The 54,615-nt window shown below is 34.7% G+C and overlaps 3 protein-coding genes across 3 annotated transcripts; all 3 read left to right on the top strand.

Annotated features, from left to right (window-relative positions):
* Nucleotides 1-16,473: 16,473 nt before the first annotated feature.
* LOC120332939 (galanin receptor type 1-like) lies at nucleotides 16,474-29,398 on the top strand. Its single transcript, XM_039400289.2, has 7 exons — nucleotides 16,474-16,606; nucleotides 19,105-19,673; nucleotides 22,269-22,398; nucleotides 26,376-26,458; nucleotides 26,535-26,676; nucleotides 27,808-28,303; nucleotides 28,654-29,398. Exons 2-7 carry the CDS (start codon nucleotides 19,144-19,146, stop codon nucleotides 28,758-28,760), a joined length of 1,488 nt encoding a protein of 495 aa, XP_039256223.2. The 5' UTR covers nucleotides 16,474-16,606; nucleotides 19,105-19,143; the 3' UTR covers nucleotides 28,761-29,398.
* Nucleotides 29,399-33,118: 3,720 nt separating this feature from the next.
* On the top strand, nucleotides 33,119-34,840 carry LOC120332455 (choline/ethanolamine transporter flvcr2b-like). The gene is made up of 2 exons (XM_039399704.2): nucleotides 33,119-34,321; nucleotides 34,562-34,840. Exons 1-2 carry the CDS (start codon nucleotides 33,404-33,406, stop codon nucleotides 34,832-34,834), a joined length of 1,191 nt encoding a protein of 396 aa, XP_039255638.2. The 5' UTR covers nucleotides 33,119-33,403; the 3' UTR covers nucleotides 34,835-34,840.
* Nucleotides 34,841-36,804: 1,964 nt separating this feature from the next.
* Nucleotides 36,805-53,352, top strand: LOC120333218 (anaphase-promoting complex subunit 5-like). The gene is made up of 18 exons (XM_039400585.2): nucleotides 36,805-37,118; nucleotides 37,491-37,564; nucleotides 38,220-38,397; nucleotides 38,947-39,059; nucleotides 39,430-39,629; nucleotides 42,398-42,566; nucleotides 42,641-42,786; nucleotides 43,894-44,023; nucleotides 44,116-44,202; nucleotides 44,861-45,042; nucleotides 45,876-46,014; nucleotides 49,124-49,201; nucleotides 49,319-49,440; nucleotides 49,900-50,047; nucleotides 51,062-51,211; nucleotides 51,586-51,736; nucleotides 52,612-52,711; nucleotides 53,152-53,352. The coding sequence occupies exons 1-18, from the start codon at nucleotides 36,983-36,985 to the stop codon at nucleotides 53,300-53,302; spliced, it is 2,454 nt and encodes an 817-aa protein (XP_039256519.2). The 5' UTR covers nucleotides 36,805-36,982; the 3' UTR covers nucleotides 53,303-53,352.
* Nucleotides 53,353-54,615: the final 1,263 nt, after the last annotated feature.

Raw genomic sequence — 54,615 nt, 5'->3', positions numbered from 1 at the left:
TCTTACTCAAAACGTTTGTGACAGTTGAGGTCTTCATGTTCTCGCGTAGAAAGCAAAGTTGTACTAATGTTGTACATTTAAGGGTCCCTAAAGGCCAATGTTCAATCTGCTGAGTCACCTTGGTCAAACAATGACCAGTATTCGGGAGAATATGGGTTTCGAAATCCACACAAAATTTGATCGCAAATGGATTGTTTTGCTAAATCATCGCAGTTACTGGGTTGTTGATGTTGGAAAAATTCCCTTCTTCCCCGCAACTAATGAACCAATTGCTTCCAATACTCGAAGATGAATGAAAGTCGTCAGGAGGCTAGTTTTTTTCATCTTCCTTGAAACCCAATATTTCACCCACAATTTCGTCGCTTTGTTTCAATTCATTGTACTCTGAAAATTATGGAATCTCCTCTGCTACGTTCTCTTTAAAACAATGCTAACTCTGGCACTGAAAAATCTGCTATTTTCTGCCATCAATAAGTTGATCTTTGAATTTTAAATTCGCACTTGACTTTTAAAATAAACTTGCAGCAAACATTTTTTTCAGTAATCGAAGTGAATTTTCGGACGTGTAAAATGACTCCAACTTTTTTAATCATTGCTCTTTCTCTCCGACTGATATTTGACTTCAGTACCAGATAAATTCTAAAAAACAGCACGCCCAGCTTGACTAAGTATAGTTTATGAGTAGTCTGAAACATCACATTCTGCACAAAAATGTAGTCGTGATAAAACCCAAGTGGACGGAAACAATGCCTTGTTAAAGTGGCATGAAGGCACGTGTAGTACACATGTGACGTGTAGTCACAGAGCTTTTGGAAATTGGTCGGACTTGATCAGAGGCAAATTTGATATGAGAAATCAAGTATCCACTTTGCATGATATACAAGCATACCCTCAATTGAATTTTCATGGCAGATATAACAAAGGTTCAACTCGTTCGTTATTTAGAACACGTTACCCTAAAAACTAATTTTCTTCAAGGCGGACATAAACTTGGTTTGAATAGAATTAAAGTTTTAGGATTTGACAGTTTAACATCATTATCTTCTTTCATATTCAACGAAAGTGGTATTACCAAGGAATAAAGGAATACATAGGAGCGAAACAGTTTGTCTTCTTTTTTCAGAATCCAATCAATCAAAGGTTTTTTATCTGGGCCATCATTAATTAGGTTCAAATAAAACAAAAGAGTTATGCTCAAATATGTGGACACGGAGGTAAACTTAATATTTTATCATCAATTTCCCGAAAAGTAGGCTATATGCGGTCACATACCAGTTGCCGTATCGAGAAAAGGACTACACGACTACACGGACAACTCACCAGTGACAACTCGACTATCCAGGGTAACGGTAGCGATGCAGGGACTGTCATAGCTTTTCCAGGTCCTGTGACGATGATCCATTCTTCATGATTCAGTTTCCAAGTGAATTGAAATACCAACTGATTTGAGTCACATACCGCAGTCTACCATTCCCCATAAAAAACTTCTCTCTTTTGCTAAGCACGAGATCCGCCGACGTTCGCTGAGCACGAGATTCGCTGGTATTTGTTTGCAGAACCGCCACCAGATGCGCAAATTTTGATGATGTCATAGCCCAAAAAAACGAATTCTATAGAGCTCACAAAATTTTTTAAAATAAATGAAAGTAATAACCTTCTAGCGATAAAGCCAATCTTCAACTACTGAAAATTTCAAGGCAATTGGCCAGTAATCGAAGAAGGTGATTTTTATTACGATAAAAAGAAAAATTCTAACATATAGATTAAAGAACAACGAGAACAAGATAAAAATATTAACGAAACGATCCATAGGTCCACTCCGTGTTCAAAATTCAGATTCAGCTTAATTCCGATATGCAACTGAAAATTTTTTATTCAGCACCCATTCTAACATATCTTCAACATCAGTGCGCATTTATAAATAGTGTCTTCCGAAACAACATCAGACATCAGATTTGGCAGCTTGGTGGAATGCATCGAGTTTAGCATCATGCTCCTATTTAATTACCAAATACGGGGATGGTTTGTTTTATCATTTTAAGCAAAGAAAGAATAGTCCTTTTATAAAGCTATGGTACGCATTTTCAATGTTAAAGCCTTGAATTTCGAAACGAAATTGGAAATATCAATAACACCTTCATCAAATAGGTACGTGTTCAATTTCGGCACGAAAACGCTGGTTTGTTGGTGAAATCTTTGCATGTTAGCGGTGATTCACCAGAATCACCGTTTATGATTGCTAAACAGCAATGGAGTCCTTATATTTGCGCCTTCCCTAGAATCTTAAAAGGCATGTGGGAGATTTCAGTTCTTCTCATTTCGCCATTCATGAAGATTGCTCGTGTTAAGAAGGTATTATATTTAACTAACGATCCGTTTTCCACGAATGACACTTTTATAGGAAGTATATACAAAACTGTTTATGGGCTCTTCTTCATTTGAGGATAAACACACAACTGTTCGGGGTGCTTGAGTATATTATGGATATAACATAGACACCATACATAAATCATAGCACAAAAATACATGCCGTACAGCAAGAGAGAGAACTCAACAGGGACGTCAAGCGACAAAAATAAAGCATTAATAATGAGGTCATAAACATCATCTTACGGCTCTGCACAGAATAGCGGCCTTTTCAATGGTATTTTCGAGATGATGCGGCGTTCCTTCTAGTCCAGGGTTGTCCAACCTTTTTTGGCCACAGGGCTACATTTAGTTTAGGAATGATTGCGCGGGCCACTTGACATGGTTGTTATGTTCTAGTTTTCACTATACCGACTACTGATTAATGAAAAAACAAACAAAACTCTGACACCAAAATTATAAAAACAATGGAAATACGAAGATACAGTTACGTCAAAAAATTTTACCACACATAGATATTTTAATGTCAAGTATGACACCGCTTTTATCCAATAAGTTTGTCAATATTCGGTGCGATTGACGATGTAGCAATGCATAGCGAATTTTTCATATGACTGCCGGAAACCAGTGATCTCATGGGGTATTCGACATGGTTCATCCGTGAAAAAACTTGCTCGTACAAATAGTCTAAGCGCTTTCAAATATTGAGGTCATAAAAACTGCCTCTTCTAGTTTCACAGAAAAACAGATTGAAATACATGGCAGACGATGAAAATAAATTCAAACATCTCTCTCCAGCAATAAGCTCACAAAGGGACATAAATAAGCTTTTGATAGCTGGGTGGAGGTTCTCGCTCTTATTAGATGTTTCAATAATGGCCCATATTTGTTAAAAACATTGGGATTCGAATAATACCACATGGGCCACTCGAAAACCTTCAGCGGGCCACATGTGGCCCGCGGGTCACGGGTTGGTCGACCCTGTTCTAGTCGAAGAGGGCGCTTGCTAAATAACTGTTTTATACATTACCCTGGTTCTGCTTGCAAGTAACTAAAATGTGTTGTAAACAAATAGCATTCAGATTATACATGATGTGAAGAAATACCAAATTATCGAGGTGCAAGTGTTACTGATGGAACTATCAACAGCCAAACATTTTCCGAACCCCTTTTTTAACTCTTTCTCTGTTAAAATTAATTCAGCGAAAGGGAAAAGCGACAAGACTAAATACGAGAATATCGGTTGGAAACCGAAGACTTATCGATCGATAGTTAGGGGATCCCCCAAAACAGAAACTGCAGTTTCGATTCATCCGCTCTTGTAACTTGCGCTCTGCGCATCGCACACACACACTCGGCGGGTTTCAAAATTCTCTCGCTTTACAAAAATCTAGATCACTATATCAATAATTGATTGATAACTCGCTAATTATACGACATAATTCGTCCAAAAACAATAGGCTTCTGGTCCGAGATAAGATGAATGCACATGCAAAATCTGGAGCAGATTCAATCTCGCTTTCGTGAGATATCGCGTGCATCTAACAGACACACACACAGACACACAGACAGACAGACAGACATACAGACAAATACCTATCAATATACTTACCGATCTTAAGATCGATAAGTAATAAGATAATTTAGAGAAGGAAGTAATACAAATATCGTGTTATCCATTCAAGTCATACTAATATTAACTAAGGTTTGGCCGAAAAACTAGTTTATTACTCGTGTATATTCATCTATATACAATTTAATTTCACTCGAGAATGTTGGAATCTGGATAACACATTTCTAAATCTAAATTTCTACAGAATAAATATTAATGCCCGTCACATAATAACATAAAATGGAACATTCAAAGCATATGTGCGTCTGTAAGATGTTGATATCGAGGAGTTGGATTTATATATATGGATTATTGGACACGAAATGGACCTATGGATCGTTTTGTTATTATGTTTTTGTTGTTCTTTTTTCTTGGTATTTTCTTATTATTATTATGAAAAAATCGTATTTACCATCTGCTTTGAAATTTTCAGTGATTGAAGGCTACTGAGCATAGCTATTTTGTTATTATTGTGTCGAATTTATACAAAAGGTCAGTAATCTTATAGGACAGTGACGTGCAGCTTTAGATAATTATCCAAAATACATACGCAAGAGCGTCGTCATTAGTGGGCTATATTGGATCATCCGTCACGTACATAAAAGGTTTTTTTTTAGAGAAGCACATTGAGAATCGTTCATTATTTAATGATCTTTTTCCAGAATAAAATGATGAAAATTGAACCCTTAACAAAAAATGACATAAATGCTCCAAGGAAGTTTTAAGACTCGTCATATGGAAATAATTTAAAATTCTTTAATTTTATGATTTGAAGGCTACTGTGGCAATACTGTCGCAAAGCTGCATTTGGGTTCTTTTTTCATGATAGTGGGCATATCAATTTACATTAGCTTAGCTTAGAGGTAGAAGAGAAGGTACGGTGGCGATTCTGGCGAAGCTGGAGCAACAGTTGGAATATATTGGATCCGTAGCCATGGGTATTTGAAACCAGTCCTCAGACCGACCTAAAATACATCCTAATATATATGTATATTTATATTATATTGTTTATTTTTAGTGAAATGGTCTCAACGATTTCCTTGTTCAGTTAAAATTACAGCATCAATGCTGTAGGGCGCTTTAAGTAAACATAATTTTTTATGTAAAACGGCCTCTGCCAGAAACAATGCTTTTCTTCAAAACTTCACAACGAAACATCTTCGAAATAGAAGTCCATATAAAACAACGGTGGGCGAACCGCGGATCGTGTGAGATTTTATGCGGCTTTCTCGCTAGCAATGATTATTATCCAAATTTAGCTAAGAGAAACAGTGTCGTGTAGCAGTTATTTTTTAAAATTTATTAGGGTTTAAGAATTTATCATTGATGATTAAGCCAAATTATATTTTCAGTATGAAAATCGTTGTAGCGTGGAATTTCAAATTTAAATCAGTCAAGCGACAAATCTTACGTCACAATGATCAAATGTGTTGGCGGTATGCAGTGATAGGAATCACATATTTATGTCGATGAGCGGAAAGTCAATATGACGGCTTAATCATATGGCGAGCCTCTCACCCGGTTACAAGTCATTGTCGGGTATGGGATTAGTTAGCCACCTCTTTGTTTCCAGATGCATGTACTAGACTAGAAGGTGGAGGAAGCCGTAACTGACCAGCGGTGACGTGAACCACCCTACGACGGCAAAGAGTCATGCAATCCTCTCGCACATATTAACTCCTCATGGCAAAAATTTATTATATCATATGCCAAGCATTAAGCAATCCGATGCAACAACTGAAGCTAGTTTTGTCATATTATAAGGTTTTGCTTGTGCTAAACACCCATACTCCGACTGTGATTTTGTGAAAATAATATTGCTGATGTTGTCACAGTCTCGGATCCCAACGACACGGAGCGACTAATAGCCCAAAAACCGATTTCGCGTCGCACCACACATGGCATTTCCCAAATTAGTACCAATGTAACAGTTACAGTGCAAATGATTTAATGAGCTCTAATATTAATAATTTTTTAAAATTATGCGGCTCCCGCATATTCCTGACTTGCTGCATGCGGGTCTTATACTGAAAAATTTTGCCCACCCCTGATATAAAATGTGCTTTGTTGGAAACTTCGTCTTTTATGGAAAAGCTACTCAATTACAAACGGTATCCAACAACCCACTGATATGGAATAAATGATTTTTAAATGAGTTTTTTGGAGAGAATAGGTATGGACGTTAATTCTCATCGTTTCAAGCTATTCCATGTAAGAACTTTATATGCTATTTCATCAAATTCATTCTTTAGTCCCTGGTAAGTATCCACTGGGTTAGAACAAATGGAAAATCAAAATTTGAAGTTGCAGTAACCAGCCATAAAAACATTCTGGCAATTATAGAAAGCGGAGATCACCATACTTTCACCATACTATAAAATCTTCACGTGCAAAGGTAATCTGTATTGTCGCTCAAATTTCAGAAAACTCACCTGAATATAATATACAACAGCTACACAACAAGACTATAAAACTATCGTAATTATTTTGTGTGGCGAACAAAATTAAAAAGCAGCAGTCACATTCAAAAGCTACCAGCCACAATTTCATGAACATCTTGTATTTCTTGTAAACAGCATTCTATCTTCTCTTTTCTGTATATTCTAGAGCAGCGTTTCTCAATCTGCTGTTCTGCGAGCTTCTTCGGAGTGTTCCGCGGGACAGGAGTCGAAATTGCGACTAAATTGGTCGTCATGGCGATCTCGGCCGTACCTCGAACACGTTGAGTCGTAAATTTGTCTTCCAACTTGCGACAAACAGGCGGACAGGCCTTGCTATCTGAACAGGTCGACAGGCAAACTTTTTAATTTTCACGATAGGCTAAATATTTGGCGCTCCAGAAGTATGTGCACCAAGATGGCGGACACCGGAACGGCGTATGTGTACCAGGTTAAGGTTAGGCCATAATTTTATTCCAATTTTCCTTATTTTAGTTCTATTAAGAGTTCGGTGACTAGCCAAGTGACTCGCGTAGTATTTGTACCTAAATTTATGGCCTAACCCTAACCTGGTACGCATACGTTCGACGTTCCGGTGTCCGCCATCTTGGTGCACATACTTCTGGAGTAGCCTACCAAATATTTTTGGAAACCACCCTGTTCAATGGATTGGCAACCTCAAAAGATGCTGTGATAAGCCGGTTTTGCAATTTGATGCACAAAGTTTTTATTATCAATTTTACATACTGATAAGCTGGTGTTCCGGAAGGCGAGATAAAAAGCGTAGGTGTTCCGGGACAAAAATATTTGAGAAATGCTGTTTTAGAGTCAACGTCTAACGATATGATACTGGGCACTTCGCCTAATCTCAATGAATAGTCATAGCCCACTATTACTTAACTATATGTAAACTACTTGTTACCTAACTACTTGTTATTTGGGAAGCGCGTGATCCTTCCGGTTTGGTATTGCCTATGCAATCCATTACACTTTGGGTGAAGTGAGGGGCATGGAATTTGAAACTGAAATGTGTAATCCGCGATCGCAACGAATGCCGCATGAGAGTGCAGTATCACGCTTGATAAGTGTGGGTTGCTTGTTAAAGCTTTTGTAAGGGAATTGTGAATTTGCAAGTTGTTTTGAATTTTCTCAAATTCGAATAATTTGAGTAGGTCTCAAGCATCTTTTCTCGTATAGTAGATTTCTACCTCTGTCCATGTAATGCATATAATGCTATCTTAGTTTATCGAGCGTAATACCATTTGGTGTACATGAATATTTGATATGGTAACAACGTTTGCCCTTCTCATTCCACTAATGACATTATATTAAATGCCAATATCACGCTGGTTGAAGCGTCCGGGCCAGTATTAAGATCTAGTTAGGAAATTAGTTACAATACCAAGAGTATAGCTAAATTGTTTATTAGCTATAAGTAGGGAATGTTCTAACTTGAATCTGTGAAATTAGACCCATGTATATTCTAGTAACAGAGTCAGGAACGATACCAATGCGAAGTCAAAACAATCAAGTCATTGTAGATACCTTATTATTCTTATATTTTTGTATCATATTATTCTAATATTTATGTTATATATATTGTAGTTTGATGAGGTTGTTGACTTTATATTTTCTGTATTTTCACTTTAAATTGTGACAACCAACCCTAAAAAATGTCGTTTTAACAATATCTAATATTCTTATGGGTCTAAGGAAATAAAACTGTCAAAAAATTGAAATCTAGGGTTTGTAGGTTTATTCGTTGCTGACATTGGCACTGATACACTATAATACCTGCGTCTTCTGAGCGTATGCGATATTGATTTATTGTAATGTTGGTAGCTGGTTTAAAATTAAAATACGTCTTCTGTCGTTAAAGAAATAACAGCGTTAATTTGGGATAGATTAAAACTGATTTACGCAATACCAATTTGTGTTTACATGCTGAACTGCTAGAGCAGTTTTGAATAAATTATATATATATATAGTTCAGTTCCTATGGAGTAATACAAGGAATAATTATTCTCAGTTATGAATACCAATGGCGTACCTGTTTTATTTGTGTATGTATGAAAATGTGTGCCAAATGGCTTGCTTTTATTTAAAGATACCTATTGACAATTCTATGGCATAATTATATTTTTAGTTTCCGCTCCAAATAATACAGAAGGATTCCAACTGGTGTTAAAAATCAATTCAATATACTATTGTTAAAATCAGCATCTGCTTATTTTCACATTAAATCAAAGAAGCGAGCTCATAAACTTGCATCGTAATATAAATTTGTACAAAAACAGAGAAACTGACAAAAGCGTCAAGTTCATATTCAGTGCAATTTACTTTCTAAATAACAGCATTTAACTTCACTGCTAAATTTGTTTGCCCTCGCGCTCATTAGTTTACTTCTCGTGAAACTTGCTTTCTCAGTAATTAGATTTCATTTAACTACATGCGCAGCAAAGTAAACGAAAATTCCACCCTTGGCTGTGAATTCAGTTTTATACCTCTATTAGGTCAACCGTTTGAATTTCCCCGAAAACACATTTGTGTTTTATTCATTGCGTTTGAACACATATTAGAATATCAGTATTGAAATCTCTGATGATGGAACATTCGGTGTTACAATGAAAAGACATCTTTTTTTTATACTATGCGATTTTGTATCCCTTACAACAAATTGGCGCTCCAGAAGTAAGTGCAGCAAGATTGCGCACAACCTGATAACCCTAACCTGGTACACATCCTTCGGGAGCACCCAAATTTCGAGGCGAGCATGATTTATTTCAGCCAATCCAATACCTTTGCCAATGAAAGTCAGTGACAAAAGCACCATGTCCATTGAGTAAGTAGAAATGGTCTGATTCAAATATTTTACATATCTTATTTCTTGCAATAAAAAACTAGTCATGGTAAACTAGGCATGGTTTAGTTATTAATTTCAAAATAAAGGCAAGACAGAAGGATTGCCAATATGGAGGTAATGGGAGTCAGATAGAGTCGTTATTTATTATGTTAGTAAGCAGTGTTTTCCGACCTTTTTTCGTAGAGCGGAAGTTCAATGTAACCTCCCAGAGGCTCGAGGAACTCCTGTGTAATAGTTAAATTGTGTTTTGTTGTCTGAATCGCCTAAACTATGAATATATATAACAGGAAACTCTATACTGGAAAAATAAAAAGATATTCGGAGTGAGCAGTTAAATAATAGTGACAAGCCTAATAAGTATGTGATTATATTAAAACAATAACCAAATATTATAGACTCTCGGATTTAAATGGGAACTTACGGAACCCTCGAACTGTACCAGCGAAACCCTAGGAACCCCGATTGAAAACCATTGCGTTATGGCAATCGACTTGTTGTTAATTTTGGTAGACTGATAAGTATACGTTTTAAATTGGATAAATAAGTTTATTAAAATGTCTATTTCATCCTATAGGTTTTGTAACGACGATAACTAAGTAAAGTTAAAAACCATATCAAAAATGAAGCAATATCAAAATTACATTGTAATCTAATCCAGTGATTCCCAAAGTGGGCGATATCGCCCCCCAGTGGGCGAAAACGATAAAGAGGGGGGCGAAAAAGTCGAAGGGGGCGATAGGGGGGCGATTTCGCGAAACCCGTTTTATGTTCGGCGCTTTTAATTCTGTACTCTGTGTGTATTCGCAGGCTTGAATCATGTGGGCGATTATCACACGCGAAAGAATTTCTAAACTAGTCTTGGCAGTAAGGTGCGGTAGTTTGCGTATCCCAGTGATCGGCAAAATACGGCGGGAGTAAAATAATCTGGCCCTGGACGATTTACTGAATGGACCTTTTCCCGACCTTTGACCGCGGAAAATTCTTCCCATACTTTACCATTATAAAATTTTCGGTGCTTATTTTAAGAGTGGTTTCACGAGTTGTTGCCTGTAAAATGGGGTATTAGTTTCAAACTATCTTTCTAATACATACCATTATACAATCTGTTTTTTTGAAGTACCGATAAAGAATTTTAGCCTAGTCTATCACAGCTATTTCTACACTAACTTTTGATTGCTGTATTCAAACTGAAAATCATAAGAAGACAAAGTAATCATTGACTTGTTTGATTTATATATTTAAATTTTCGAAAAACAACTAAAAACTAACGAATATAATTCAAAAACGCGAAAATGAGGTAATGTTCACGACCACGCCTGAAAATCTGTCTGAGTGAGCGTGCCTGAGTGGATGCGAAAGGGGGCATTGTTACGTTTTTTGCATTTTGCTGATTGGCCAATGTCACGAAGTAAACAAGGAAGTCTATGCCCAAGGTAACATCCAAACGGCGGTTTTGACGATAAATTTTTTTTTATTTATAATCTACGCTCGAGGAGTAAATAACATTTTTTTACGTAACAGAATTTATCGTGAGACACGTTTAGACTACATTTCATTATATCCTAAAATTTCTATTGAACAGCTAGCTACTCGTTTAACGAGCCTACAATTTAAATATAATTAGACAAATGGAAACACGAAGAAAAGTTGATGCTGAGGGCAGGGGTTTAATAGCGCAGTCAATATTCGAATAATATATTGCAAAGAAAATAAAATTCATATTCTATTCGAGAGATTCATCACTGATTAATTTTTGTAAGAATGTATCTTCTTAAAGAAAATCTTTATTAAAATTCCACAAATCATGCCAAAATATTCACTTCGATGTTTGGAAGTGCATATTTGTGCGAACAATTATTTTCGAAAATGAACATTACAAAGAACAAGCAAAGAACTGGGATTAGTGATGCCCATTTAGAAAAAGTTCCTTGGCGTCGTAAAGCTATCCAGCGTGATGCAGCAACAAGACAGTGTCACATTAAATGCCATTGTAATATTTTTTCAATAAGACGACTGAGTTGAGTTCACGAATTGTCGCAGTTTTCGCGCGCTGTTCCGTTTTTAACTTTCAAAAAATATATGCGACCCGCAAAAGCCTAGCAACCCTGAATTTTGTCCTGCAAGCAACATAAAATTTGCCGACCCCTGGGCCGTAGCCGATAGTCGGTCACGGCTTCTTCCACATCCGAGTCCATGAATCCAAAAACAAATGGCTGGGTAATTATGGACTGGTGATCGGACTGGAGGCCGTGGTAGGATGAGGAATCGGGGATGAATTTCACCGAAGTATTTTGGTGCAGGTCATCAGGCTGTACGAATGAATGAGATGTACGAAAATCATTATTATAAGTTTGGGAAAATTAACTTTGTTTTCATTATTTTAATGTGAAATGGGGTGAATTTAGGAAGTGAAATGCTTATAAGGCAAGAGTACACGGCGGTTTTTGAGGAGGTAGAATCCTGGATTCTTTCTTTTCCGACCTATTATATGGGGGAAAGGGGTTTTCAGCCGTGCTACTATTGCTATCAAAACTACGAAATCGCCTTTCCACCAGTAAACGGGGTAATTTTAGAAATAATAAAAACTCGCTGAAGAACACCAAGCTCATCTATCTCATTAAAAACACTATAAACTATGATTTGTCTTTTTATTTGGTCTGTAATATATTCGTTTCTGACTTTACATTTTTTGTATTGCCGGGGGGCGATGAAGTTGTATAAACTACTTTAGGGGGGCGATGGACAAAAAAGTTTGGGAACCACTGATCTAATCTATAGTTAATATTAAAATACTCCGTTTTTTTGGATATGCTATCAAGGGTTGTAAAAATAATTATGTTATGACCTATAATATTTAGGTATATGACGCAATTTTTCCGCAGCCGCAAATGGCTATTTCGTCCGTTTTTCTTTTCATTAAAAATTCATGGTTCCATTTAATGCAATATTTGGCTAAGTATACCCAACAGGCTAAAACTTATTCCTTACATTTTACATACTCAAGTATGGTAAGGATAATACTATTTCTTAGGTTCAATAAAGAAAAGTACGGGTCTTAGTCGGAGTAATATTCCTTGCACAAAAAGTTCCAATATAATGGAACATTGGCCGAATGTACAATACATATGAATAAGCAGCAATATGAATTCCACTTTGACTATATTGCGTTTCATCTGAGTTTATCTGGATTAAATCCATAAAAAAGAAGTAGAAAAAAGCATACACTTTATGCCTTTAATTTTTTTAAATGGTGCGTGAATGGGCGTTTTGGGATCATTTTTGGTGCTCCATTCAACATGTATCAGTATATGCAGATGGAAGGAGTTACAGGTCCGGGAAATATATTATGATTTAATGCTAATACACCCTTACATTAATCTATTCTTTGAAATAAACAACAGGCAAGTGAATCAGTTTACAAAATTGCATCAAATATTGGTCAATATAGATAGGAAGAAAATAATAAAGATATCGTCAAAAACCTATTATGATTATGATTCAATGCCACTACACCAGTACAAAAGTCTACGCAGAGAAAAAAGACTTATGAAGGCATTGTACCGTTACAGCTTGCGTTAATCTGACAAATATTATTACTCACAAACGATTAGTTTCGTTAATTGGACGGGGGTATGTTCTGAAAGTTTGTTTAGTTAAACACAATTGCAACATAAATTCAGAAATAACACAGTTTTCTTTTATGCTGTATCCCGGGGTTAAAGCTTCTTAAAACTCGTGAGTCTTTTGTCAGTCTTTTATTTTCTGTCGTTAATTAAAAAAGAAAATTATGTAACTCGTACTGCAGATAATAATTTTGGGTACTGCTGAAATATGCGCACCAAAATATCGCACAACCTGAACCCTAACCTGATACACAACCTGTGTTCAGGTTGTGCGCCATCTTGGTGCGCATACTGCAGGAGGTCCTAATTTTGCCAAATTCTGTTGCTTTTTCGTTGTCGGTAAAACAAATATTTTTCAGCAAGTGGACCGATTGCTTTTAGTTTCTCAAGACATTATTTATTTGTGCGTTGCACACTGGCAGGAAATGAAGGTTTTCATTCAGTGAATAATTCAACCTCATCATTCATGATGCAATGAAATAATAAACATCAGAATTTTCGTATTTCAACGCCCATATCTCAATATATTCAAGTGATGACTTTTTTCCCATCGCTAAAGAAATTATGAAGTGTTTGTAAATGATATAATAATTAAATTTTTGATAAATGTAAAAAAAAATTCATAACATACTAAAACGTTATCCGTATTTTTTGTTTTGTTTTTTGATTCAGGGAAAAATCGATCAGACAGCAATGACCTTTATTATAACCATAATAAAAATGATATTGAAATGATAGTATTTCCGCACTATTTCCCATGGGTTCTTTTGCAATGGAAAATTTATCCTGTTTTCCCCTTCCTGTCTCTTTTTATTTTTTTGAATTATTGCGATATGATCGGTTATTCCGAACTGATAACATTTTTATTGTGTTCGATCTATAATCTTGGCCGTGAATAATTAGTTAGTTTTTATGTAAAGCAGTTGGTCGATTGCGTAATTTATAAAAAAATTAGTTGTACATCCCTGTACATTTTATAACATTCCTTTATTTTTGTTTCAACACTATCATACGTACTTTGTTATTTTTATTGAAGAAAATCGTGAAGGTGTAATACAATAAAGAAACCAATTCCGATCGTTTTGTCTGTGACTTGACTTTATTTTGGAATATGCTAATTTCCTTATTCACCGATTTATCTAAAAAATAATTGAGCATAGACAAAGAGTAACACTGGACAAGTCATTCATTTTCAATCATAAAACCATTCGTATGCATATATCATTTTCAATGCCAATCAGCTATTTCGTTGATATTGCGTCAGATACTTCAATACCCAACGCCAATGCGCCTACCAATACATTTATTCTCACTGTCATCATATTAGCAATGTGGCGAGAGATTCATTTTTATCATTAGTGTTTTAATTCTGAACGAATGTTCGTGGGATTGTTTTCATCAATCTTACATAAAGGTATGTTATTTTCTATATCATTTGAATTTTGTGATGCTGAATTTTTTAGCAAATTAAACTATTTGAAATATTGGAAATTGTTTAATATATTGTTAGGAAGCGACCTCAAGGATGCCATTCGTTTATATACGTCGGCGATACTGAAATCAGGATATCGAATTTAATTTCATGAGCTGTATACTTTTAATACTTTATCGAATATATATGCAAAAAAGTCAAATGTGATTAAACTAAATCCATTATTCAAAATTAAATGCAAATCGATAAATTTTGGTTTGAAAGAATTTTTGAAACACCGCCATTGAATTTTCTGCATTATAATGTCATTTACCTTCATTGAGTGGAAATGCAAATGTATACAATGTTGATATAAGCGCTTCTGCGACTGGAGAATTGGTAAATATACCAGAATTTTTGAATGTTCTATTTAGGGCCTGAATTTTCACTCATATAACTTCATGCTATTTATTTACAAATTTGGTGGTATAGTATCGTTGATAAATGTGAAGTCCTTTTTTTAAGTAAGAAAATCAAACATAAAAATATAAACAAAAAATGCATTCCGCTAACAAATAATATGAAAAATAGAATATAAACAGGGATTACGCACTAATCAGAATGATTTGATTATAAAAAATTATTCCGAACCAAGCGAATGTCTTCCGTAGATATAATTTAGATTGTTATTCTGACAAATAATCGATCATCATCTTCAATAATCACAGCAAATATTATTCGTCCACATATTTTCATAAAACTGACATAGGTGAAAGTAACTCCCCAGGTGTTCATGTATTTTTATCAAATGTGCAATAATTAACTAAATGAAAGATATTTCCCAATAATTTAGGATGTACATACCATTGAATAGTAAATTGTTTTATCAAAATATAAACAATATTTGAGACATATAGTTAACTATGTTTTTTCTATCGTAATATCCACATGACGTTTTATCCTAGTAATTAAGTTTAACAATGCCAGATAATCATATCAAAGTTTCGATGGGGGAAATGCTTGAACGATAATTGAGGAATATTTTGTCAATCTGATATAAGAAGAATACTTTATTTACCGAATAAACTAATACAGAAATTGGAAATAGAATGTTTAATGTAAATTTAAACGCCACTAAACACGATACTATCAAGAAATTTGAGCCGTATTTCTCAAAATTTAAATTTGGTATTTGAAAGTTTTAAATATGGAAACCTTTGAATATAGATAAAGACAGCTACAATTAGGAATAATTCGCAAAAACGATCAAAATTTGGGTAATTGAATTTTAAGGCTTATATGTGGATATATGCGGTCACTTATATGTGGAAAGATATACTATGTTGTGAGAAGCATCGGAATCTTTGTTTTCTTGGATAAAGCTAAACAAATTAAGTACACCGTGGATGAGGGGGTGATCATGTCTCCGATTAAATACATTTTGATTTTTATCAACAAAAAACGAATGAATATTTATATGGGACACTTTGAGTGCTTGTAAACAAGATTTTGAAATTTGGAGTAGACAAAAACGTTTATTTTATTAAAACCCTTCGTTCGTTATTGCAAATTTATCTCTATTTATCATCAAAAGCGAAAGAAATCTAGAAATTATCGATGAGAAAGAAGGAGAGAATAGGCGATGGATAAGGAAGAACAAAAAAAAGAGAGAGAAGTAAATTAAGGATAAAATGGACAAGTGCCCTAGAGATCAACTCATTTGGATTTATTAAACGTGAGGTCCTGAGCGTAAAAATCGTTTCATGGCTTATTCATGAAACAAAAACCGCAGTTTTGACTGAATAGATAAGTAATCTTAGCTTTTAAACTTTCTGTCCTCAAAAAAATATCAAGGATCCTGCTTTGTGTATATAGGCTCGGATAAGTGAGAAAAATTTCCGGAGGCAATCGCGAATTATCACAACATAAAATATTTTAGAGGCATCATCTCGAATGACCTAAAACTTGTGTCAGTTTAGTTGAACTCTATCGGAGAAGCAGCTCGCTGGTAGAGAATGTCATTAAAGATTTTACGTATTTATTTGGCAGAAATTAATTTTACAAGATTCACGTTACATGGTAATTTATGTTTTAAAAAATAAATAAGATTATACTCATCTTTCTTTTATTTCTAATTGGTAGAAATGAAAACATTTTTATATATGTCGAAATTTATTAAAATAAAAATAAAATGGTAATTTTTTATAATTTTTGAAATAAAAAAGGGGGAAAATTAATGGAAAATCTGTCAACAAGCAGCGATCCGTCGACGTTGAACAGTCGAGAACAATGGTGAGTAGTTGACATAATGATATTTCAAGATTTCAAAGCTTGTTTCAGGGTTGTAAAGTTTGATATAAATAAAATTACTTGAATTACATGTAATTCGATCTAGCAAAGATGAAACTTTTGATTTTGGTGCAATGTGTCGCCATTTCTACCGTGTAAATTCTCGTTAATTCTTGTTTGCAAGTCAATAAGCGTGGAACTTGTGAGTAACCTATTATCCAAACCAATGAGGTTACTTTTGATTATGAAATAATTTAACAGCGTAAAATGTTTTTCACTAGGCGAGTCGATCTCCACAGGAAATAAGGGGTTATAGCAAAAAGGTTTCTAGTTAATTGCCCCTTTAGTAGAGCATATTAAAAGATTAATACCATGTAGTACAAATCCCACTTTTATTAAAAAAGAAGGGTACAAATTATACCAAGTAATGATTTATATTGCAGAAGCTCATTACCAAGATATATTATATCCATATCCATAGTCTCTATTAAATGACTCGATCGATGTAATCATGATGAGTCAAACCCCAGTAGTACATTTAGTAGTTATTAGATCGGATATATTGAGACAGATATGCTTAGGATGAGGAGATTGAAGTCCTATCTAATTCATGCTCATCAATCTCATTCCATCTTCGTTTCTTATTGTTTCGGGTTCGTATATTTATACTCGCTACGCTAAGTATGGCGGCATTAAGGTTGAAATAACTGATGTCGTTATACAAGATTCCATTGTCTTAGTTAGTAAGAGTTAGTGGTATGAATACTATTCATATTGAAGTTAAGTAGTTATGGTGTTGCCAGCCGTGCGCTGATATTTCAAACAAAGTCGGTCATCTCATCGACTTTTTGTTTGATGATCCCATATTGAATTGAATGTAGGACCTTATTTTATTCAATCAATACGCGTGATAGAAATGAGCATCTGTCCTTATTGCACTTTGAAAAACTTAGTTTACAGATCATGCTAACAGAGTTAGTGGCTTTTCGAAAGGAAGATGTTGCAAAGTGAGTTATTGAGATGAATATGGACATTAGATAAGTAAAATAACTTCTACCTCATTTTCAGGAAATTTTAATGCGTAGAAATAATTTAATATGATAATAATTCAATAAGTGAGTAGTTTTTAATATTTGATATGCTCTCAACTGTATTTCAAAAAAAAAATTTAAATTTCATTTGTCAGTTCGAGAGGAACCTTAAGCGATAAGAAACATATCAATATTTTCAAATGGCTATTTTTCACAATATCTGGGCCTATATGCTACTTTTGTAATGGAATGAGTTGATAAAATGGGCAAACTATTAATATATATTATTAGCTACTCCTTGTTATGTATAACTTGGACAAATACTGCTCGTAACAGCCTGATTGTTATCATAGTTAGTCACAGTAGGTAATTTCGGGCGTATTCGCGCATCACATTCAAATCCAACTCGCGTTACTACGACATGTTATCTGCTGTCGGGATGCTCTCAATTGCAAATAGGGTATTGTATTCACCTATAACCAAAATTTCGTACAAAATATACAAAGTCACTTTTTATTATTCTACTTACTATTTTATAATCTTGCCGTATATAAATTACGACATTCAAATAAGCACTAAACCCCCTATCATGTAAACGACATTTTTCAAAAGTGTCGTTAATATATGTTCATACATATTGCATGTATTGTTTCAATAAAATAGGCCTACAATAGAATTAGATTTTACGATAAAATATTTCGCACAAGGAAATATGATATCATATAGCAGGCTTCAGTAATGCCATTGAGGTGAATTATATTACTTGGTGGTTTCATGTTTCGTTCGGAGGAGATGCGTAAATAGTGGCAAAACTGGTTGCGTACCAAAAGTTTATTCGCATATCTAGATCCAATTCTTAAAATAATTTTGTTACAATTTTAATAAATTTGGTTCCAACGAAATGATGTCTAAGTTAGCGGTATTATTATTAATATTAGAAGGAATTTGAAAGTATATGATACAGTAAATATTACCTTAGTAAATATTAAAATAAAAACAATGCACGAATGTTTTTTTTTTGTTCAAATTATTATTTTGCATTTGTGTTTATAATATTTTAATACTAAACTGTTTGTATATATAATTTCGTTCCTACGCTATTTCGTTCATTGACGCTGCGTGCATGTCTGGAATCAGGATGTATAGTTATTAGTGAGCTGTTTACAGTATGAATTCCCACGAGGTTTCACAGTTAATGGGCCATGTTATTTATCTTCAAAGGATGACGCCTGCAACTGCGCCTGTCAAGTTTAAGAATATTTATATTGACAGAATGACATTTTTGACGTGAGGAAGGAGTTCCTTTGGGGTTGCGCGAGCTAAACCCTAGCGCGCAATTTAAAAGTTTACATAAATTAGTTATTTTTTAAACAAAATTCCGAATTGAAAATTAATCACCCTTGTTAAAGACTAAACGACAGGAGAAAAACATAATTTAATTTACATCTATGTTTTGTTTTTTATTCAAAGAAAATTAGATTTTAAAGTTAATGGTAATATAATCCAAGGATGGAAACACCATTCCCCACAAAGGTACATTCAACTCAGAATATCTACTTTACCGCATCAACAAAGATGTTATTTGACGATACAATTTCTAAATCTAATTCAACATCAAAGCCTACCATGATGGAACGCACAACTGCTTATTTCAATGCCACATCCTTCACAGAATTTGGAAATGTGACCACAATGCCACCTATGCAACCAGACTTGGTGTTTCGATTGGCTGCCATTTTTGTGCCAATATTTTTTGGTGTCATCTTTTTTGTTGGGATAGTTGGAAACTCTTTGGTACTAACGGTTATGACCAAGATATACAAACAAAACGGACAAGCTTTGAACAACACGAATAGGTTCATCATGAATCTCGCTGTATCAGACATGCTGTTTCTGATTATTTGTGTTCCTTTCCACGCAACAGTTTACACTTTGAATGAATGGCTGTTCGGTGGTTTTCTCTGCATTTTTACTCGAGTATGTGAAGAAATGACAAAGATTGCAAGCGTATACACGCTGGTTGCCCTCTCCGTTGATCGGTAAGTTTGTTATTCAATGTATGAATACGAGATTTGAAACATAGCGATTTAACAGAATACTAAAACTTAATTCTGAAATAAAATTGACTGAAAATAAAACATATTCATATTATTTTGACAAATTCATTTTTAGTTTGCCTTGAAAATATAAACAAAATAAATAATGTATTTTACTTAGTTTATTCAGTACATTAGAAAGCGCTAAGAGCTCGGCCCGAGATTTTAACATATTTTTTCTATTACATTGGGCTAAATGGGTAAATAAGGTTTTTAAATTTTGTTCTCAACAGAGGTTAGGCAAAATCAAGTACATGCCTGTGGTGTTATGACCTTGACATCGAGGTAGGCGCTAATGTACACAGTGCCAAGTAACATGAGATTTTACATTAATCTTTTATGAAAAGCTATAGAGCAAGTATTAATAGAATTTTTTCTGGATATTTCAATAAATAACTTTTTATTCAAGTATAAAGGACGTATAAAAAGATTATCGTTTGAAGTGTACCAGCCAGATTACTTGCACAAAAAAGTGGGCTGTACTATATAAATATGTAGGCTAGGGTAATTATTGAAAAACCTTTACATATATATTCATGTTTTGACCGTATTAAAATATCGTCATTTGCTATTTATTCATGAAACTTCGAAATATTTTGTTTTTCCTAATTCAGCATGGATGGAAATATGTTTCCACGACGAATCGTTCATTTTCCCTATCTGTGTCGTGATCTTTATAATGAAGGTCTTGTTTTTGATTTGTTTTCCCGCGCGATAATCATATGTTTTGGCCGAAAATTCAGAGCCATACCATAATTTAATACACATAATATACTTAAAGAAACCGCAGACTAGATGTACTCCCCCAACGCCCTCTTGTGCTATGGCGTCATAGCCTGTCAAAGTTGTCGAACGCTATTTCTGGTAAGTTTAGAAACATGGCTATGTAGAACAACTGCCATGTACTTTAACAGTACAATTATCTCACTTTCACAAATCTTTTTTTTCATGTCAAAGACATGCTTGGTTTAATAAACATCGTGCATCAGGATGCAAGTTTTCACTGAATCATGCTTGCGCTTTATGAAAGTTACAATGTATTTTAATGCAAAGACTTGCTCAAGAACTATGTGAGATTGAGCATGCATTATTCATGTACTTTCTGAAAACAGTGTAGAAATAATCTAGGAATATTTTTGTTTTTTCTACGCACGGATAATTTTATCACAGCGGTTAATCGTACTACTCGATATTATCGACCGAACGATCAAAATTATGGACCGATATAAGTTGAGTAATTTATCATGTTTATCTCCGAAGACTTCTCTCGGAAAGTCGATGGAAAGTTTCGGAATTAGAAACGAACCACGAATGGTACTTTGTGGCTTTTTACCTGCTACATTTAAATATGACAAGATCGACCGATGTGAGAATATAAAATGAAATAACATCAAAAAACGTGGCAAACTGTTAAAACTCGTTACTGTTTAAAACTGATTGTGATTGAAATGAATATATCGCATCTCAAAGCTTTAAATATCAAAAATTATTTAACATGAAGTCTAATCTTTAACACGTTTAAGTCTTGTTCTGTATTTTACAAAAAAAACGAAGAAAAACATTTTTGCTCCAACCGCCAATAACAAGCACTAAATTATTGCGTCCCTCGATAAATTTTGATATATTTGAAAGTATCTTTATAGACGAATGGTCGATCACAATCAACTTATTGTGTGCACGCGCTCTGGCTTTCAGACGCATACATGGTGTTTTATAAAGCAGACATTGGATTGTGAGCTGAATACAGATCACTTTTGTTGTCTGAAACTCGTGTTCACGGTCCCCCATAATTCGACTTTCGATACGTTGTCAGAGTTTATATATAATGTTGTAAATATAATGTTTTTTAATCTGGAAAGTTTTGTATGGTAAATTTATAAATAAAAATAGAAATATTCGTGAATCAGTATATAAGCCAATGTTTAAATCATTTATAAGGATTCAATAAAAATCATATATAGATAAATTTGATATTTATCTTAAATGTGGAAATTCATTCAGACACGATTTCATCAAATATTAATGATATATAAGAAATATAAACAAATTAATCTCATCCGTATGTCGGAGATTACTTCAGCCAGGTTTTGGTGGGTGTTTAGACCCCTACAGATTGGCAAAAATAGGTTTTTTTTAATTGTTACATATACCGACATAAATTTAGAAGAACAATTACGAAATCACTAAATTATACACATCAAATAAAGATAAAATTATATTGTGCCATTGGAAATGTTTGCTTGTTGCACCCAAAGTGTCTAAAATTGATGTCTCATTTCTTCAACTCAGACATCCAATATTTCTTTTGTATATTATTTTTGCGAATCATTTCTGAAATTAGTATAAAAAACAGGACCTTGATATAGTTATTTTAAACAGGATATAACTTCAAGAAAGTGAATGCATACACCAACGTCTTCTTCTTAAAACGATTGATAGGAAATACTTCATTCTAAGAAATATTGGTATAAATAGATAGACTATAGCAGAGAGAATGTGTTGGAATTTGTACCATTTAATATGTTTCCACATTGCTAGGTTTTTGGCTGTTGTTTATGCAACTTCTGCTCGGCAAATTCGAACAAGAGCGAATGCAATACGTGGATTAATTTTCATCTGGACTTCGTCAGCAGGCATAGCTGCGCCAGCCATCATTACTCGAGTATATGTAAGTTTATTCTTTCTTTAATAATTTAGTCAAATCCTGTGCTAATTTGCAGGAGGTAGTTATTGTTGCAGGACTGAATAACATTCATAATGAATTATAAGCGCATGACAAGCCATAATCATACAGAAGAAAATACTAAATTTATAACGATCGTTGCCTACCGTTGTTTATGAGGATTAAAACAATGAAATTTTAATTTTTAGTCCGCATAATTATATTTTCTAGCCGTCACACATAATATCTGTAATAAATATTATAATAAGCTATTTGAAATGTAAATATATTATGAATATATAATGTGACAAATTAGCACTAATTTGCAATAATAATAACAAAAGAAATTGGATTAGCACTTCCATGCTCTCGATGCAATCTGTTCGTTAAACAATTTCAACACGATATCGATTATGTGAATTTTGTCATATATGTCAATTAAAGTTAGCACATTTCGATTCATTCGACAATTCTAAGAAAAATTATTCGCTGCTCGCGTGGGATTCAAACTAATCAAGTGGAAATTATTTAAAATCAATGAAACAAATAAAACAACAATAGGAATCAATTTTGTTTCATTTCCCTACAAATGGTAAAGATTAAAGAACATATCGATTTCGGTTTATATATTTATTTAATGATGTTATTTATTTTTCATTTCTTAAGTTTATATATTAATTGATTAGTTATATAATATTTTATACCAAAACGAGGTTTAAATAAATATTTTCTTTTTGAACAAGTTGGATAGATTGTTATCCCGAGAAGTTTATCACTATTTCTCGTATATAAATTTATGTTAAATTATAGTAAATTTGTAGTTGGATACGAGCTACGCTATTTATTCGGACAGGGTCAATGTACTTGACCACCCAGACCAGTAATGTTCCCTCTATAATAAATTAATGTATAAAATAAATTTGTTAACTCGTGTTTGCGTGACTCTAAGGTCATAGACGTTCACAGCGATATAATAAATTTTGTACGTTATTATTAACCGTGAACATATAGCATCTGGTTTCGCAATCAATAATTTTCAAGATGCATAATATTCCTTTGTTATTTGACTTCTCTGATTGCGACAAGGGGATTGGGGATTTGTGCGCTGTCCATTCAATAATGGCGTGAATTCGTTTTAACACGATTTGTCGTTTTATAAACATCCACGTCTAATCCTATTACCTATTCCTTCGTTGATTCGATTTTGGGATTCCCACAGGTGTTGCTCGTCAAATTCTGACAGAGAGCGGACGTTGGTATAAAAAATTAGCCATGGTAAAGTTAAATAAAATTCTATTATCTTAGGTTATACATCATGTCTGTTTACTTTTGTTTCACTCGCCGACAAAACGAAAAAATATAATTATATTTTTTTATCAAGTACTAGACTTATTTAAGATCAAATATTCCACTTTCTTAGAATAGAAAATCGGCACGAGTGTCTTCCTGTCGAGAGCTTATGTAAACTTTTTCAACTTGAATACGTAGAAACACTTTTGTAACGTTAGACTCAATTTGATCATCTGCTGTATGCAAAAAAGATTTGAACGCTCAATTCATAACATCTTGTGATGATCAACAATCTAAATTTGTCGTCAATGAGCATCGGATATTTAAAATGTGCTGGAAAGAGTTAGATTATCAAGCTGAGTGAAAAATTTTCGAATGCCCCTGCGCAAAGAAAATCTCAGCTTTAACCTCGCGTAGAGCAAAAGGGCAAAAGCTCACTTGATTTGGATTTTCAGTATGAAGCGCTAAGCGGTGCGATAGAGGTTTGCGACCACTGCCGAGGAAGATAATTACCGTGTCAGTGTCCTACTGGTGCACTATCATGTAACCCCTGGTGGCTTACGGTCTCCTCCATCGTCCAAGTTCATCATATCGAAATATTTTTCGGGTTAAAAAAAAAAATCTTTCCAATTTGTCTCATAAACTTTCCCCTTTCCCCAGAATAAAATAAAAACTCTGTCTTTGCATCAAAAGATTGGTTTATTACATCTACATCTCACACAAGTTACTTCCACTGACGTCAAATATTATCATATTTCAATGTTTTGAAATGTGTATGTGCGGTTTGAAGAGGAATTTGCACAGTGCAAATCCCTCAGAATCTTTGCGGTACCTGCGGCTGACGGTAACCTTTAAAAATGTCCGATTATTGCATTTAAACCGATTATTTCCCCGCGAAGCTGTTTTTAGCAAACGTACTCACTGTTGTTGCATTCACCGTTTTTCAAAATCGAACAACGTATAATCGGATATATGCCACGGATAGATCACATCTTTCACATTCGAATAATCATAGTTTTTGGCAAGGTGTACTGAGCTGTTAAACGGGAGATGAATTGTCGTCAGAGTAAGGTTTCATTTGAGCGTGTCAATACTGCTTACTGCAAATCTTTAAATTACTAGTCCCCAACATACGTATCATGAAAAATTGACAATTTTCGGTACTAAATCCTTAATTAGTGCATTGCATAATAGTAAAATGCCATATAAAAATGAATCAAAAATAGAATGGGGTCATGTCTGATTCATTATATGCATTTAAAAAAAGTAGTCCTAAATATTAACTTGAAAATAATTAGACAAGAATTGCTATTTATTTAATACCAAACTGGTTAAATTGCAGTTTTTTGCAATTACTTGGTTCGGCAATTTGACTTTATTAAGTCGGGATCGCATTTCTGAAGAAAATTTCAATTTTGAAGTTGCTTTATTCTCAAATGGCGAATAAGGATTCAACTACATTAAATTCTATTTTTAGCTTCTTCGTGTTAACTTCGTGGTTCGTCGTCTTTATATTTTACAAGCCCCGCATCGCACATCTGCTTGTAATGCGATTCAAAATGACTAATGAGCGACAAAGTTTAAGAGCAGTACATTTCAATCATCGAACGAGATGTCTTTTTAGAGCATATCAATCAGTTTTTACTGTGTAATTGATTTTTTTCAAGTAAATGCGTAGGTCATCCATTTCGTGATTTTATGTAGAACAAGGATTGGACGATGACTGCAGTACCCATCCCACGCTGTGTTCTTGTTGTTACTCAGATTACAGGCTCAATCCGAGGTGTAATATCGACCTCCTGTTTAGCCACATTAACATTAATAATTCACGTTACGCTTAACAGGAGAAGCAGGCAACACTGTCAAAAACAAGAAACGTCGAACTGCTTACTCTTTTCTCACTACGATATTGAATAACAGTATATCCATTTGATTCGTATCGTCGTTTCGGAGAAAATCTTGAAGGAAATCTTTAACAACTGTCCCATAATTCCATAATCGAAGACATTTAAACACCCCTAAATATGTATTATATTCGTGAAAACAAATATTATTTGATTTGATTCATTGGTCATACCTGGAAGTAACATTAATATTGGGATTGTCAAAACGTTCCATTCAAATAGTGGTTGTTATGACACTGAACGTTGACAAAAATGTCTTTGTAGCTTCCTTTATCTATTCCTTCTGCTTGAATTAAAAAACACATCTAGATCAAATTTCGAACCTAATTCGATTTGAATAATGCAACATCATCGGAAATTGCAACGAATAAATATTATTTAAAATATGAATAAAATTGATACAAAATTTAGACAGTTTGAATCAACAAATTATGGAACATTGACATATATTGATATAAAGAGTATAAACGACATTTTTATCAATAAACTCAAATAAAACGTCCATAATTTTTGAAAATGGTGCTGCTGAGAAGAATTGAAGTGGATTTTAAAAAATTATGAAATGTGGTTAAAACAAGCAGGTAAAATTGAAATGGACCGAAAATGTAAATATCCAGACAGTTTAATCGCACTTAATTTTGTCACCCTGAATAGACAGATTTGAGGCGATAAAAAATCATTATTTTCCTTTTTCAGAACACTATCAATTTTTTTCTATTTTTAAATTACATTTCTCTTCCCTATATATGTGAACAATATATTATTTCAACTCAATCGTGCTTGTTTCAGATCATATACAAGGGCCACACTCTTTGTATGCCAAATAAGCTAAGCTGGAAGAAATGGTACGAGTTCTGTGTCTTTTTGTTTGGGTAAGGTTTCAATTTTTAAAACAATATTTCATATATATATAAATTAAAATGCAACTTTATGTGTTATTTATTCCAGGTATTTGTTCCCTTTGCTGACAATCATTTGCTGTTACGTCGGTCTTCTTTACGTAGTTTGCAGCACTGCAAGGAAAAGTTCACTGCCAAGAAATAACAGGAACGATTCGACAAAGAAAGTCACCCGTATTGTCATCATGGTGGTAGGTGTTATCAAATTATAAAACTGACATAGTTTCCTTATTATTACCGAGAACCATATTAGGACGTTGATAGACATTAATAGAATTGCTTTATGTGTTCCGGATTGTCAGATATATAATAAAAACAGTGGTCAGCAATATCCCATACTTTTTTGCTTAAGTAAATGCTCCAGAGACGACAGAATGGTAAAAGAGCTATAAACAAGCCCCTTGCCCTTAAAAAGACATAGGTTGGTGACATGCGTGACATTCAGTGGGTTAGCGCGAACCCTCTCCTGGAATATCTTGGTAGTCAGCGAACCCGTTCTTGGCTCGCAAGATACGTTCATTTTCGGATATGAGAGACCTGTTGCTTGTTCGTTCGATACAAAAAAGAATCCATTCTTACAATATTGAATCCGACCAATTGCGAATTTTGGTTAATGGTCGGATTTCTCAATACTAGCTTTATGGAATGACGATTGACGAATTTTGATTATTGTATTGCGTCACAGATATCTGCTCAGTGCGTCATTTAATATTCACATCAATATAAACATGACAGTGTTCTAGAATCCAAATTCCCAATGGGGTTTCTCTCTGTGTAAATAAATAATATTTCCTATCATGTTAATATGAAATGAGCCGAAATACTGAAAACTGATCGTATTATCGTAATCAAATGGTTGTAAAAATATTGAATTTTCAATATCCCCAGCCAATTTAACGTTGATAGACAAAGATTGCATTGGTACTTTGCTGTGGCAGATAATAGGACCTTGTTGATGCGATATTTATTCATATTTCATTATATATGCACACAGTATATTCATTAGTGTCAGTTTCGTCACAGTGAAACCCTTTGTAGTAATTGTAGAGGATCTTAGGACATAGCTTTTGGTTGATCACTACAACTCTTTTTCATCCTTAGCCTTTCGCGTGTTCCTCCATCTGACGGTGTTGACGTTGGGTTATTGCTTTATGCACACATTTATTTTAAGCAAAACCTGTTTCTTTAATTGGTGGGATTGTGTGTACAGTATGTTCTCAGTCTGATGAAATTGGAAGCTATAGTAAACGTTTAATGTTAAAAACAGTATAACTATGTAAAATGTAGCAACGTTGTTTTCTAACAGAGTTTTTTTTTTCCAGGTTGTATTATTTGCAATATGTTGGGCCCCTCATCACCTCGTAAATCTGTGGATGCAGTTTGATGATAATTTTGACTACACATCAAAATTTACTTTTGTATTTCGACTGATCGCTCACTGCATGGCATACGCCAACTCCTGCATAAATCCTTTGGTGTACGCATTTGTTTCGAAGAAGTTTCGAGAAGATTTCAAGAAGGCTTTTACCTGTCAGTACATTACCGAGGCTGTTGGAAATATGAAGTCTTTCTCTCGAAGAATGTTTTCAACTATTGGAGAAACCATGAGACAGAGAACTCGCAGTAGTTATCGCAGAAACAACGTACCAGAGCAACCACAGGGAGAATCTATCAAAGGTGGCTCACAGACAAGCGAGCAAAATACAAAATTCAGTCCGCGGTCGCCACTGATGCCATTTGCGAGTGTAGTCGCATTTGAAAAAGCTGACGTAAATTTAGATGTATCTGATGAACAAAATACGGGAACCGATAGAGTCTGTGAGTGATAAATTTAACATATACATTAATTTGATTTCGGTGCTTCTATATATATAAAAAGATATCTCACAGCGCCAATTTGAGTAACGCATTTTTTTCTATATTTCAAGTTAACTACGTTTCTTTTGTTCGATCAAAAAAGAGTAAAAATGCCAAATATTTATTTTAAAATCTGGCTAATGTTTCATGGGCGCCGCTGTTCTAGATACATTTTGAAGATAGCTAGTTCGGCAGACATTTTTTTTTTTTTTCAATTCATATTAATAAAAACAACAGATTCTGTCAGTGTTGTTATGAACAATTTTTCCAATCAATACCTTGTTATCAATGTACAAAAAATTGTTTTCAAGATACACCGAGCACAAGATCGCCCGCTAGTGAAAGGGATCACAACGAAGACGAATTTTTTGACAATGACATTGTTGCCGACGCCAAACCTGAGTCAACTGCCGTGTGATTCATATTAGGACAGCCAATAAATATTGAAATTTGATTGGCCTCCGTCTACTTCATGTTCTATTGATTTTTTACCCAATTACTCGAAATTTGATGAACAATTACGTGCTGAAATCGATATTCGAGACAAATTTTAAAACCTAAGAATCTAACTTTGTCCGATATTGATCACCTATCATTGTTTTACATGGAAATGTCACTATGGCTGGCAAATTTTGCTTCAATTACGTCTTTATATCTGTCATATTTTGCAGTCAGTCTGCATATTCTGAATTACGACTACTTTTTCGTTGGTGATGCTATAATTGCTTTCATCCATTTGAGCATATCGATGTACCTCTAAGCTACTTTTGACAGGCGAATACAGATTTCTAAAACTACTTTTGATAACTGGATACTTTGATACTTGATTGTAATCAATTCGAACTGACTTTTTTGGCAAATAAAGGCGTTCTAATAACTAGATGAGTTCCAAATGTTTGTTTTTATTGGCTTATCAGTTATTTATTCTCCTCATTTCATTTGGTTGAGATACTTCTTTAACGGCATACTTCTCCCCTGCTATTGTTTCTTTTCAAATTGCTATTTCAAACTTTGTTATTATGTTGTATACTGTAAATAAAAGCATATCTCATGGAAGCTAAATATATAGATAACATCAGAACAACACTAGAACAACGAAGTCATCGACAAAGCCGTATTCAGCTTACTTATAAAATACCTATCTATTTGCGGAATAAAGAGAAAGTTATAGCGGTTAGTTGAATCAAAAAAAGTTTTGTGTTAGAATTATACTGCATTGCACTCTGGTTTAAATTTTTTAGTTTATGACATTAATACGTCACAGTCGAATCCATAAAAAGGTTAAACACTATTCTCTCGTACCTATGCATTTGATGTTTTAAAAATATGTGAAAGTAGGGTGGTAGGATTCTCATCTGACATAAAAGCAGGTGTTGCTCGATTAAAAACATCAACTTTTACATACAAAAACTGTTAAAACATTACAAATTTATAATACATAGCCTCTGACGACAATTAATCGGATATTTCACCATTTTAAATCATTTATTGTTCATTACTCCGTGATACAAACACAACAATACAGCTCAGAAAACAATATGTAAGCTGTCATCTTAATTAATATCAGTGAGTGTAGGAGGCATCGCCAGCAATCGTTGGAGGAGGTACATGCACAATCAGAGTTGTGAGTTGGAATCAATTCGGGATTGCCACACAACAGTTTTTCAATAACTCTGTGGTTAAAAAACACAAATTTTCAAATCAAGTTTGAAGTGAAAAGTTTCAATTCTTGATAGAATCACGAAAAGTTTCAAAATAATCAATCGCAAATTGGTCTAGAAAAAATGCACCTCCAAGGAATTTCAATCACGTTCCCACAATCACGAAATATTGGTATAAATGCTATTGATTAGTAATTTGACTAGAGAGTCGGATTAACTTTATAAAATAACATTAGTACATCAATTATTACTACCGACACCATAAATATGCAAATTCACAAATTTGATGAAACTATGCTCATCAAGTGTTTACCATCTGTCCGTTGGATGAGTGACCGTTAATCGCCCTAAGTTTTATTTTTCAAATTCTAATATCTCAGTGTAAAAAAAAATCTGAAATGCGGAGACATATTTAAATCGGCACTGATCTAATTTTTCGATTGATCAGAATTTCATTAGATTCAGTAGATAAATTGGGAGTTTTTCGTTATAAAATTACTAACGGTAAGACGCAATGTGTCTAAGGTTAACACAAAAAATAGGGCTACACGCCACGACTATCAATGTATTGCACTAGCAACAATACATGCTTGTGGACAAGCTACGAATCCTGGGAGGGCATTCACTGACTTTAGTTTGCAATTAAAGGGCTAATTTTGACCCCAAAATTAAAAATGGAATTCACGTAGCATAGTAAATATTCGAGAGAATTTCCGAGTGTTTTTGTCGTGCCTAATGGGTCGTTTTTTGATATTATCAATCTTCGTCAACGTGGTTCATTAACTGGGCTGATGGCGGGCGTAACAAATTGAATTAACGCTGTTGGGCAGCTTCGCGAACGAGAATCGTTGATTTCATTGGATCAGTACATACATTCTTTCAAAATCTTACGAACGGTCATCCTTGAACAGAAGTCACTGGGTGATCACTAATCCGTATCACATGCCTCCGTCGCCCATGCTTTAATTTTTGTAACCTGAGCTTTCGAATCTGTGGGAATTTATGTCTTATAACGATAATCGATGAGTTCTGAACATATGTTTAAACTAGGCACCCTGAGGCATTTATTGAACAGACGATGGTCCAGCAAAATTGTCAAATTTCACGTTATTATGATGTTGTATTGGGCCGAGCTGTTATCAGCCTGTGTGCTCATAACTCTCTTCGGGTGTCTCAAAGATTTCGTTCCACTTGTCCTATTTGTCCCACGCTTCATTCTGACCAATTTTATTGAAAGGTTATTGGCGTCCTTGGCACCCCGAGGAAGACCTTTGCCTCGTTAGGGTTCGGGTGTATCAGCATGTTAACGAAGATTGAAATATACAAATTCCTCTAGAAATAGGCAATACCCGCGCCGTCATCATTTTGGTTGTAAGTAGGGTTGCCAACTTTGTGTTAAACCATTCCAGGACACCTTAATGTCTAAAATTGGAAAATTGATGCAACAGAAGCTTGTGAAACACGGAAGACATCTCTAAAGCAACAGTGTGCGCTGCGCGTCGAAGAGTGATGATCGTGCAACGTTATTTCACAAATACAAGCCTCTAAATAATTTTATCATAATCAAAAAAAACTTGTGAAATGTTGAATGTTTGAGGCATAAATACAAACTAATCATTCTAACCCGGTTGTTTTCAAACTTTTTACGCCGCGCCCTCTTTCTAGAAAAGAATAAATCTTGCGCCCCATCTCAAAAATAACAAGCTAACAATAAGCTACAAAAACCAGATAGTAAGACGAAAGGCGTTTTATTCAAAAACACGTTTAAAATGCGTGGACGGAAGTTACGGAACGTAAATGGTTGTTTTTGGCTGCCAACATAAGAAATGTAAATATCCAAAATAAGTCGGGCAAGATAAAAAATAAGGAATATTTTATTTTCAAATAATTAGATTTTCTTAATATATCTCATTTACATGCGCCTAATATTTTAATAAAATGTTAAAATTTTAAAGATATTTCCAGTCTAGACGTAGAAAATAATCTCGCTAGTTGCTAGATATTTTTGTAAAGTCTGACGAAAACGTATACGACGACTAAATTCGCTTTGGATTGTCTGTCGTCTTCAAACTTCGACCTCAAGAAGTATGCGAAATTATACTTTTGCACGAATAGTAATACTGCAACCGCAAACTTTGCAATTACTTTTGTGTAGGTGAAGAATTGAGCTACACGTTTTCAAAAATGTAGTTTTTGCGAAAATATATTAAGTCATTGCGGGAACAGACATTTGCGCAATTTCTTAATGCAAACTGCAATTGTAAACAATGCGGTAATTGATCATTATTTGTAGTAAATCGTTATGTGACATGTGACGTGAACAAATGAGTTTACAGTTAACGAGCGGAAAACGGGCTGTTCCCATTGGTGTGATACTAAGAAGTGTAATACAAGTAGTGGAAACGTCCCTTCAAAAATCATTAAGCTTATGTACCAATTATGCAAAATGCATAGTTTTGGTATTGCTCCATAGTCAGTATTTCACTTAACTCTCATAAAAGAGACAAAAATCTGATCCCACAAAACAACATTCTGTCATGATTCCGTTATCGCGGAACTATATTCTTGCACAACTTCATTATTACAAAAGCATCTTCTCACCAACTGAAAGTACTAATATGCAGCTAAATATTTCGTTTAAGGTTCGTGTTCAAAGTAGGAATGCCATACACCATTTGACTGCATTCTCAAATCAACTCTTTCTAGTGGGATATAGGTAGACAGAATTTCTATCTCTTTACCTGCCGTTTCTTCATTTAAATCGATTTATCGCAATATTACGCTCATCATTGAATGATTGACACCAATATAAAATGGAAGTACGGCGTCATTTGTCACCATACATACTACGCTAATTTGTGCCTTTAAAAAAAACCTTTTGTTGTACATGTGCTAATATTTGACTTTACATTCATCATAACGCTACAACGAAAAAGTATTTTAAATTAAGAAAGAAATTTCGAACACAAAGATAATACTATATGTGCTACGCTTTTAAGACGCTGTTCGTCAAGCACAATTGTGTAAGATGATAATTCATCATAGCTGAGCTGCAGAATATCTTGCAAACTGTTTAAATTCATCGACGGAAGTTTTGACTATTTAACAGGTTTACTTAAACAGGGTCATAGAAACCGCAGTATATGGAAATTATACGTGTTTTCGAAAGTTCTCTCACGCGCTGATATAAATTGTCTTTTAAAAAAGAAGATTTCAACGTCCAGCATTTTTCGTCTTACTAACAGGTGCTCAGAAACATTTAAGAATTGCGTGAATAGCCTATTTCCTTCCGGTAATAACAATTTTGGAAGCCAACGTATTCGTTGGAAAAATGAACACTTGTGCCAAACTGCTCTCACATTCGGCTGTTGAGCAGTACGGGGAAAGTTGAAGTCTTGCGATGCACCACGAGGTAATTGAAACAGCGAAACTTTTAGAGAGTAATGAAACTAAGTTGTATGGAGTCAGATGGTTGGTGGCATGTTTACTATTTTTGAGTGGATTCTTGGTCATGTTTGCATGGCATTTCTTCGGAGTTATCAACGAAGCATTGTCCCAACACTTCGAGGTGTCTCACCAAACCATAGATTGGCTAACCATATGTGCCGCACTTGGACAATTCATAGGGGGGCCAGTTATTGGCTATCTATTCACTCATAAGCCAACTGCCATAAAAATATGGTATATTGTCACAATTAGTCTTCAGGCAATAGCCTTCACCATTTTTGCTACGGTGATATATGTCGGAAAGTATCTTTTTATTTGCATGATAGCAGAGGTTGCAGTTGGTTTTGCATGCGTTGTGTACTTTGCCTTAATCCCAGTGACTGCAACAGTTTGGTTTGGAGAAAGAGAGCAAGCAACCGTCTTGGGTATCGGTTGGTTTGCCATGATGGCCGCAGTGGTCGCGGCTTCAATATTGCCAAGCATACTATTTGCTGGAATTACTGACTTATCAGTAAAAATGCTTTATGTGGCACTATGCCTCTACGCCATGTCCACACTAGCAATAATTACTTTATTCATTTTGTGCTTGTTTATACCAAATTCGCCAAAAGTTCCACCATCGCATGCTGAAATACAAAGACTAACGACAGCAAGAGAAGCCGAGCAAAAAAGCTACAAATCAACACTACTACGATTTGCGAAGGAATCAAAGTATATCGCGACGGAACGAACAAGTTTGACGCTCGTTCTGATGTTTACCATCATCGATACAGTTTTTGTTTGTGAATATATGCTTGTACCAGCAAACGAATCAGAGTTAGAATTGAGTAACAGCACCCTGTTGTCTGACGACGACGCCGCCGACATATCCGTAAGTAGAGGTTTTGTCCTGACAGCGTATTCTATCGGCGGAATCATTGGCTCTATAGGAATGGGGGCCATAGTAGATAGATTGAAATCCTACAATCCAGTTGCCAATATAATAAGTTTTTCCATTTGTGTTAACGTCATTTTGGCAATGCTGGCATTCATATATAATATAAAAGTACTGGAATATATCAGTAACTTTATGTATGGACTGTCAACGCTGTCAGCCTATCCTTTCATACAGGAGATGTTGAAGCAACATGTTTACCCCACGGTACAAGAATCTACCCAGGGAATTTTCATTTCGTTGGTAGGAAGTGTTTTTTGTGTATTGCTCCCTATTGTCATTCGTGCAGCAATGACGAATTTTGGAAAAGTTCAATTCTACGTAATTGTTCTGATCCTTTTTGTCATTGTACAAATACTTACTCTCAGCATCAAACCGGAGATGAAAAGATTTAAATATGAGAGCGAAGCCGTCAATGACAATGCACCTCTTAAAGAAGTGGGAAAATGATAAAAATACTCGTGATACACGTGATAGAGATAAATTTTGAATCACTTACTTGTTTTACTTATATTTAATAATAATAAGTGTGAGACATTTGATAGACGATCTGAGATCAACAGTTTTGGCCTCAGATTTTGAAAACAAAGCTGAATACGAGTTGCGTCAGCGAAGTGTTTTTAATAATAAGCAAATTCGGAAAATCCTAAATATTTTCCTTTTTTTAATTCCGTTTTTGCTATCATACAACCATGTTTGTTTCTCTTTTGTTGTTTTCTCAATTTTTAGATATAGCACAAGGCAATGTTGCTTATTTTATATATATTATACTTATTTACAATAATTAATGTCGTTAAAATCTCAAATCCAGATCGTGTTCCTTTTCTTTATATGCCTTATATATTTTTATGAGTGAAAATTCGTTCATTTATATATTTTACCATTCATGACTTGGATAATATATACTACACGTGGATCTTCCATTGCGTTCTTTGCTAATTCACATGCGACAGTCAGTGATGTTTGAATTTAAAATGAATTCAAACCGCGTGCTATATATATATATGGTAAAATCGTATCCATATCGTCATTGTTTTGTATCAAGGGTTTAATAATCAAGTGAGAGTGAATGATACGTGTTGGTATATATGATGTGACAGTGTATAAGTGAAGCCGTGGGTGGAGGGTTGGTAAGGTAACATTGTCAGGGTGTATGTACGAGAAAATCAATCTGAATAATGGATATATCAATACAGTACAATACGACACAAATAACGATTAATATGTACAGAGAACACGTTAATCAATATTTAACAGCACCAATGAGTGACAATGTCATAAATACAACGGAGGTGAAAATTTGACCGTTAGTACAAAAGGTTCTTGGTATATTTTCATATGCTGTTGCTTATATGGTATGAATAACTTATAGTCTTTGGTGTTCAAATGTGGATATTCAAAAAAACTCCGCTATTTTGGGAGAATTTTTAACTCAACAATCAGTCTTCGAATTATCTAAAGCAGCGTTTCCCAAACCGTCTTCTGAGTGTTCCGTGGAAAAGGGATCAAAATTACGACTAAATTGGTCGCCATGGCGATCTCGGGATCGTGAAGTTGTCGACCAACTGGTGACCGTTTAATATCGCGTCACCGTCGACCTAAAGCGGACTAGCCTTTTGAGGGTAGTGGCATTTTCATTAACCGTCAGCATAGGAATGTAAAATAAATTTATTGATTCACATACACAGCATTTAAAATAAGAAACAATAAATAAATGCAATATTTAAGATATTCAATCATATTTTAGTTCTGTTAGATTTTGCGGCGCATTTGTCACCTCGCCACACCCCTTCGGAAATCGCAGCACTACAACATTTTTCTTCATAAATTTACTCTTTATTTTTTGGTGTTTTGCGAGGCGAGATAAAAATCGTGAGTGTTCCATGGCCAAAAAAATTTGGGAAACGCTGATCTAGAGCAAACGGTCGGTACCACCCGCTGGTACCACCCTTGAGTGAACAAGTAAGCTACCACTTCGTTTGGCAAAACCTTCAAACTTAATCTGTTAACATTACTTGAGGTTTATTTTTTGCTCTCCTGATTCTATATAAATTTCATTTATTATAATCTTATCAATTATTTTACCGCCTGTTATGCTGAATATTAAGTCGAAATAAACTTGTACTTATTCCCGGCCACCAGGCTATCATGGTGGAGATAGCGCCGACTATAATATAAACAAAAGAGAAATTCAGAAGAAAAATTGCCAAAATGATTAACAAAACAATTTATAAATTTAAAAGTAATTATTTGAGTCTGTTTTCTCGCAAATAAATACTTTAAGTTTCTCATATAAACCAGTTCATCATCAAAAATTGTGATTTTTACTAGTTGCTCCGATCACCTCATGTCGTTGAGAGCACTCATTGTCGTTTGTCGTCAAATGTGGGAATTCCCCTTAGCTAACGAAATTGAATTGCAGAATTGCAGTAGGCCTTGTTAATTACAGAACTAGGCTATGTAAATAGCCTATTTCCAATAAAAATATAATAAAATATTAAAAGCATGGTTTGATAGACTAATATTCCTGTATTTACGTGCTTGATTTCTACTAGGCTAGTTCAGTAGTTGGTCAAATCTGCGGCTAGAGACAGAGAGATGCTTTCTTCCGAAGGATCTGGTTACGAAGTTATAACTCCTTACAAAATAACTTTACTCGCTTTAATAAAAAATTATGCTGTAATGGAAAGTGATGTAAAACATCACGACCATCCAAGGATTGTTTGGCTTGATGGTGAGTTGTTAAAGTTTTTTTTTCCATTCCAACATTTAGGATATATCCCTCTTCTACTCTGAGAAGGTTTCATTTTTTCTGTTTTTGTAGCTCTAATTCCAGAATTCAGTAATTGGTAGTATCAAAATTGTTTTGGCTTAGAAAATCTGAAACTCTTACTTTCACATTGAATGTTCTACTGTTATAAAAAAAAAACATGTAAACATAATTATGACTGTATGACAAGTACCGTACTGAAGTAGTGCGACATCACCAATGTAAATTCAAAACTACTTTTTAAAAAATTATTATTCTTTGAAAAATATAACTCTTCATATATCAGTATATAGACTTTGCTGGTCGATTGTATTAGTTTTGCTTTATTTCTTTCAGATGAAGTTATCTGCAAACGTAAACTCAATTTATCATTGTTAAATTGGATTCAACAACCAGATGGAACATTGAAGGTGAAAATTTTTTTTTATTTTTTTCCATTTTTATTGAGAATTTATTTAAATTGATGTTAATAATAAGTGTAGACTGTGGAGGGATCGATTATACTGTATTCAATATTCTTTTATTCCAAATCAATTTTAATCTTGACTAGTTATCAAATTGTTTTTTCCACTACATGAAAGTCTTTTTGATTTGCACATGATATATCAACTTATCTTTAACACTTTTTAGCTTATGTGATATTAGCAAAATTTTCAAAATATTCTGTCTTCGTATTTATTATATTTCTTCAGATGGGTTGCTTTCAATGACCCTTTTATACTAGCTTGGCAGTTGGCGAATAAAGCAAAGCATCAGTAATGCTCTTGCCATCTCTTTCAGCTGATTACTCTGCGTGTGTTCGCAGGTATGAATTTTCTGAAGAATAAATATATGCAAAAAGATTGTTGGACTTCTCATCACTGTAGGTTGTTTTCAGTAACCCCTTGTCAGTTACACCTTTGTTATTCCACCATCGGGTCTACGCATCTGAAGCTAATAATAGCCAACATGGACTGATAACTGGCAGTGGTTCACCATTAAAATAAAAAAAACAGATAATATTTCATAACAATTTATAATAAAATATTTTGTAATTCTAATTTCCAGTACCAAATTTATTTTCAGAGTATACTTCAAATTCTTGGATCTTGTTCTCGTACTTTACATTCATCGTTATGCAACACATTACAAAGTCTGTGTGAAACAGATTCGCCTCAGGTTCTAGATGACTTTTTCGAAGATGTAGGCTTTCTCATTTCTAGCCCACAAGAAACTAATTTATTGCAAAGAAGTGGAATTACTGGTATGTAAATGTTATTTTCAAACTTATTATGAATAAAGGGGTCTTGTATAGTTTAGTACTACATGCACTTTTAGTTGGCCTGGCTCAACAACTTTTGCATATGTTATACCTAACCCCCACCATACTATGTCACCAAAAAATTACATCACTGTGATGTCACAGTGTAAAAGCCTTCCAAAGTGTACATAGGGTCGTCCAAAACGCAGACGATAACCCGAAATCGAGCAAGTTATTGCTCTCGTTTTCTCGTCGCAATGATCTCGATATGAGAGAGATTGCTGTCGATGATGAGTTTGTTTTTGATAGCGCAGGTGTCATTTGGGGCGATCATAGCTATATTTTGGCAAGCTGTATGACATGATTGTGATGTCGTAGTGACATAATTTTTGGATGACATAGTCAGGTGGGGGGTTGGGAATAACATATGCAAAATTCGTTATGCTATGCCCACCGGAATTACCTGTGGTACTAAGCTATACTAGACCCGAATAAAGCTTTACAGGTTTTATTCGACATCTTCTTTATGATTGGCTACATTGTTTTTTTCAGGTTTATTCTGTCGATCGATGTTTCTTCATCATGAAAAATTACCATTTTGCGAACTGAAGCCATTGTTGGATAAATTAACAAGATATTGCTCCGTTCTTCTGGAATCTAGGAAGGTACAACTATTGCAATTTTGTGAACTTCCCGAAATTTTTAGATATAGCATTTTAATTGTCTCATCACACCAAGAGTGCTCCAGTGGAAAGTTTATTTTTGTTGGTTTGAAATAGTATTACACAGAGTTTCCATTCAATTTTAATGGTGTTTTGTATGTATCTCAAGTAGAGGAATCAGTTTTATCTCAGTTTATATCAGTTACGAGGACAACTAAACTTTCTAAGGATTTAAATACCGTGACCAGTTAGTTAGCAGATGTCGTATCGAAAGGATACTCCAGGAAATTTCTTTTTCATCTGTCATTAATACAAAAACAATTTGTTCCAATAGTCTATTCCAACAAGTAATTTGTTATATTTGTATTTTAAGCCGCCTTCACACCTAAAGAAATCATTTCATCATGGTGCAGGTGATGATGTCATCAATGATGTAATAAATGAATATGATGACAAAAGCGATTCGTTTGATGAAATGGAATTGGAAAGCCAGAGTGAACTTGACAGCAAAAGCAGTGAAGAAAGTGCACTCGGCATCGAATTAAAACCATCTGATCTGAAAACAGATGAACGGTAGGTAGAAGATAGATTGTTTTATCTACTTCATTTTCAACTGTATTTACTGTTTTATCGATTTAAATCACAATTTATAAGCTTAGCAGTTGTCGGAGCTGCACTGGCATCTCAACATTGAAAATCAAATTGTCTGGTTTCAACTCAACCCATTTGTATAATGAAGCTTTATAATGAACTAAACCACCTCAAACAGTGGGGCACGCCCCACAAGGTGGGCGGCGACTCAGGGATGGCCAATACCGAATAGTTCACTATTTCGAATACATTCGAAATTATTTTTTTCGAATATGAAATTTTGAATACTTCGAAAATAAAATCCACTAATTGAAGCTTATCTAAATGTATGTAGGAATTTCCATACAATAAGCAATGGAATACCTGCTATCTAAAGTTACAACCTAGCCAAATTACCAGGTATTTCATATTTGCAGATTATTGCAGTATATATTTCATATACCATGAGTCATGTTAACAGATATAAATTAATATGGCAATAGTGGTATCGGTGATGGATTTGAATATTTGCGCAACACAAAATCATCCTAGTAAAACGCCCATACATTTAATTAAACACCAACCATTATCCAAATTATTTGCCGATAAGCGGGATAAAGTATGAGTTATTTTTCTGACTTGTGACAATTTTTTTTGTGAGTACAAAAATGCGAATCAAAAATTAATTATATTCGGGTACTTTACCACACATTTTAAGTCTGCAGATCGCCGTTGTATGTTTGAGTAATAATACTTTTAATTTTTTATAAATAGGAATCAAAAACTATTTATAATCGGGTAGTTTATCACACATTCTAAGTTCACAGATCGCCGTTGTATTTTGTAAATACGAAAATAGGAATCAAAAATTAATATTAATCGCGAGTTTACATCTATTTGAAATGCCTTACCGTGTTAATTTAATTCTATTATCATAACTCAAAATGTTGGTAAATCGGGCAGTTTACCACACATTTTAAGGCCACAGATCGCCGTTGCATTTTAGAATTATAGTTTTATTATTTTGTAAATACGAATCAGAAATTAATTATAATTGGGCAGTTTACTACATATTTCATGTCCACAAATACCCGTGGTATTTAGTATTAATACTTTCATTATTTTATCAATATGAAAATAGGAATCAATATTTAATAATATCGGTCAGTTCACCACACATTTTATGTCCACAGATTGTCGATACAACCATGAGTTACGTTGAACAGAATTAAATTAATACAGCATGACATTTTAATAAATGCTGTTACCAGTCATGGATTGGATTATTTTGCGCAACAAAAATCATCTTGGTAAAGGATCGATACTTTTAACTATCGTTATCAAAATTATTTGCCAGAAATTATTTTCTAATAAATCGACTTGTTTTTCCAACTTGTGACAATTTATTGGATACGTAACAATTACGGCTATAAATACCGTATTTCCCGGCTAATAAGTCCACATGGCAAATAGGACGATGTCTATTTTTAGCACTCAAAAAAGGGTTTTTTCCATATAGGCCTCCAATAAGACGGGTAAAAAAATTGTGTCCCTGTTGTTCAGTTATCCTAATATGCGCTAATAATTTTATAAGTTTAGAACCAGATCATTTAACTATATTTAACAATTGAGCGGTAAATTTAAGTTGTAAAGCGGCAATCATTTTGGACAACCTATTAACCCGAATTTTGAAATAATTTTGAAATGTGATAAGTACTACACTGTCCGTCCACGGGTAATTTCACGGCTGTGTTTTCCTGTCCCCGTCGTGTTCTGCTGAATCGGCAAAACGAAAGGGTCACAAATCACTTTATCTCGGTGGCCGTGTTTGTCTTTTAAAGTAACAATATCATGATTGGCAGACTCTAACACCCAAATATAAGGTTACACAAATCATGTTTGAGAAGACTCATGCGAATAATAAGTAGGCCACATAGAAATAAAATAAACATACTTTCACGATTAGACGCCCCCACCCCGCCTAGAAAAGCGACTCATTAGACGAATTTTTGACGTAATGGAAATGAATTTGTAAATTAAAAGCCTCGTAGACGAATGTCGGCAATGTCCACCCGCGCAAACGTGCAAATATGTCGCAACACTATGCGACGTACGGCCGCACAGGATATAAACAATCAAAATGCCGATTCTATTCCATCCTCATTACAATACGTGAGACAGCTTAAAAAGTCGTTTGAAGATTCCCGTAAAACGAAACACCACGTTTACGGCGAAAAGTGGCTACTATTCGGAATTATTCGAAAATCAGCCGAAAAGGTATTCGAATACTTTGATATTCGAATACATTCGAATATTCGATTCGTTTTGGACAACCCTGGGCGGCGTAGACACCTTTTTGAGGGGGCGTGAAAACTAATTAAAAATAAAAATATTTGTTAGAATTGATCTTGTCTGCCTTGTTTTGGATATTTACATTTCTTTATTTCGAATATTTAAGTTCCATCTACGTATTTTTAACGTGTTATTTGAATAAAACATACTTGAGAAGGGGCGCGATACTTGACAAATTCTGTAAATGATGAGTGGCTTAAAAAGTTTGAGAACCACTGGACTAAACTATGCACGAAAGATTTCAGGTTTTCAAAACATTAATCCATCATGATGACTGCTTATTCGCAGATCAAGGGTCGCAAAAAAAATTTGCCTTGGATTATATGGGATAAAACTGAAATCAATTGAAAAAATGTGATTTCCGTCGTTCGTCCCCGTGTATTACAGTTTAACATTACTTCTAATATTTTTAATGCAAGGTCTGAAGATCTCGAAGTAACAGAAGTATTTACATCGAAGCAAGCAGACTATTTCTTTGCTCAGCAAGCAGCTCTGATCACAGATAAAGAAACAATGGCTATGTCACCTCCTAAATTGCAAGCCAAAATCAGTCAAATTTTAAAAAATAATCCTAAACTCACCGAAGCAGTAAGATTCTTTTCTTATCTCCACTGTTGCCAATACTGGCCATATATTTACATTTAATTTTTTTAAATTTACAGCATTATTTGAGCTATCTCAATTGCCTCCGAGTTCGTGAGTTCTGTGGTTCTATTGATTGCCTACTGACATATTTTAATCGACATGCCAAGGCTAAGGGTAATACACAAGGTTCTTCAACAACTGATCAAGCTTCTGGCATATGCAGGTACATACTCATTAACATATATGAATATTGATGTTCATGCATATAACACATTTAAAGCAGTGGTTCCCAAAGTTGATTGACCGCTGGTCAAAATTAGAAGCTGAAGGAAATTCACGGGCCAAAAGAAGGAACCTCATGCAAGGGGCCCTTATCGGTACCGGTTCGTATAATTAATATACCGATTTGTTAAGATATCAAACCAAATTGTTAGGAATATACACATGCCTAAACTCTGACACTGACATAACAATTTGCGGTATGTAGAACACAAAAAAACATTAGGTGTTTTAAAATGTTTCACTTAAGTTTGTGGCCATATTACCGGTAAATCGTTACGCGGGCCCACAGTTTGGGAACCACCGATTTAAAGGATGGATAAAATACAACTAATTTTTACTTTTCAAAATTATGATTATGTCAATATTAGTGGACGTGATGGCCTAGCAGATAGGCTTTTCATATTTATTCCGAGGTGAGAAAAGGCCTATCAGCCATTTACCAGACCATGTGAAATTGTAGCTTTTTACATGGTCATTAGCTGCTCATACATAAGCCTTGCTTTGAGTAAATGAAGAAAAACTCGTAAGAAAATTAAATGTATTGAAATAGGGGATCTTCTATCTAAATAATCTGACATTCGAAAGAGTCTGAAATTCAAACAGTTTGGGTCCGAACCAGGCCTAATACAAGCAGCCACTGATATCTGAAGAGCTACTATTTGAAAGGACCGAAATCCTCCTGATTACCTACACAATATATTACACTTTGGGTGAGGTTGGGTGGCATGGGATTTGAACCTGAGAGGTATAATCTGCGATACCATCACAGTTAGCTTAACACCCTAACTGCTAGGATATCGTGGCATCCTTTTCTCAACAAATTCAGTGTTTCAATTTATATTGTTGTATTCTCGAACTAAATTGTTAAGGTATCTCACAGTTGAGAATATGTGAAATGAAGATTTTAATGAATGATTGATTCATGAATGATTGATAGTGTCTTTTCGTTAGGTCACCAATCGCTTTCGCGCCAACTTTTGTGATATTGCTTCTCCTGTTAGAATGAATTGAGAGTTAAAATATAACAAGATGAAACTTTTTATTTTAGGTATGCTGCCCTAAATCTTGCACTTCTACATCATAGATTTGGGCATAGAAATGCTGCGATAGCTGCTGTACGAGAGGCTGTCGATTTATCACAATTGGCAGCTGATATGCAGTGCTTGCAACATGCAATGGTCAGTTGAAGATATCATATCTTTGTTGTCTATTTTCTTATCTTTATGGTGATAAATGTGTTGTTATTAACATTGAATATTGGCTTTTTCAGTCTCTCATGTCAGAGTTGGATCCAGGTAATGTTCATTTGTCACTGATGGAACATCAAGTTAAACCTGCGAAACAAATGAATTTAATTGTAAGTTTCCAAAATATTGAATTATTTATAATGTGTTTAAGAAAGCATTAGTCGATCATGGATCAAACACTCCTATCTGTAAATTTTGCTTTATTGAACTTGGAAATACTGATATTGATGAATTAAATTCTTTTTTCAAGTAAGGTAATGGAAAGCATTTTCAAAATTAAACACTGATCAATAGGAATAATAAAACTTTAAATTAATTGGAATTTGGGCTTCAGTAATTTGTTAGGTTAAGCATTCTCAACGTTAAGAAGTAACTTGCTATCTAACGCCTTTTTTAAATCCTGTGGGTGATAACAATGTGCTAGAAGATTTCCGGACTCCTCACTGGTGTAGGGAGATTCACATAACTGCTGGTCTGTTATGACATCCTCCACTATCAAGTCCATTTACTTGAGACAAATAACTGTCTAACTAATCCCATCCCCGACATGGACTAATAGCTGATGAGAGGTCGAGGTATGCAATATGGTGACACTGTCTTCTCAACTTTTGTCTCTGTCGGAAAGACATGAATATCCTATCCAATAGGTTACATATTGCTTCCCCTAACTTATAACAACTGCAGGTATTTGCAAGTTTTAATATTTTTTTGTTATTAGACATTTCATATTCTGGTATCCTCAGTATTCTTTTTCATGTTAATCTTCAGAACCTGGCAGCCAAGGCTATTCAACGAGATAATAACAAGCAAGCATTGCTCGGAAAACGACCTTGTCATGTATTTATGCAACTAACAGCAAGTGAAGCTCTTGCAAGCTCAAGAGCAATAGAGAGTCTAAGCCCAACAAGTTATATTCACAAAGGTGCTTTATGGAGAATGTATGGGAAAAGGTATATTGATAGTTTCAAAGTTTTGTATATCAATAAAAGCTTCAGAAGTTACAAAAAATAGAATTGTTTATAGAACCAGAGGCTTAAACTTAATATGAAAAACTATGAATAAAAAACAGTATATCTAAAAAAACTACCAACAGCTAGGCTAACATTTATATAATAATAAGAAGCACAATGTAACATTTGGGGTCATTATGACGTTATTTTCATCGATCATTTCAATGGAAATCTATATTCATAAAAAGCATAGTCGAAATTCAGCAGACACAAGTGGGCAGGATAAAACACTTCAGTGGGCCGGGTCTGGCCCGCGGGTCGTAAGTTGCCCACCCCTGGCTTCGACTTTTAATATGTAAATTATAAGAACCCCTTAGTTACTGATAGCAATTCAGCTGCAAATGGCTCCCAACCTTTTACGACATATTTCTTTCGTCGCTTATTTTGGAACAATTTATTCCTTCTGACCTGTCATATTAGTAATAACTGTTTCCGCTATTTGTTAAACCTTTACTGTTTCCATAGCTAGCGTTACTCGTAATTCACACTCCAGTATTTAAACAATTTAGTAAAACTACTATGAACAGAAAGTAATGTTTCTGTATTTCTTCCGCAAGAAATTTATAATTCTTCCTTGGAGGGAAATTCATTCCTGATTGAGAATCACTGTGCTATCATATTGATAAACCAAAAAATTTACAAGATTTTTGAAATATTACAATGTTGAAATGTAGTTGCAGGCGGAATCATATTTCATCATTTGCATGAGTGATGAAAGCTTAAAGGATACTTTTTTGCCATGAATTGATCAAACAATGCAAATTTTATTTCAGGCATATGGCTTCTCTTTACTGTATGTTGGCTCTATCAACCAATTTGAAAGGTCGCAAGGGTACAAATTTGTTTCCTTGGCAACCTAATATAGCCGAAGTTGCTTTATCACTTTGTCACTTAGTGGAGTTGTTGCATGAGGTAAGTTATAGAGCAACATTTAGCAGAGAAACACATGGGGTAGCTCATTTTTGTGTGTGATGTCATTAGCCTACTGGAGCATTAGAAATGTATTGTCTCTACGTCTCTGGCTACCCAATTTGACACCATTTAGTCAAATGCCCAGGAGACCAGTGGCGCGACCAGGCCATTTTCAACGGGGGGGTCCGACCGGAATTTACACAGTGCAACCACGACGTAAGTCGCAACGCCACTAGGTGTCGCCCCGCTGAAACACGATAAATTGCTCGTGGATAAAACGGAAACGCCATCGATTAAATCCCAGTCTTTCGCTTACCTTGCCCTCGTTCATTAACGGCGCTTTGCTATGTCTTGCACCTCGTGGGTAGCAAAACGAAAAGCTGTTAATTATTTTCAACGTTTCCCTCGCTTTGCGCCTCGTGGATAGTGAAACACGACTTGAATAAATTCCAGTGTTTCCCTCGTGCCGCGCCTTGCTCGTTGGGTGAATTCGTCAAGACTAAAAACAAAATGCACTTCTTGCGAATGGATCTTTTCCCGACCCTAACCCCAGAAAAATTCTAAACTAAACTGAAGCTCACCGGAAGACATAATCAGTGGCGCAACCAGGCCGTTTTCAACGGGGGGGGGGGGGGTCCGACCGGAATTTACACAGTGCAACCACGACGTAAGTCGCAACGCCACTAGGTGTCGCCCCGCTGACCACGATAAATTGCTCATGGTTAAAAGGGAAACGCCATCGATTAAATCCCAGCCTTTCGCTTACCTTGCACTCGTTCATTAACGGCGCTTCGCTATGTCTTGCACCTCGTGGGTAGCAAAACGCCGTTCATTACATTCCAGCGAATTGCTAACGAAAAGCTGTTAATTAGTTTCAACGTTTTCCTCGCTTTGCGCCTCGTGGATAGTGAAACACGGCTTAAATAAATTCCAGTGTTTCCCTCGTGCCGCGCCTTGCTCGTTGGGTGAATTCGTCAAGACTAAAAACAAAATGCACTTCTTGCGAATGGACCTCTTCCCGACCCTAACCCCGGAAAAATTCTAAACTAAACTGAAGCTCACCGGAAGACATAATGACAATTAAAATAATTGATTTACAACTAATTTTTGGAAACACAACTAAATACTGACTAACTTAATGCAGGGATGTCCAAATCGAATTTAAATTCAAATATCGCAAACTTCAAATACTGTTTTTTCGTGTTTATAATAATCCCAAATATGGCGCACATATCCTAGGCGTCGTCGTCCATGTGTGGTTCGGCAATATATTACAGCTGAAATGAAAGAATTTCGATAAACGCCGACTTGAAGAACTTATAAGAGTTCGAGGACGTTTTTGATTGAAAATATTTTCTTAACGGGTATTTTAACTTAGTCGAGATGGTTTAGGCGTCCTCGGCAAATTGTGTCTTAATTAGTTGTTTTCATCCTCAGTTTCGATAGTGACCGAACATGACAGGAATTTTTTTCATTTCTTCTAATTTAGCGCGTATAAAATAGCTCTTAAATAGTATTTAATATCTATCGCGGATTTCGTCGGCATTCGGCATTGATAACAACATCAGTTCAGTTAAAGTTAGCGGTATTCATTTACAAACAAAAATACATAACAGCCGACATGAAATATTCAAATCAGCGCGGAATCCAATAATAAAACACGTTTTTTGGTCTTAATATGCACATAGAAAGAAGAAAGGACAGAGAAATAACGACTAAAAACTAAGAACGGTATGGTATGTTTGTGTACTTTTGTTTACCATCGTCGTCATAATCATATTAGTTAAACCCGATTCCCAAATTTCCGTCCGCCAATAATGGAGAATGAAGATGGAAAAACGTGTTTTACTTTTTGAGTCAGCGTTGATTTAAATTTTTCATGTTATGTGTTATAATTTTTTGATTATAAACCAATACCTCCAACTTAAAATGAACGATATTGTTATCAACGACGTCAGGACTCGGGATAACGATAAAATCTCCGATAGAAACCAAATAATATTTAGAAGCTATTTTATAGATTGCAAGAAATTAAAAAATTTGACTAAATTGAAATATACGATAATAAAATGTAAAAAATTTTCAACCAAAAACGTCCTCGACGTCTTATAAGCATTTCAAGTCAGAGTTTATTGAAAACCTTTCACGACGACTGTTAGTTATTGCCGTGCCACACATGGCTGCTTTCGATTGCGATAAAAAATGAAATAATTGTGGAATGTTTTTAAATCAGAACGTGGACGGGGGCGGTAGGATGTTTACGGCGTTTTCGGTTTTCGGCTTTTCATATGTAGAAAATCTTAGGTTATTCGAAGCAATATTTTTCCGAGAATAATTTTCGTATCCAGATTTTCAGAGTTTCTACTGCATTATTATAACATGAAGACGGGCGGCGTTACATTGCGTCAAGATGATGAAGCACGAGAGTATTCGTCACAAGAGAGAGAGAGATAGCATTATGCTATTCTCGCTTTCAATTCGCATCGACAGCGCGCGATTTCTACTTTTTTGAGATAACATATCTCATTTTCGTATACAAACATATACGCGGGGTTAGCGATTATTACGTAACTATCAGCAAAAAGGTATGAGGAGACTAAAAGTCTTTTCTCTGACTGATGATTGATAACTCCACAAAAAACGTGATTACACACCTTTATTGCATTCTTTCTTAGGGGAATATGGAAAATCAATATTTTAGTTTTTTACGGTTTCTACATTTTTCAGATGGCCACAATCAAATATTGTTCTATTCTGTATGCATTCTCAAATAATATTTTTAAATAACGAATGAAATATTGAATTTATTTTAAATTGGTTTATGTTCAATCTGGTATCAGTTGTTCAAGTTGACACAATTTCAAATGAAGATATTTTTAATTATTCCTAAAGTCAATTATTTACTATATCTAATAACGAATTTTGAATATTTCATTTGTCTTGGATATTCCATCTAGCTACCTTTGTTTTTACCACCTTGCTAGGCAGTGTATAACAATTAACTAATCTTTTCTGAGATTTGATGGTTTACAGTTACTTTGGAATAATTTTTACGTTTATTGCCTGATAATTTTTATCTGTTTGAATGAATTAACTTATTATCTTCCAGGCAGGAGATACATGTGCCTCTCAAGAAATATTACGACATACGAAACAAAGATTTCCATGGAATACAGAACATAGCAAGGTAACGTCATTGTAACTACCGTAATTCATATTTTACAACGCATTAGATCAATTTTCACTTGTGACTTTTTGATTTTACAAAAATTTGATTGCAGAATAATCATGATTACTTTTCCAGTTGTGGCAAGTCACTGAATTGCGACTGAAACACAAGATGGCACTGAGGAGTTGTAAATTTTCCGAAGCAAGTCAAATTGAACAAGAAATTCTAGCTCTTGACAAACAAGAAGCTGATTATCGGTTAGAAGTAGTTTAGCTGATGACAAAATTTCAGAAACGTAATTGGTTATCCATCGATCCTTAGAAATATGCCATGTTTTTAGAATGCTGGTAAAAACGTAATAGTGAAATTATTTTGAGGGTTCAGCACGACCTTATTTCGACAGTTATGAGACCCAGGTACATAGAAGGGGTGATTTATGAATTCATTTTATTACCCACCGGCCTTTGAATGAAATATGATTTAAAATCCGGGATACTATATCGCTGAAATGCAGATATTGCATTAGCTTTATCTTTCACTATATACAATAAAATTCAGAAATCACAGAATACCCTTTTCTGAGCATAAACATAGAATATTACATGTTACACTCTAAACGTCTTTTATTTTATTTCTCGACTCGACTTATTTTAAGATAATCAACCGTTTCCAAAATGCTTGACTTCTATTTATTGTAGTTATTTGTATATTCACAGAAAAGCAGAAAGATTTTATTTAAGTGGAGATGAAGTAAAATCGTACTCGGTGCTTCAAGACATGTTGAAAACAGCATCCGCTGAGACTATGTCTGGTATAAACAATATGAACACCATGAAACAATGTACTCCAGAACTTAGATGTCGAGTAGGTTACGTTTTTCTGTTGTAACATAAATTATTCAACTTGTTATTTTAGTACATACGGTATTATAGTTGTTAAGTTATTGTTGATCGACTCATCTGATAGTTAGGAGAATGCACCACTAATTACAGGGCCGTCTTTTGGACACTGCAGCATATGCCGTCAATTGGACCTGCGCTTAGGATTTTGAAGTTTAACCCCTATAAATTATAATCATGAATGGGTCAGCGTGTATCATACACCAATGACACATTGGGTAAAGTTACTTTATGATTTTCTACTCACTCAAGAGTTAATAAAATCTAAAGACCAATTCATTTTTCGGTACTCTCTGTAATGTGTGTACCAGGTTAGGGTTAGGCCATGATTTTATTACGATTTTTCGTATTTTGGTTCTATCACAAGTTCGAGGACTGTCTTTGTTAGCCAAGTGAATATACCCTGCGGAATAGGCTTCCGCCACTTTACAAAACTTGATGTAAAGTGTGCAACAAAATTAGTTACATCCATATTGATACACACACTTCTGAAGCGCCCATTTTCATTACAAAATCTTAAGTTTCTGTTATTCCAATAATATCTACTCAGGTTGAACCCCACTCAATCCGATATGCCAAGAAGAGCCTAATAATAGCTAAGCCCGGCTCTGACTGATAACATAGACATAAAAGTTTTTATCCCATTGAGGAATCATGCCTAAAAACTGATTGCTAGACTTCTAATCAAATGGTGTTATCATATAAGCTTGTTACAGCTCCATTTAAACTTCCATCTTAGTTTTGGAACAATGAACCGGCAGACTCCTTTTATATTTAACCTGATTTGGTAACAAATTTGGTTCAAATGCATGAGCTGTATTGCAGCCTTCCTGAGATAAATATTTAATTGCGATTTTGCGTCTATCCTAAATAAGCATATGCTATCCTAAATAAGCATAAGCTATGGAAGATGTTTTCATTAGACTGAATTAAATCTATATGTTTAAATATTGACAATCCATGTTATCGTATTTTTCAGATTTACATATTACTTTGTCGAAATCTATTTGATGAATCAAGTGACAGCTCCACATCGTTAACTTATCTCCTTAAAGCTCTTTCTACGGCCACAAAATATTATCTACATGGACTTATTATTGAAGCCAAACTACTTATTGCACAACTACAGGTTTGGTTACAATGCATTAAGCTTTCAATTACGTTATTTTGACAGAAAGTTTCTTTATAGAAAAAACAGAAATATGAAGTGATGAAACAAATAAATGTATATATTTCTGGGTTATACTGAATGTATAATAAGCTGGAATTTCATGATACCAAAATAAAAATATAGTCAAATTCTGTAATTCAGGAAAATTTTGTCTCCTTCAGAACACCTTATTAGACATTTTTATAGAGAAAAATTAAAAAAAACTATTTCAAATTAAATGGTTACTAAATGGTATTGGTAAATTAAACTGGATTTGATCCAAAGTAATGTCTCTGTTTTATTTCTTTTTCAATTTTCCCATTTTCATGTTTTTTCTCTCTTTATTTTTACAGTTACACTCAATGATGCCTCAAAATGCAGCCATAACTCTCTCTACCTTAAATCATGAGTGTTTAGCGAACGGTTCACTTCTCGATTTGAGTAGATTAAAATTGATCCAAGCAATGGTGAAAATGGCAGATGAGAAAAATCAATCTTTAAATAGTAAGTATGAGCCAGAAATTATAGGATGACCCAAAAAAAATACAATACCCATAAATTTCTAATTACTTATACGAAAAAATTTCACCCAAAATTTTAGTTATCTTGGACACTTTGCACAAAAGATATGTACTCTCTAGAACAGTGGGCCGTGCCCACTTTTTAGAAATTGTGAACACTCACAACCCACCTTGAAAATAACTTGTTAACAATAAGCTACAAATAACAAATAGTATGGTGAGAGGATGTTTTATTCAAAAAACACGTTGAAAATATGTGGATGGAATCCCAGTTTTCTAAACAATAGAGAAATGTAAATATCTGACAAATATTTTTATTTTTAATCAGTTTCATGACCTCTAAACAAATTGTCTACGCCCCCTTCGTGGGCGCACCCCACTGTGTAAGAACCACTAAGACTGTAGAATTGACTTGCTTTTATTGCAATTTGTATGTTTGTGCCTATTTTAAGTATGGTGAGAAATAAACTACTGATTACTGATAGAATATGCTCCAAATTCACTAGGTTCTGTAATTTTTTTTTTTTCCTGTCACAGAAACTATGTAGCTATGTAGTAGGCCTAAGAAAAGCAAGGTGTGGAATGAATAAATGAAATTTCATTACCTCGCAAGCTAACCGACATTTCATTCATATTTATAATGCACTTACCCATTGTGATGTTTGTGAAAATATTGCAAATTAGGAGAAAATATTTTGTCAATATTATTTTGTAGTTCTATGTGAGCACATTGATACATTTGTGTGCACCTATCGCATGTATTGGAATCGTAATACCTGATGCCATTGTTGGGTTTGTAAGTGAGTGTTTCAGGCGTCTTGATTTGTAAAAGACATTTAACCCTACATGTATTTACAGGTCTTAATTCAATCATAGAGCTTATTCTGGATGCAAAACAAGGATTTGAAATATCACAAGATCTTTTGAGACAGAAATATGTAGCATATTTGCTTGCAGGGTATGCTTATTAATAGCTTAGTTTATTAAAATAGCTTCCATAGCTGAAAAGGCATTCGTTTTTTACCTCTGATTACCCTGCGTATCCAGGTTCGAATCTTGTGGAGAAAAATTATGTGCGAGAGGATCGCTGGACTCCCCGCCTCCGTGGGGTGGTTCATGTAACTGCTGGTTGATTACGGCTTCCTCCATCATCAAGTTGATGCATCTGAAACAAATAGCTGGCGAACTGATACCATTCCCCACAGGGTCTGGTAACCGGACGAGAGGCCGTGGTTCGCCATATGATTAAGCCAGCTTGTCGACTTTCCTCTCCCCCGGGAAAAATATGTAAATTCTATTCTATCCCAATGATAAATATGTAAATCCCATCCTATAGTTTCAGGCCTCGCATTGGCCAATGTATGTATGAAAATCCTATACTATCATATTCATTTTCAGCCTTTTCCATAAAAAATCTCAACTATTGTCTGACAACTCCGCATCTGATGAAAGCATTAAAGAAGCAATTTCAAACAGAAATGCATTTTCGTCCGAGTTTCGACAGCTCGATTCTTTAACATATGGGACATGTTCGTCATTACCTATTTAAATTGAAATTACAGATTATAGTCAAATATAGACTGTAGTCACCTGTGCTTACTGCGGCCATGCTACCCATTATTGCGAGTGTCTAAGGGCTACAACAGGCTTAACTTTGTCAATACTTTTTAGTTGGGTAGTGTTTTAGCAGCAACAAAAACCGCTGTTACAATCAATATTTTATCTAGGAAACAATCTAGGAAATGCTCCTGGTCATCCCAGACTGGTTTTCGAGTAATTATAAGTATAAGTTTATTTCGCCTCCATAATCAGCATAATAGACGGATAAAGTAATTGTTAAAAACAAAATATATAAAACTGATTATAGATTCGGGAAAGCAAGCATTGTGAAAGAGTTCGTGCTTCAGTCAGTTATCAGTAGTTCAGTTTTTCATAGTAGAATAAGAACCTAATAATTTATTTCAAACCTAATACGAACTACAGTACGCGAGACCCACATAGCAGTATTCCAAAATAGTTGACTTGAAATGGTTAGAAAACGTGTGTCATGAAATGTAACTGAAAAAACACGATGAGGTACTCTCTACCAGACTTGTGATAGTTATGTGGTAATACGCGAATGTGAGTGAAGAAACATACATATATTCCAATCTGATGCTTTATCTGATACATTTCGAGTGGCACGCGCTGTATTCTTCAAAATGGAATAAAAAAAAATTGAGTAAAACTATTTTTCGAGTGATGTTGTATACAAAGATGTGATACATACAAACGATTTTTTTATGTTCCTGAAATGCGCTCTGCCAGCTCTTTCAAACGACCCATAAGTGCCATATTGAATCGAAACCAACTGGGAAGAGATATCGACATAAAAGTGCAATGGTCGCTTACACACTTGGTCTTTTACTTCTCTGTATGATGTTATCGCAAAACTATCAAAGTCATTCTCGGATTAAGAATTTGTTAAGGAATGTATATTATATATTGTTCGAGTTGCCAATTTTACATCCGGAAATAGTAGAGGTGTTTGCGAAAATAGCCTGCCAAGACAGACCATAACTCGTACCGTTGAAGAACTTGGAAACTCTCTAGCGGAAACTTTATTTGCAAAGGCGGGAAAATTTTCATCATATTTCTTGGCGTCTGACGAAAGCATTGACATCAAGTTTACTGCTCAGTTGGCGTCTTGGTAATCTTCTCGCGGGGAGTTAATGATGATTTGAAATTACCGAAGAGCTCGCAGCCATTGTCCCTATTAAGGGTAGGACTAGAAGCATTGAATTGTTGGGAGCTGTCAAGCGTCTTGGCTTGTCTTTGGCGAAACTTTCGGGAATAACCACTGATGGCGCCCTATTAATTAAT

Source organism: Styela clava, chromosome 13 (genome assembly GCF_964204865.1).
Source record: "Styela clava chromosome 13, kaStyClav1.hap1.2, whole genome shotgun sequence".
Lineage (NCBI taxonomy): Eukaryota > Metazoa > Chordata > Ascidiacea > Stolidobranchia > Styelidae > Styela > Styela clava.
This window is presented reverse-complemented; position numbering and strand designations above follow the sequence as displayed.

Bases quoted from the DNA above. Each gene is read 5' to 3' on its own strand.
- LOC120332939 (XM_039400289.2), top strand. From the start codon at position 19,144: ATGGAAACACCATTCCCCACAAAGGTACATTCAACTCAGAATATCTAC. The intron at 19,674-22,268 runs GTAAGTTTGTTA...CCACATTGCTAG, and splicing joins GTTGCCCTCTCCGTTGATCG to GTTTTTGGCTGTTGTTTATG. The intron at 28,304-28,653 runs GTGAGTGATAAA...ATTGTTTTCAAG, and splicing joins TACGGGAACCGATAGAGTCT to ATACACCGAGCACAAGATCG.
- LOC120332455 (XM_039399704.2), top strand. From the start codon at position 33,404: ATGCACCACGAGGTAATTGAAACAGCGAAACTTTTAGAGAGTAATGAA. The intron at 34,322-34,561 runs GTAAGTAGAGGT...CCTTTCATACAG, and splicing joins ACGACGCCGCCGACATATCC to GAGATGTTGAAGCAACATGT.
- LOC120333218 (XM_039400585.2), top strand. From the start codon at position 36,983: ATGCTTTCTTCCGAAGGATCTGGTTACGAAGTTATAACTCCTTACAAA. The intron at 50,048-51,061 runs GTAGGTTACGTT...CGTATTTTTCAG, and splicing joins CTCCAGAACTTAGATGTCGA to ATTTACATATTACTTTGTCG. The intron at 51,737-52,611 runs GTAAGTATGAGC...ATGTATTTACAG, and splicing joins GAAAAATCAATCTTTAAATA to GTCTTAATTCAATCATAGAG.